Genomic DNA, 72,089 nt, shown 5'->3' with positions numbered 1-72,089 from the left:
CAGCCTGTATAGCCTGCAGAACTCTGAGCCAGTATAACCTCTTTTCTTTATAAAGTATCTAGTCTCGGCCAGTTTTTTTTTTTTTTTTTGAGACGGAGTCTTGCTCTGTCACCCGGGCTGGAGTGCTGTGGCCGGATCTCAGCTCACTGCAAGCTCCGCCTCCCGGGTTCACGCCATTCTCCTGCCTCAGCCTCCCGGGTAGCTGGGACTACAGGCGCCGCTACCTCGCCCGGCTAGTTTTTTGTAGTTTTTTTTTTAGTAGAGACGGGGTTTCAACGTGTTAGCCAGGATGGTTTTGATCTCCTGACCTCGTGATCCGCCCGTCTCGGCCTCCCAAAGTGCTGGGATTACAGGCTTGAGCCACCGCGCCCGGCCTCGGCCAGTTTTTTATAGCAATGAGAGAGCGGACTAATGCAGACATTTAAAATATGCCAGAAATTATCTTCTTTGTATCCAATTAAATATTAATTTAATATTTTAGATACCATCTTAAAGAAATATGAGAAGGGTAGATATTACTAGTGTTCACCAATCTCATATTCTCTTATTCTAGGCACCCAAAGGCCTTGTATTTGATAGGGCCATTTGACAAATTCTGGCCAGTAACATATAAGGGAAAGAGATGTATGTGTCTTTCAAACTAAGTTAGTGATTCTCTAGTTTCTCTCTCTTCCACTGAAGACAAAGGAAGTCAGTCTCTTTGCAGATGATGTAGCCAGAATATGATGGGTCTCTACCCCACTGGATTCCTAAGTTATTTTTTAACAACACGCCCCTGACATCCTGCAATGGGCATGTAACATTAATATGTGATAAATTTATGTTGGGAGAAGCCACTAAAATTCTAAGGTTGCTGGTTACCTCAGATAAACTTAGCCTGGGCTGATGCAGAAGGGGAGTCTGTGAGGAAAAGGAAATGAGGACCATCATGATCATGGAACCCTGGGGAAGAGAAAATTTTAAAAGCTGTTTTCATGTGTTTTATAGAGAAAAAGTGACATGAGGTATGAGAAATAGTTAATGAATCTGATAAATTGGAATTCCTTTGATGATCTTACAGAAAAAGGTTTTCAGGGAAGTGTTGAAGGTTGATTCAGTTGCTATAAATTGAAGAGGGAGTAGGATGTCAGGCGGTGACAGTGTGAAATGCCATTTCAAGATTGTGGCTCTAAAGGGAGAAGTCGAGGGAGAAATGTAAAAGGGAGATGACATACTAAAAAATATTTTCTAGAAAATTGAGTGTCAGTCTGGCCTGAAATAAGTCATACATATGCAATTTGTGTAAAGCCCAATGTACTTGTAGTCCAAATTACAAATAATACTGAGTAACGTACAATCTTTTATTTCTCACCAAATCTTTAATGTGTCTTTGTTTCTCTTCTCAACTAAGTCATCAGCTTCTAGAGACAGAACAAAGGCAAAAATCATATTCATGTGTTTGTCTCACAGCATGTACAAGTAACCGGTATTTAGTAGAAGCCTGATAAGTTTGATTCATTGACTAACCATAATCCATAACAATGTCTTGAAAATTAAATATAATATAAAGATTGTTGTTTATATTATGCTTTTTTATGAAAATTAATTAATATCATATAAATACCATAAATTTTATAAATGACATTATTCTTATTACCCCCAAAATTAACAGGATGTACTAAAAAACCTTTATATAACAGATATAATTATACCCTCTGAATGCACATGGTTTTTCCATTAATCAGTTATGTCATCTGCAAACATTCAGGACCAAGTCAGAAAATATCATCTGGAATGAACAATTATCTGGCTGCTACCCATAGCCCACTTGATGCTACGTTTTAGGAGGAGCAAGTGTATGTGATTCATTTATTCCTCCAGTTACTCTTCAATTGAAACAAGTTGAAAAATAAGAAGGCTAATAAGGACTTCACTCTTTTGCCATTGATATTCACTGAATATAAGAAACACACTATTATAGACAATGAATGTGTTCAGTTTTCTGGAGAATTGCTAGTAATATTTAAGCTGTGGATTCAAAGGAGAGGTGTTATACTATCTCAGGACACAAGGATGCTCCTCTTTGGACACCAGGTATGTCAAAATACTTTGATGCTTCAACAGTGATAAAATGGACAGGACTCTGAAAGAGTGACAATCCTGTCCTAAAACTAAAATCTGGACACAAATTTGAATATCTTTAGAGAATAGAAAAGAAATCTACCCAAATATGAATCTCAGAAAATCAAAACAATAAATAAGTCAAAGAGAAGGTAATTCAGGAAAGAAGTAAGCCAACACTTCTGATAAACTGTTCTGGCATCCTGCACTTAGACATAAACTTGGGACCCAAATTGAATAAAGAATGAAAAAATACATAACAATCACAATGACACAACAAAGTATACCCAAAAACTCAGGAAGCAGAATCAGCCATTGCTCTGCTAAGGAAAAGGTACTTATTTTTAAAAATCAATGTAGAAAAACAACCCCCAACTTTAACTGAAATTAAATATGTTATGTCACCCAAGCATAATATCACATGAAGAGAAGAAATAGATCCCTAAAGGGAGAGTGTCTGAGGAACTTCAATAAAAGTCATTCAATCCATTTTGAGGTAAACTCAGTTCAACACTAGCATTTAGATTCCTGGGTACAACAAAGAACGGAGACATTAGTTACCAAAAAATAATATAATAACTGTAGCTTAGATGTGAGGTGAGCAAGTGAGTGAGCTGACGGGTCATGGTGATCAAGGTTTAGAAGTCCCCAGGTAAAAAATGGTAGAGTGCAGAGGGCCAATATCTTCCTCAGCAAGCTGGGCTTCTATATTATCAGCCAAAAGCAGAAATGCGCCCACAGCTATATCCAAGTCATTGGAAACATCTACATTCGCACCCACACCCATAGCCAGAGCCACAGCTGCAACCCAGTCTCCAGAGAGACTACATTCAGAGTCAAAAGGTTCAGAAGATCCTGAACAGTACAAGCCAGAACAGCAATTATTATAATGCATCAAATTAGAACTAAGAGTGCCCTCTAATATACAGAATCACGTAATCAAAGTTAGGCAACACTATTATTTCAGGGTCATTTCTACCTACCTAGCAGTGGGTGGGATGCTACAAATAAATTCTGTATCTTATTATTCTATTAGCTGATTTAAAGAAAATAATAAATCTCATACTCTTTTGTCCTCTTATATGAGGAAAGTCTTTGAAATGGGCTCAAGACTGTTACAACTTAACCTCAAAGCATGTTTAGTTTTCTTTAAAGAGTACAATCGACAGTCTATAATAAGTAGTGAGAATCTTTTCTTTTTAACCCCAGATTTAAAGTTCTGACACTAGACGGTGTTCTACTCTGCTCAATACACTGAAATTTATTTGCCTTCTAGTAAAATCTCAAAACCTGTGATGAGGTAAACCTTCCCCAGAAACTAGGAGTTTCTGAACAAATCTCACTTGAGATAGAAGAGACTCACTCGCTTAGCATGTTGCTGACACACACTTGCCACCTGTCATTTACCATGAAGCTGAAATGCCAGCAGGATATGTCTAAATGTAGCAATTGCCCACAAGTATTATCCAGAGATATTAGCAGGCTCCGGCGAGGTAAATACCAACATTAACTAACACTGTTGACCTGAAACCATAGGATATGTTTCTCTTTAAAAAGCATCCAGCTAACAAAGAGCTTCACTTGCTTTTTCCAGGTGTGCAGGTGTTTTAATGAATACCTGTGTTCAGTAGGGATCATATGAAATTTAAAAATTGCTAGTCTCTGAATTGATTAACAACCCACGTATAGACACCAAGGCCCTGCACAAGAGCCCAAATATAAACATGAAGACCCTGCTCAAGAGGCACATCTGAAAATGAAGGATAGTCCACACTTTAATCTACAATATAAACAAACCTTATCTACTTAATAGTCCTCTGATCTGGACTTTAAACCTACAGAACTTCCATTCCAGCTCTAGAGTTCTACTTTCCTACTTGCTTTAATATTATGTTGAGAACCACCAAGTGCTGATATATTTATGAAGAACCACCAAAGTGCTAGTACAATCAATGATATTCTCCAGAATTCCCATGCAAACATAAAATAAACTGTTGGGTTATCATAAATAAAAGTTCAAAAAGTGAATAGAAATCATTAAAAAAGTATTAATAAATTCAATAAAAAGAAAAGCCATGTTGTTTTCAAGGCAAAGTTAGAGCCAATGGTAATTTTTAACATTATATTCACTAACAAAGCATATGTAATGATGAAAATCCAAGTACGTTAGAGAAGTGGCTGTCAAAATGAGGGTTAGAACTGCAGTAAAGCTTGTTAGGATTCAATGAGCCATTAAAAACAAGATTTGAGTCGAAAAGTAACTCAAGGTGGATTAAAGATTTAAATCTAAGACCTGAAAGCATACAAATTATAGAAAAAACAAAAACTTAGGAATAACTTTTCTGGACGTTGGCCTAGACATAGAATTTGGGACTAAGATCCCAAAAGCAAATGCAACAAAAACAAAGATAAATAAATGGGACCAAATTAAACAAAAATCTTCTGCACTACAAAAGAAATAATAAAAACAGTAAACAGACAACCTACAGAATAGGAGAAAGAGATTGGTGTGAAAGTAATTGCAGTTTTTGCTATTTAAAAGTAATGGCAAAAGGCGGCGCAATTACTTTTGTATCAGGCTAATACTTGCAAACTACACTTCCAACAAAAGAGACTAATATACAGATTCTACAAGGGACTAAAACAAATCAGAAAGGGAAAAATAGCAATCCCAATAAAAAGTGAGCAAATGACATGAATAGATATTTCTCAAAAGAAGCTATACAAGTTGCCAACAAACATATGAAAAAAATATTAAACTTCCTTAATCATCAGGGAAATGCAAAATTTAACCATGATGAGACACCACCTTACCCCACCCAGAATGGTCATTATTAAAAAGTTAAAAAAAATAGATGTTAGTGTGAATGTGGTGAGAAAGGGAGGCTTATACACTGCTGGTGGGAATGTAAATTAATACCACCACTGTGGAAAACAGTACGGCGATTTCTCAAAGAGCTAAAACTAGATTTACCATTTGATCCAACAATCCCATTGGTAGTTTGCTGGGTAACTATCAAAAGGAAAACAATTCATTATATCAAAAAGATACCTGCACATGCATAGTTACTGCAGCACAATTCAAGGTGCAAAGGTATGAAATCCACCTAAGCGCCCATTCACCAATAAGTGAATAAAGAAAATCTCATATACACATTTCATGGTGTAAATATACACCATGGAATAATACTCAGTCATAAAAAAATGAAATAATAAATTTTACAGCAACTTGGATGGAATTGGAGGTGATTATCCTAAGTGAAGTAACTTAGGAGTGGAAAACCAAATACTGCATATCGTCACTTACAAGTCAGAGCTAAGCTATGGATCCGCAAATGCATACAGAGTGGTATAACAGATACTGGAGACTCAGAGGGTGGGATGGTAGGAGGGATGAAGGGAAAAAAATACCAACTGGGTACAATGCATATATACACCATGGAATGTGTATATGAGGTTTTCTTTATTCACTCATTGGCAAATGGGTACTGAGGTCGATTTCATACCTTTGCACCTGTGAAAGTAATGGGTACAATGTACACTATCTGGGTGATGGATAAACTAAAGACCCAGACTTTACCACTGCACAATTCATCCATGTAACCAAACACCACCTCTACCCCTAAAGCTATTGAAATTAAAAAGAAAAAACTGTTTTGAGATAGGATTTATAGGATTACAGGAAACATTTTGGCAAGTGTCTGAACGTGATCTTCCTCAACACTGTTGCGTTTCCTCTTTGCTCTCTTGCCCAATCCTGCCACTTGTCAACCATTAGTGAAAAATACTTATTGTCACTCACTTCCCAAGCAGCAGTGTTTAACCTGTATGTCATGTTACCCAGAGGGTTGGTGTCACCATTTTACTGATGGACAAAACAATGTTTAGCTCAACCAGCCAGTCAATTTAGAGGAAAGGTCATTACCATTTGATTACCTTTTCTTCTCACCCTGCTGGCAATTGCAGTGTTTTTATTTTTTTCCTTCAGTTGAGCTATGATATGGGTCATGAAGACTGGCAAGAATCTTAGGAGGAACAGAATTTTAAAAAATAGGTTATCAGAATGTGTATTAATAGTTTTTAAAACACAACACAAATATATTCAGAAATGTGATATTCTACAGGAAAATCATGGAAATCTATATCCTTAATGGTCTATTTAACGGTAAACTGTATTTGAAAATTTATTTCTAAGCCAGTCCCTATACAATAAGAATACTAAAAGTTTCTGCTAGAGTGTAGGGGAGAAAGTATGGACACAAAGACCTAGAGATCAGAATGGTATTAGATATCTCAAAAGCAAAAATGAAAGACAGAAAAAAAAAATGAGGCAAGTTTTTCAATAAAATGAAAGAAAATTATGTCTAACCTAGAAATCCAGTTAGTCTATAAACTGTCAGATTAAAATAAAAATATTTTTAGACATGCAGGATCTCAGAAAGTTTCAGAAAGAAACTGAAGAGTTACTAGCTCAGACAACTGCTGTAGGATATGCTCCACCAGAAATCAACAAATCCAAACACAAATTCAGGCAGCGGATGATATTAAATGGAGTGGCAAAAAAGATCTGAGGTAGGGCGCAATGGCTCTCGCCTGTAATCCCAGCACTTTGGGTGGCCAAGGTGGGAGGATTACTTAAGGTCAGAAGTTCTAGACCAGCCTGATCAACATGGCTGAAACCCGTCTCTACCAAAAATACAAAAATTACCCGGGAGTGGTGGCGGCACCTGTGATTCCAGCTACCCGGGAGGCTGAGGCAGAAGAATCGCTGGAACCCAGGAGTCGGAGGTTACAGTGAGCTGAGATCGTGCCACTGCACTCCAGCCTGGGCGACAGAGAGAGATCCCGGCTCAAACAAACAAATAATTAAATAAACAAAGAGGATCTATGCTATGCCGCCAGCCTAAAGGGCAGCAAACCTGATTGGACAGGGCACAAAAGGACAGTGAGCTCCAAGAAGAATATTTCTTGGCAGGAGATGGAACCTGTGGATTTTCCAATGTGTGTAATCCTATAGTGAGAATTTTACAATTCTGTCAATGAATTTAAAGAGGGTTTCTTGGTGGAAAACTCAGGCAGTTTTTAATTCATGGAAAGGAAATGCTATACCAATTCACCAAGGATTTGGGGTAAGTATGTAAATACTTACTAGTCATATAGCCCTGGCTGGTCTCAAACTATACCAATACTACACTATAAACACAGTAAATACTACTGTGATATTACCATATGGGAGATTGTGAAAGGGAAACTGCATGCATCTTGGGTGAAGAATATGTTTTTAAAAATCCTCATTTCACATAAAAGGAAGTTAGTAAATTATGTGTAAAATTGAGGGAACAAAAAGTACAGAATAAGATTATGATGGACAAATGATTAAGTATGGAATAAGTCTAAAATACTTGAAGGTGGGTTGCCACTGCATAGAAGAAATCAAAGGTAAGAAGCCTCTATTTTTGTTGTCTGTTTTGTTGTAGAAGTTACTTTTGAATCATCCATTTAATACGTTATTTTTAATGTTAATTAATAGTTTTTGAAGTTAATTTTAACTAGCAATAAATGCTATAAAACAGTGTAATGAAGAGGGGGCCTCAGAAAGGTATCTTCAGAATCCATTAGGACATGATACGAAATAAGAAGGTTATTTTAATTGCAATGGCCTAGCATTGAAGAATAACACGTGCTCTGAACCTTAAAAATACTTCCAACATTTGATTTAGTATCCCGGCTCTAATTGGAGTCTAAAATAAACAAATAATCAAAGTAAATAATCAAATAATTACTTAGTAAATCTTCATTAAAATATTTTTATTTAAAATTTTAAACATTTAAAATATTATTTTAAATGATAAAGAATTGAAAGCATCCTAAATATGTAAAAATTGAGTTTATGTTAAATAACGTGCTGTATTTATACAGAATAATATGGTGCAGTCATCTTGAAATAATATATAACTACGTGGGGGAGTATTCAAAATAACCACATTACAAAGAATACAAAAATTAGTTTTTCTATATTTTATAATTATTATTTTACTAACGAAATAATACTAGTTACTCCTAAGTAGTGGATAATGTTTGTGTTTTTGCTAACTTTATTTTCCATACTGTTTGCAATGAGCAATTATGGATAGAAAAAAAAATGAATGTTTTTATTTTTCTACAAAAGTAACTTAGAGTACAAATTCCTGTAATCTTTTCTTGTGGAGCTAAATTTCTTTTTTTTTTTTTTAATAGTTTCTAGTGTTTTTCTCTAGAATATTCCTTAATTTTCTATATTCTCAATTAAATTCAGATGATAAAATAGAATCAATATTCTAATAAGAGTTTGGATGATGCTATACAGTGGAAGAATTATCATCTCCCATATGTCCTACTTGTATTAATCCCCATTTGTACCAGGTTTTTTTTAAAAATTATACATCATGTTGCTGATTCATCCCTAGTGTGCAATGGTTTGGTTTCTGAAATGTTTCCCCAAGCCAGTGTTTCTCCATTCTTTACCCGGCCCTGCCTCTTACTTGTTCCCTTCATGCCAACTTTCACTTTTGCTGATTGCCTTGTTTAAATAGCCTTCAAAATCTGTTTCTAACCTTCAAGGTTTGGGAATACCACTCGATCTCACAACACTGGAAAAATGTGGTCAGGTGCAGTGGTTCATGTCAATAATCTCAGCATTTGAGGAGGCCAAGGTGGGCAGATCATTTGAGGCCAGGAGTTTGAGACCAGCCAGGGCTATATAACAAGACCGCCTCTATAAAATAAAAAATAAAAAAATAAAAAAACTCTGGGGCGGGTGCTGTGCATCTGCAGTCCCAGCTTCTCTGGAGGCTAAGTGAGGAGGATTTCTTGAGCCCAGGAGTCAAGGGGATGCAGTGAGCTATGATCATACCACTGCACTTCAGCCTGGGTGAGAGAGCAGAGCCTGCCTCCAAAAATAAATATATATATAGAATAAAAAAGACAACTCTGTGATGAGCATGTCTATTTCTTTGTCTAAATCAATGAATCTCAAAAGGTAATTCAAACATCACTCATTTTGGAATCATCTTGTACTATACTAATCAAAAATGCAGATAAATAGGCTGCACCCCCAGACTACTGAACCAGAACCTATAGAGGGAGAACTCTGGAGTGTTTATTCTTTAAAAGCATGACTGGAATTCTTACATATGCTCAAATTTGAGAAACACAGAATCCAGGTTATTATAAAGTAACCTTCACATATTTTTACATATGTGCCAAGTTGATAAGCTACTTTCAGAAGCTGCTAGATTCTCTATCCCCACACTTCTCTTTCAGTTACCAGAGTAATCATTCTAGAAGTTTATCTCTACTCCAGGTTCTAGAATAAGTTCTGTTCTTACCCAATTTGCAGAAACATTCAAGAAGCTTTGCAAACTCTATATGGGGCAAACGCAGAGAAATCCATTTCAAAGCATTGTATACTGTATAACTGTATTTACATTACCTTGTCAAAAAGACAAAAACTATAGTGATCGAGAACAGATCAATCACTTCTCAGAGTTAGGGAAGAAAGTATAACTAAAATGGAATAGCACGACAGATTTTTTTTTTCCCACGGGGGACGGGGAGGGCAGTGATAGAATTGTTCTATATTCTGATTGTTACGGTAGTTACACAGATACACTTAAAAACATATTAAACTATACAGTTTCACTGTGTGTTGATTTTTTAATTTAAACCTTATTTGATAGAGAATTTTCCCGAAGATATAAAATTTCTTCATTTATTTAGATGTTCTACATCATATTCTCGGATAAAGTTACATTTTTCGGAGAGCTTTATATCTACGTTACACTGTTTTACTACCTCTACAAATGTCTTGTAATAGATTTTGCTTTGATATTACCCAATAGGCTTGCATCGAAATAGATTATAAAAAATAGACATTAGAAACATATTATTATGTTAATTCTGGTGGTGTTCTTAAGGTGATATTTAATGATGATGATAATGATGGTAATTTCTAAAAAGAGGGTAATTTCTAAAAGTTTCTTCTTATTTCACAAGAACAGCTAATTGGATGAGAGACTGTGAGAGCCCAAAGTTAGGGAGATGGGAAATATAAGTATTATCCTGGGGACTATAGCTCTTCCAGGGTTTGACTACCTGAAGAAGTAAATTCCCCTGACATTTATCTTCCATTTCTATTTTTAAGGTGTCAAGTTTGGTGATTTAGAAATAAGCCAAATGTGAAGTGCGAAGTGTGATTTGTCATAACGAAATTCACCTTTCTTGACCTTTCCTGTTTAAAATAATTTAAAATGTATTTTTGTCTTCCTTCATGCAGCAAATTGAGAATACTCAAGAAAACACATTTTTCTCAGTTTTCTGTGTGAGGCAAATCCCACCCCAGTATCACTGAGATTTCTTTTAGCTCACAACTTTCTCCTTTTGTGATTAATGCTTTCACCACTAAAGTCATACAGAACACTCAAGAAATAAGCCATATAAACATAAAATACACCAAAACCAGAATATGATAGACATAGAAGGCTTTATTTATTTATTTATTTATTTATTTATTTTGAGATCGGGTCTCCCTCTGCTGCCTAGGCTGGAGTGCAGTAGCGTGGTAATGACTCACTGCAACCTCGACCCCCTGGGCTCAAGTCATTCTTCTGCCTCAGCCTCCCGAGTATCTGGGACTACAGGCATGTTCCACCACATTCAGCTAATTTTTTTATTTTTTGTAGAGACAGGTCCTCACTATGTGGCTCAAGCAGGTCTCAAATTTCCAAGCTCAAGGGATCCTCCTTCCTCAGCCTCCCAAAGCACTGGGATTATAGACATAAGCTACTGTGTCTGGCATTTTTAAATTTTTTTCTCTAAGTTTAAGGTGTACATGATGATGTTTTGATACACATATAGACAGTGAAATGATTACCACAATCAAACCACCTAATATATCCATCACCTTACATAGTTACCTCTGTGTGTGTATATATTTGTATGTGGTAAAGCACGAAAAATCTACTCTATTAGCAAATGTTCAGTGTATAATACAGTCTTATGAACTATAGTTCACAGGTTGCACATCAGTTCTCTAGAATTATCTATCTTACATAACTATAAATTTGCATCCTTTGACCTATATCTCCCCATTTCTTCCCCCTGGTAACCACTCTCTGTTTCTCCGTGAGACCGTGCAATATTTTTCTTCCTTTGTCTGCCTTATTTCACTTAGCATAAATGCCTTCCAGGTTCATTCACGTTGTCATAAATGGCAGTGTGAGGAGGATTATAAATTTTAGCATATCTTCTGTGCATTGATTCTTCTACTTGGCATTATAAGCATTGAACCAGAATAAAGACAACAGGAAACCAAAAAGTATTCTTTGAAAGCTAAAACTTTATTGGGTTGCATGACACGTTGGAGATCCAAGCAGTTAGGCCTAATTTTAAGCCCCAGATTTCTTACTCAAGAGTATGATATGAATAAGAAGAATGAAAGAAGAGCATCATGCAAATTCACCATGGCCTATTTACTTCTTCCTTACAACATCCATTTAGTGGATGGAATGCTTAGAATAGTAAACCACTAACTTCCTGCAAACTGCAGTAGGAAAATATGTCCTTAAAGAATGAATCAAGAGGAAAGAAAAAAAGTGAAAATCACATTTATATGGCTGGGTTAAGCATATTTATTAGAATATGGAAGTCAGTAAAATAAAATTCACCTAAAGTTAGGGGGACATCAAATCCACTGGGGGAATGTAAAATACAGTACAGTATTCTATCAAGAAAAACTAAGACTTCTATTAAAGTTCAGCCCACAAAGTTTATCATCAGTCTGCTTTGCACAGTTCAATACAGAGAGAATCTAAAATTCACATTTTATCTCCTGGAAAGCTGTCAATAAAACATCTCTTCAAGTTTGATTCCTTAGGACACTGATTATAATATAGTTCTCATTGTCAGAACTTAATAGAGATCTAGTACCCAATATCTACTGTCATCAAGTGGCCAGAAGCCAGCATAGCCATATCCAAAGTCCCCACCCCCTGGTGAATAGGTGCTAACACATCCACAGCCAACACCATCTCAGGGGGAGAGCCACAACTGCCCTAGTAGGAGCCAGGGGAGATGCATCATTGAAACGGCCAAAGGACTTCTTGTTAGCTGAGTGTTTAGTACAAAGACTACTAAGAATGACTTACTCCATCTGCCCAAAGTCTTTCATACACCCCCAGTAGAGGGTGTGGCATCTTCACTGCTCTTAAAATTGTTTGAGGTTGACCACTGCCTAGTGTCCCTTTAATGAGTTTAGTCCCTACAAGGAGAAGTTACAGAAATGCTACCCAAGTCTTTGGTAAAAGCAGATTCCCAGTTTATCCATCAAAAATCAGGCTTCTAAAATAACTAGAAATATTCTTACTATATTGCCTAACATTGCTTGTGAGATTACAGACATTTTGGAGGCACACAAAAGGGATTATTAATACTATCTAAACTACAAGGTTAAATAAATGCAGATTCTTCTCCCAAGAAATTTTGATATGTGATTGAGCAGATTATGGATGCTTTCAAAACTAATGCAAATCTTCTGTTAATCGTATTTCATGTCATCCAGAAGTATTTATTTCTTACTGAGAATGTATTCCACAATTTAACTGTAATTTTTCTGGTGATCATTTTATATTTTTATCAATTATAAGAAAACATATTTTATACTTAAGAATATTTAATACATTTTCAAGAATAGCCACTACTTTCACTAACTTTTTTATTTATTTTTTGTTTTTTTATTTTTTTGAAATGGAGTCTCGCTCTGTTGCCCAGGCTGGAGTGCAGTGATGCGATCTTGGCTCACTACAAGCTCTGCCTCCTGGGTTCACGCCATTCTCCTGCCTCAGCCTCCAGAGTAGCTGGGACTACAGGCGCCCGTCACCACGCCCGGCTAATTTTTTTGTATTTTTAGTAGAGACGGGGTTTCACTGTGTTAGCCAGGATGTTCTCGATCTCCTGACCTCATGATCCGCCTGCCTCGGCCTCCCAAAGTGCTGGGATTACAGGCGTAAGCCACCATGCCCGGCCCCCTACTTTCACTAACTTTTTAATTAATTTTCAGTTTCTTCAATGTTCCTCTTTTGTCATGGAATTATGAACCATGTTTAGGCTCTAAGTTTATTAAATAACTTTGATGTTAAGGTCTACCAGGTATGGAAAATAAGTAATAAAAATAATGGGATGTTTCACAGAATCAGCCACATCAGATAAAACGTAAGTGTAGTTTCCTTCAGTAATCAACCCTCAAGAAACATGACTTTGTGGAGGAATCTCTTACTCTTCCAGTTTCCATCCTATATCTGACTAACTACAGACCTATCACCAGAAAGAGAAAAGCACATTATAAATATGCACATTAGCCTTTCAACAGAAACTTAAAGAATCTGTGAACACGTTCTACATCTTACTTATATTAAACATTAAGCCAACTAATTTTCACTACTTTAACTGTTCCCTAAGATATGATCAATATTATTGAGAAAAGGCTCTGTGAAATGACACAAATAGGAAAAAAAACCTCCCAGCATCAAAGTCAAAATTTAATAGAAAATACAAAAATTAGCTCAAGATGGATTAAAGACTTAAACATAAGACCTAACACCATAAAAACCCTAGAAGGAAACCTAGGCAATGCCATTCAGTACACAGACACGGGCAAAGACTTCATGACTAAAACACCAAAAGCAACGGCAGCAAAAGCCAAAATAGACAAATGGGATCTAATGAAAGTAAAGAGCTTGTGCTGAGCACAAGAAATTATCATCAGAGTGAACAGGCAACCTACAGAATGGGAGAAAATCTTTGCAATCTACCCATTTGACAAAGGGCTAATATCCGGAATCTACAAAGAACTTAAAACAACTTACAAGAAAAAAACAAACAACCCCATCAAAAAGTGGACAAAGGATATGACCAAACACTTCTCAAAAGACAATATTTATGTAGCCAGCAAACATACGAAAAAATGCTCATCATCACTGGTCATCAGAGAAATGCAAATCAAAACCACAATGAGATACCATCTCACACCAGTTAGAATGGTGATCATTAAAAAGTCAGGAAACAACGGATGCTGGAGAAGATGTGGAGAAATACGAACGCTTTTACACTTTGGTAGAAGTGTAAATTAGTTCAACCAATCAAAGACAGTGTGGCAATTCCTCAAGAATCTAGAACTATAAATATCATTTGACCCAGCGATCTCACTACTGGGTATATACCCAAAGGATTATAAATCATGCTGCTATAAAGGCACATGCACACGTACGTTTATTGCGGCACTATTCACAATAGCAAAGACTTGGAACCAACCCAAATATCCATCATGATAGACTGGATTAAGAAAATGTGGCACATGTACACCATGGAATACTATGCAACCACAAAAAAGAATGAGTTCATGTCCTTTGCAGGGACATGGATGAAGCTGGAAACCATCATTCTCAGCAAACTATCACGAGGACAGAAAATCAAACACCACATGTTCTCACTCATAGGTGGGAATTAAACAATGAGAACTCATGGCCAAAGGGAAGGGAACATCACACACCAGGGCCTGTCAGGGGGTACAGGACTCGGGGAGGGATAGCATTAGGAGAAATACCTAATGTAAATGATGAGTTGATGGGTGCAGCAAACCAACATGGCACATGTATACCTATGTAACAAACCTGCACGTTGTGCACATGTACTCTAGAACTTAAAGTATAATAATGAAAAGAGCAATTATATTATGAGCCAAAAAAAAAGAAAGTTATAAACAAAATTAGATCAAGTTCACCAGGCAGCATCAATCACTGTCATTCCAATTTCTGTCACAGAAAGCTGAATAGAACCTTCCATATTTCCGCTCATTATTTCAATCCCTTTGGATTTCCCAGTAAAAGTCTACTAATCCTGATTATTACCCAAGAAATCTAGTGGTGATGAGGATGGTGATGACAATGGGGAGGAGGAGAATAAGAAATACGGCTGATGAAGGGAGGGAAAATGAGACCACAAGACCCAGTTGAAACTACATTAAAATGAAACTTACGAACCAGGGTTCCATCCTCTGCTTGCTGGGTGATGTGGAAACTGCCTCTTGGCTTGTGCCTGTAATTCCAGCACTTTAGGAGGCCAAGGCAGGTGGATCACTTTAGCCCAAGAGTTTGAGACCAGTCTGGGCAACATGGCAAAACCGTGTCTCTACAAAAAATAAAAATAAAAAATACATAAATAAACACAAAATTTGCCAGATGTATTAATATATTTTCATGCTGCTGATAAAGATATACCCAAGACTGGGTAATTTATAAAGAAAAAGAGGTTCCATGTGGCTGGCGAGGCCTCACAATCATGGTAAATGAAAAAGGCACATCTTACATAGCAGCAGACAAAAGAGAATGAGAACCAAGTGAAAAGGGTTTTCCCTTATCAAATGGTCAGATCTCATTAGACTCATTCACTACCAGGAGAACAGTATGGGGAAAACCGCCCCCATGATTCAATTATCTCCTACTGGGTCCATCCCACAACATGTAGGAATTATGGGAGCTACAATTCAAGATGAGATTCGGGTGGCGACAGCGTTACAGTTCTTAAAGATGGTGTGTCTGGAGTCTGTTCCTTCAGGGGTTCAGATACATCTGCAGTTTCTTTCTTCTGGTGAGTTTGTGGTCTAGCTGACTTAAGGAGTGAAGCTACATGCCTTCGTGGGGAGTGTTACAGCTCTTATAGGCAAGGCACCTGGAGTTGTTCGGACTTCCTGGTGGGTTCATGGTCTTGCTGGCTTCATGAATAAAGCTGCAGACCTTCATGGTGAGTGCTACAGCTCATAAAGGCTCAGTGCACCCAAAGTGCGAGCAGCAGCAAGATTTCTTGTAAAGCGGGAGAGAATAAAACTTCCACAGCTGCGAATGGGACTGGAGCAAGTTGCCACTGCTGGCGTGGGCAGCCTGCTTTTATTCCTTATCTGACCCCACTCACATCCTCCTGATTGGTCCATTTTGCAGAGAACTGATTGGTCCGTTTTGACAGGGTCCTGACTGGTGCGTTTACAAACCTTGAGCTAGACACAGAGCACTGATTGGTGCATTTACAATCCTTTAGCTACACATAAAAGTTCTCCAAGTCCCTACGGGACTTAGGAGCCCAGTTGGCTTCCCCTAGGCGGATCCCACGCCAGGCCTGCGGGCGGAGCTGCCCGCTAGTCCCTCACCTTGTGCCTGCACTCCTCAGCCCTTGGGCAGTCACTGCGGCGCCCGTCGGGGAGGCTCCAGCCGTGCGGGAGTCCACCGCGGAGAGGGGCTCGGGCTTGGCGGGCTGCAGGTCCTGAGCCCTGCCCTGCCGGGAGGCGGCTGAGGCCCAGGGAGAATTCGAGCGCGGCGCGGGCGTTCCAGAAGTGCTGAGGTACCCGCTGCCCCCTCCGCAGCTGCTGGCTAGGGTGCTAAGCCCCTCACTGTCCCGGGGCCGGCGGTGCCGGCCAGCCGGCCGCTCCGAGTGAGGGGCCCGCCGGGACCACACCCACCCGGAACTCGCGCTGGCCCTCGAGCGCCGCGCGCAGCCCAGGTTCCCGCCCGCGCCTCTCCCTCCACACCTCCACGCAAGTAGAGGGAGCCCGCTCCAGCCTCAGCGCGCAGAGAGGGGCTCCCACAGTGCAGCGGCGGGCTGAAGGGCTCATCAGGAGTGGCCAGAGCTGACACCGAGGCGGAGGAGGCACTGAGAGCGAGCGAGGGCGCTCAGCACGTTGTCACCTCTCAGTATCACCAGGTATGGTGGCATGTGCCTGTTGTCCCATCTGCCCAGGAGGCTGAGGTAGGAGGATCACCTGAGCCCAGAGGTCAAGGCTGCAATGAGCTGTGATCAAACCACTGCACTCCAGTCTGGGCAACAGAGTGCGGCCCTATCTAAAACAATAAAGTCTTTTAGATCTCAAGTGCCACCTTGATACAGTACATTTAATTTGGTGATCTATACAGTTTCTTACCTCTGTCATATTTAATATATTTAGAAAGAGTGAAACATTCTCATTTTTTAAAGGAATGGCATTTTTGTCAAGTCTATGATTCTCTTAGAGAGTCTATTTTCTCATATGCAAAAGAACCTTGGACTATGAGTGAATTCTCTCACAGGTCTGGTTGAAGGTATAAGGAAATGATGCTTAGAAAATTTATTTAAAGATTGCTTGGCTCTACTCAAAGATGTCATTTTGCTTTTAATTTTGGCTCATTTACAACCAGTCATATTTTTTACAACTTAATTATTTTGTGAAATACTACATTCATAAAAACTTAAGAAAGTCATCATTAAAAGAAAACCATCATTCTTAGCAAACTATCACAAGAAGAGAAAACCAAACACCGCATGTTCTCACTCATAGGTGGGAACTGAACAGTGAGATCACTTGGACTCGGGAAGGGGAACATCACGCACTGGGGCCTATCATGGGGAGGGGGGAGGAGGGAGGGATTGCATTGGGGAGTTATACATGATATAAATGATGAATTGATGGGTGCTGACGAGTTGATGGGTGCAGCACACCAACATGGCATAAGCATACATATGTAACAAACCTGCACGTTATGCACATGTACCCTAGAACTTAAAGTATAATAAAAAAAAAAAAAAGATAAAATTAAGGAAAAATAAAAAAAATAAAAAAAATAAAAAAGAAAATCAAATAGCATCCTTTTTTGTGAGATACAACTAAAATAGCCATATTGGCTGCTACAGAAGGTTATTTTCAGCTACACTGAGTTTGAGCCATGGGAAAGCACCAACATGGAACCCACAGCCTCCACGTCTAAATCCTTTCCACCTAGGTTCAGTTATAATATCCTTACACACACTCAGATGAATAAATCAGTCTTTAGCCAGTTGGTGAATGCAGGGATTCAGGCATCTTTGCACCCAAAATGGGGTGAATTCAGAGATAGTTGTTAAAAGCTCATAGGCGGCCAGGTGCCATGGCTCACGCCTGTAATCCCAACACTTCGGGAGACCAAGGCGGGCAGATCACCTGAGGCGGGTGGATCCCTAGAACAGGCGTTCGAGACCAGGCTGGCCAACATGGAGAAACCCCGTCTCTACTAAAAATACAAAATTAGCCCAGTGTGGTGGCACATGCCTGTAATCCCAGCTACTTGGGAGGCTGAGGCAGGAGAACTGCTTGAACCCGGGAGGCGGAGGTTGCGGCACTGCACTCCAGCCTGGGCAACGAGCAAAACTTTGTCTCAAGGAAAAAAAAAAAGCCCATAGGCATTCTTTTCTCAATTTTACAAACATGAGTACTCTGTTTTTCTTAATGTGAGCCATGCCGTGTAAGCCTAAAGTGTCACCCTGCTCTGTGTATTCCTGGTGCTTGTACAGCTTAGTTCCCTCCTCCTGTCAGCAGCAACACATGGGCAATTGTACATGGAGTGAATTAAGCTCTTCTCTGCTCCTGAGGTGTTTAGTCAGAATGCTTCACAGTCAAATTCTGAACTACTAGGAAATTATTACTTTAAGAGAGTTAAAAACTGAGGATATTGGTTAAGGCTTTGTATACAAAGCTCATTCACAGAGAACTATAGCTCTTTAATTTTAATACCACAAATACACAACAAAATCACATTAGAAAATGAATAGATAACAAGCCACCACATTATTCCAGGGCTAAGGAGTTTATTACCCTTAAATTATGCAAATTTTATTTTAAAAAGAAAATTTGTTAAAATGAAATCTATTATAGGTGCTGGCATCAGACTTCAAATTTGAGCTATTATTCAGTTAAGTACTGCCAATGCACTTTTTAAAAGGTAAAACATTAGTAAGACAGAAATTAATTTATGGTTTTCACCTTAAAAAAAAAAAAAAAAACTCATACAGGCCGGGTGCGGTGGCTCACGCCTGTAATCCCAGCACTTTGGGAAGCCGAGGTGGGCGGATCACGAGGTCAGGAGATCTAGGCCATTCTGGCTAACATGGTGAAACACAGTCTCTACTGAAAATACAAAAAAATTAGCCGGCTGTGGTGGCGGGCACCTGTAGTTCCAGCTACTCCGGAGGCTGAGGCAGGAGAACCCGGGAGGCGGAGCTTGCAGTGAGCCTAGAGTGTGCCACTGCACTCCAGCCTGGGCAACAGTATCTCAAAAAAATAAACACCTCATACAATTATTAATTAATCAATGCCATTTGTAATAATTCAAATGTTAAAGAAATACCACAATAGAAATTAGAAAATATTTTGAAATGCATGATACTGATGACAAAATGCAGTAAAATTTGAGAGATGCAGCTGTTTAGAAAGAAAATTTTAGATTTTAGTGAGAGTATTGAAAAGCTTGAAATCAAAGTCGCAGTACTTTATGTGAGGATGCTAGGAAAAAAATAACAATTTAAGCCAAAAGAAATGTCAGAAATTATAAAGATGGAAAATTATGAAGATAAGAACAGAAGCCAATTAAACATAAGTCAAACATAAAACAGAAAATCAACAGAGTCAAAATTTAGGGTTTGTGACGGTCGATAAAATCAAGTAGTTCAATTTTAAAAGAAGCATAGAGAAAAAGAAGTCAATAACTGCAGAAAATTTATACAATTATTTAAAAAATATTTTTGTTTTATATTCCAAAGCAGAATTAACTTCTCCGTTTCCTTCAGTAAGGTTAAATGTCTTAGCCCTCTCCTTTCTTTCTGTCTTTGAAACACTTCTTCAAAATAGTCTTTATGGCAAAACATTAGAGTAGCCACATGATGAATAGAGAGCAAAACTACTCTTAGCCAAGAGTAGAAAGTTAATCAATTTGTTCTAAAAAATGTATAGAATTCTAGTTCATGTTTTTGCACCAATCAAAGAGGCTGGTAGAGGCATTGTCTTTCACTTTATTTGCTAATTCTACCCTCGTATTATGGTGTGAATGATGGGGTGGGTATCACGTTAAAGAGACTTGATATTCACCCAGATCCTGGTGAATCCAGCTGTATGATTCTGTTGGTAAGGTCTGTACAGTGTAGGCCTCCAGGGGTAGTTTGTTTTTTTAAGAATAAAAAATGAATTATTTGTCAACATCTTGAAAATGGAAATTTTCAAAATTTGTGCTCGCTAACATGGTGAAACCCTGATTCTACTAAAAATACAAAAAATTAGCTGAGTGTGGTGGCATACACCTGTAGTTCCATCTACTTGGGAGGCTGAGGAAGGAGAATCACTTGAACCTGGGAGGCGGAGGTTGTGTGAGCCAGGATCACACCACTGCACTCTAGCCTGGGTGACAGAGCGAGACTCCATCCGCCCCTCTCCCCCATAAAAGAATTAGGTAAACATTTTGAATAATTGTGTGTGTTTGTTTTTAATTGTACTTTAAGTTCTAGAGTATATTTAAGAATTTTGACAGAAAACTATTATCTATATAACTAAACAAAAAATGTTAAAAATATAAAATACAATAATTAGAATGAACAAATCTCAAACAATTCCAATGGCAAACTAAAACACTAAACACTCTGAAACTATAGACCAACCTCCCCGCTAGATTAAATATAGACTATAATAAAGAGCACGGATCAGAGAGTGGCAGGATCTGGTTGCAGTTTAGACAGATTGGAAGTAGAATCAAGCTGATTAAATTAAGTAACAATGTTGTTTAATTCAATTAATTGAGGAATTTTACTGAGAAGCTCTTTATCTTTCTAAAATGCAGAAGGAAGGGATTATATTCTCTGGAAAATGATAAAAATATTTGTATATGTATATTTGTGTATATGTATGCATGCACACAAACATATGCGTGTGTAAGTAGTAATATTTATATGGCACAAGCCACAGCTTTTCTATATTATGTCTATAATGCAATAAAACATTACAAAAGAAAAAGCAAGTAAATTAATCAAAGGAAAACATTGAATAGAAGAAAATTCACATTTACTACAAACATTAGAATTACCAAGCATTGACTGTAAAATGACTATGACATAAAAATAAAAAGTAATCTGATGAATATCCCCAAATAGATAAAATTTTAAAATAAAATTTATCAGATAGAATGAAGAAAATATTTGGCAAAACAGTAATAAAGATAAATCAACTTGAAAATAATTTTTTTTAGAAAAGATTAAGTACACAAATAAATTGAGAATGAAAAATAAGATGGAGTAAGTTACTAAAGATTTGCTGAAAAACATTGAGCAATTGAAAGATTATCTAACAGAAATCCTAGCAGAAGAGGGGCAGAAGAAAGCATAGAAAAGCTGTTAGTCAAAATATTGTGCTTTTCACAAAAATACTAGAACAGCGAGCAAGTAACAACAACAACAACAAAAATCCCTTCAACCCACAGATCCAAAAATGTTAGGATTCTTAAATCAGAGTAAACACAGAGAAATTCAGACTCAGGCATATAATAATTAATTGATGAAAATGAAATAAAGAAAAGATCTTAAAACTATCCAGAATTTTATAAACTACACATTTTTTAGGGGAATAGTAATAAGAATTACAGCTAATTTTCAACATAAATGTTAAAAGTCAGAAAAAAATGGAATGATAGCTTTAAAAATCTGAAAAAGAAAAATACTTAACCTAGAATTTTATATCAGTTAAAAACGCCCTTCAAAAATCAAAGAGAAAAACTCAGAAATTTTAAATCTGCACAAATTATTTATAAAATAAGTAATCTGACCAAGGCTGATTGGCAATACGCTGATTAGCAATTTCTAGAAGTGGGTAGGAGCTGCGAAAATAAGTTATTCTCTAGACAGCACCCTTGGATCCGAAATAATTCAATCTATACATCAGGGATGTAAATCCACAAACCAAAAAATAGCAAGCCAATATTTCCACAATGAAAAGCACACATATACCCTAGAACTTAAAGTACAATTAAAAACAAACACACACAATTATTCAAAATGTTTACCTAATTTTTTGGGGGGGGAGAGGGGCGGATGGAGTCTCGCTCTGTCACCCAGGCTAGAGTGCAGTGGTGTGATCCTGGCTCACACAACCTCCGCCTCCCAGGTTCAAGTGATTCTCCTTCCTAAGCCTCCCGAGTAGATGGAACTACAGGTGTATGCCACCACACTCTGCTAATTTTTTGTATTTTTAGTAGAATCAGGGTTTCACCATGTTAGCCAGGATGGTCTTGAGCTCCTGACCTCGTGATCTGCCCGCCTCAGCCTCCCAAGGTGCTGGGATTACAGGCATGAGCCACAGCACCTGGTCACCTAATACTTTAAAATACTCACTTGTTCAAAAAAGTATAACAGAAGATAACATGGAGCTCGTTGTATATTTTGGAAGAGTTAATGAAAAGACTATATTCAGATTTTCATTTAACCCTGTATTGATTATTTATCCTATGTAAATTCACTGTAGTACAGGGATTTGAATCATGAAAAGAATCCTATTGAGGCTGTATCTAACATTAGGTAGAAGAGCAAAGTGTTGACCTTAAAAGTGAAGAATTTACTAATGTGTTTTTTTATTGTCTTCAATAAATTATATAAGACGTTCAAGAATATAACCCAACCTTACATAGACTTGCTTACATTTCTGGTTTTAACACTTATTAGAGTGTAATTTGGTTAATAGGTAATATAATGGAAGGACCACAGTAGTAAAATCAGAGTTGAACCCTGGTCTGAAATTTACATATTGTTTGTCTAACTTTTGATACTAATACCACATTCTGTGCCTCAATTGCAAAGTTGTACAGAAGATATAACTACCTCGTCTAATTCCTGAGGTTTTCTGAAGCTCTAATTAGAAACAGTGAAATCATAAAATACAATATAAATGCATGTTAAAAATCATTGTTTTCTTTCATTCATCCCAAATCTAACTCATAAAAGTGGTTCATGAAACGATTCCGTATTTGTTTGATGAATCAATACACTTAATAGTCTAAGCAGTGTTTTACAGGCATATCACACACTGAATCTCCTGGAAGGAGATTTATGTGTTCTTCATAAAACACATATCGCTGACCTCGCAGCTCTCGATGGGGGAGGAGGAAAGAGGGCAGCGTGAAAATTTGCTTTCTGAAAATGTTCCAGGTTAATGCTAATCTCAGTGCTGGTCCAGGCACCACATGTTGAAAAACATGGTTCTAGAGATGAGATAAAATTAAAGAGAATAGCAAGATACAAAAATATATGTGCATAGTCACATATGTTTGTGTGAATATTCAATTAACTTTTTAATTGAATTTCAAAGTAAGCACATATGCAATTATAGTTCAATATATACAGTCATTCTGTATTTATTATTTAAGATCCAAAGTGATTGGTTTGATTTTATTATTGGGCTACGGATACTAATATATAAATTAAATTTACCTGGACATCACCAATTTCTCCTTTCAGATAACTCAGGGTTGACATCTTTTGGTAATATTTTAAAGTCAGTCTTCATTTTACTAAATTTAAAGTATTATTTTTGTTGTAAAATATAAATGAAAATATGACCACTGTAAACGTATTTACACCAGAAAACATATTCAAACCACATGTCCCATCCTATGTTGAATTAAAGTTTTTTTTAAAAAAGTTTAAAAAAAAAAAAAAAAGAAGCATTCTCTATTTCAAAAAAGCATCACAAGCCTAAATGAGGAACTCCTGGAAAAGTTCAGACACAGACTGAAGTAACACATCTTGAGGTGAACCTGATCCACTGTAAACAGAGGCTGGATTTGCTCAAGCAGCACCTTGCAACTCAAAGAAGAGTGGAATTAGACTGAAAACAAAAAAACAAAATGCCCCGGAAGTGATAAAGTATTCGATAAGCAAATTCATTAATAAACACCTGTTGCCCAGTCTCTTTTATAGCCAAGTAGCTGGTACCCTCTGTAGCTATAACATGCAGAGGACTGCAGGTAAGAAGGTGCTGCCATCGCCACAGGCAGCACTGTGGCCCGGGGAATATCCATAACTTCCAAGCAGCCATTTTGGTAGAAGTTCTCAGGGAAGAAGTTCCATCACCTAGTCCAAGGAATAAAGGTTTGATCAAGCAGCAAGCTCAATGGTTACAGCACATAATAGGATCCTTTTTCCTTTGTGACTCATATAACCTCACCAGAGGCTGTGATGAAGAAATGTACCTCTTTCCTTTTTCAGATCAAGGGAATTAGTATTCTCATTAATTTCCTAGATCTCCTTGAAAAAAAGAGAGAGAGAGATCCTCATTATTCTTGAAAGAAGTTTGAGCTGGATTGACTGCCAAAGCTGAAGAAGGATTCTTCTTTGTGGGTTTTTTTTTCCTCTGTAATGAGAAGTTACTGCAGTGTCTTCAAAGTCTTTGGTTAAAATAGACTCCAAGTTGAATTCTCCAATTATTAGATGTCTGAAGAACAAAAAAAAAATGCCAATTGCAATAGTAAACCATGTTTTTGGTCTGCAGGAATTTACTAAACGTCCTATGCTTCATAAAGCCCTATACCAAGATTTGAAGTAGAGATATTAAAGAGCTTGTAGACCTAACAAACCTTTCAAATTAGAAACAAAGGCAAAACAGACAAGCCTACAGTCAATGTAAGTCTATGCAGCTAAATGCCGTAGTTATAAAAGCTTTAGTGAATGCAGTAGGCAGGAATAATAGGAGTCGTTTGAGTGTATATAAAATGTCACAGATGAATTATACTTTAAGTCCTGATGTTAGGACCAGTGAGACTGTGGCACAGTACTTATAAGCTACAAAAGCAAAATGTGACAGCTGACGAGGAAGCACTGAGATCTGGGATGAGCCCTATAGTGTGCCTCTTTTTTACTTCTTTCTTCACTGGCTTTCTATCTCTGGGCTGTGCAACTTTGAAGAGCTTACTCATCCCGTCATTCTAAGGCAAGGCGTAAAGTCATTTTTGACATTTATGAAAGAAATTTGCTTACAAATACTCTCTATTTGATATCTCTAAAATCTAAGGGACACAGTTAAATTAATGTCACTAAAAGAGCTGGGGAAAATAAAATTTCTGCATGATGTTATTGCTTCAGCGTCTCAGTGGATTCTGACCTAATGGTATCTGTAGCCTATCCTGACATCTTGGGAAGTCATTTCTGGACTCATAGTCTACACATTCGTGGGCTTTCTCTTGGATACCACAAAAAATCCCAGCCAAATAGTGCCATGTTGATGGTTTAAACAAATGATTTCAGTGGATCTCATTGCCAAGATTAGAGATCTTAATTTGAAAAACATAGCAGCCTCTTGTTTCATTCATGATCATTTTATTGAGGGGATAATATGAGCTCAATGTTGTGCCTTATTTGGGGAACACGGGGATGAACAAGACAAAGCAGGGTCCCTTTATGGAGTGTGTGTTTTTAGTTCTATAGGATGCCACTGGAGTGGATTTGGTTAGCAGAGCAGCAGGTGGTAAGGCTTCAGCATCCAACACACCCAGATTGGAAACCCCACTCTGCCACATTCTAGCTTTGAGACTATGAACATGTCATTTGAACTTTCTGAAATCCAGTTTCCTCAAGTATAAAATGAAGATAATAGAACCTGGAATAAAACCAACCTCATGGGGTTGTAAACAGTAATAATGACCCACTGCAGGCCCAGAAATAATATTGGTTATTCTTGCCTCTTCCCTAATTATGTTTGCCTTTGAAATGACTGAAAAATTATACTGGACTACACTCGAAATGATGGCCTAAAATTACAAATAAACCAAATTGAGAAGATAGTCTGCATCATAAGAAATTAATAAGATAAAAACATGTGCTTACCAAGCATTTAGCTCAAAATTAATTATGCTGTTCTAAAGATGTATACAAAGAGGAGTGGGTTGGTTGGTTGGTTGGTTTTTAAGTATGATTTTCTTGCACATGTGCCATCAGAAATCTATGGGTTGAACATGTGCACTGGGTAAAAGCTATACACTTTGGATGGCTCTGAGAAAGGCCACCATTTGTCTGAAGGAAAACTACGGGAAATCAAAAATCACCCATATGTGTATGAAGCATTTCTAGTTTCTGCTTTGCCTTCTGTGTCTAAGGTTATTGACGAAAGAGCAAGAAAAGCCTTTTCTGGATGAGAAAAGACCTACACTTTGGGTAAAATTTACCAAATACCAGCATCGTGTATTTATTCTTCAGTGCTTTATGTTTGCGTCCTTTTGTATCTTTACTGAAAAGAACTCTGATTTATAAGGCATTTGATAATCTTCCTGAGGTATCCATTGTGGCTGAAAGCTTTTGGCGGGGGTCTGGAAAGCAGGGCCAGTATGAATATTTGGGAAAGATTGACTTCTTTTGTCAACTGACTTCTTATGACTATGAGATTACCCTGTGCGAGGAAAGCTCCTCTTTTTTTCTGACTTCTTGCTGAGAAACTGCTCTCAAATCCACTCAGGAACTGATCCTACTCTAACAAGATCTAAGGGAAGAGAATATAATCCTGAAGAAAGATACAGAAGCAGAAGGGAAGACAGTGCAGGAAAAGAAAAAACAGGAGGAAGGGCAAATTAGTTGGTCATTTCTTATATGCAAGAATAATGTGAATATAGTACAGAACTCCCTGCCTTTATCAGATTCACTACAGCTCTGTTATCTTCACATTTTTGGGTGTCATAATGTTATGGTCAACACCTTTGTTGGATAGTGTCATCAAATACACTGGTCACGTAAAGGATGCCATGTGGAGAATGTTTCTCTGCCAACCTTGTAACAGAGGGCAGATGTCAGATCCCTTCAAAATAGCCTTTAGAGAGTACATGAGAAATGTTAAATACAATATCACATAACATGTTATCTATCCTAGTTAGCCATGAAAAATTCTGTAGGACTCTAAACCACCCCTGTGAATCAAATGGGTAAATACAAATTAACATTTATATATTCAGTTACCACTGGTGAATTATTACTTCAGAGTAGCCAAGGGATTGGGAAGCCTAATGATAAGGAAAGGAGGTCTAATTAGACTTGCTGGGGGTCTCTCTAGAAGATTCTTCTATGCATAGGATGCCTTTAATATTCAAATCAAGTTCTCAGTTATATAAACTGTATTCAGCAGGGAAATGTTAAAGATACACAGCCTGGTTTTCAATTAGAAGAAACAAGCAATTAATGGTGAAATAGAAAATCAAAACAATACTTCCTGTGTGACTTTGTGAGATAAACCTATCTCATAAAATGCACAGACATTGAACTTCCAACCCACAAATGGCTGTGAATTAAAGAATGGCACTGCAAGAGGGTAGCAAACAGATGTTTAACATATTTTTCGTGTTTATTGAGGAAAGTGGTCTGATAATCTACTCATATATATTGAGTTTCTACTATGTACAGAGCACTAGCCTGGGCTCAGATCAATACCAAAGTTGATAAAGCAATTAGAAACAAATGTCTAACTACACTCTTTACAGACTACCATTAAGCTTAAATGTAGCAGTAAATGTTTGTTCCAAGCTTTTCTTAAATTTACCTGTAACATGTTACTTACTGTTTTCATTTTTATGAATTCTATATAAATATGGAGGAATCATCTGGTTTTTAATTTCAAAATAAAAGGAGAGAACTAAAAAAGATGGGAAAGAACAGCCATGAAAACAGACCCTGTAATTGTTCTAATTTGATGGCATAAAACCAAATTACTTAAAGGGATGTTTTTAAATACAAATCCCCAGACCCCATAGATCTTCCCGTCAGAATGTGCAGGGATGGGATCTGGGTATATGCATTTGAAAAGACTGAATTTCAGTTTTTAAAAATAATCATCAAATAATATTACATAATGTAGGCGCACTAGGAATTTGTCATTTCTATGCAACAGGAAAAAGTGAATTTATAAAATCCTTACATAACATACTTTTTCTTTTTAGCAGGTCATGGCATCTGAGCCTTCAGCACCAGACTACTGGATATCTACCTAATAGATTATTTCTCTGTCTGAAAATAGTAGACATTGTCACAGCCAATGCATTCTTCAGTTTGGAACTTTCTAGCAACCACATGTTAACTCAAATTGAAAGGTGCTAAACACAGATGTTGTACATCCTGTACTCCTTTGGGGATGTAAAGAATCTTCCCTCCTCTGTCCTTGTCTTGTTGAGATGTGCTAGGCACCTTTGAGTAAAAGACTTCCCTTTATCAAGACTCAGTGTCATAAATAAATGGTGTGGGTGGGTGGGTAGTGTACATCTGTAATGACCTGAAACAGTGCTTCTTAGAGTGTGAGTCTCAGACCACCTGTACTAGAAGCCATCAGGAGCTTCTTAAAAATTTAAATTTCTGGACCTGACCCCAGATGTACTGGGTCAGAATCTCCAAGAGCAAGGCAAAAGAATCTAAATTTTAAATCAGCTACTCAGGTAGCTGCATACTGAAGTTTCCAAAACACTAGATGAGGTGCTCTCTGAGGTCCCTTCAAGCCCAAATTTTTATATAAGTCAGTCATCATTACAGAACAGACTGATAACCTTCTAATTTTAATCTGATGCTCTAATTTCTGAAAAATCCCGCTTTTCTTTTTCTGTTCTATTTTAACCTGCATGTTTAATTAATTCACAATTCTCAGCATGAATTAACACGTGGCTGCTAGAAAGTTGCAAACTGGAGATTTTGTTGGCTGTAACCTTGTCTACTATTGCTAAAAAGGAAAATGATCAAGTATTTCCTGATTTTTTAGAAAAGATATACATTAGATAAAGTATGATGGAGAAAACACTCTCTTCTGAAATGACCTCTCCAAATGGTCTTTATATTTTTAACTACAAAGTGAACCATATGCAATATAATCACTTGTACATATTCAATAAAAAAGAAGGGTTAAGCCAAATCTTGTTACCACCAAGAATATTTGTACTATACGTAAGATGTTTTCAGTAGAAGGATTGAGACATTTTTTATTTGGCTTATAAAAGGAAATTGCTCCGTTCTCTAAAGGAACACAGAGAAAAGCTGATATATCTTCAGAAATATTCATTACAGCTCATATATTTTAAGAGTGAAACTCGTTATCTGCTGTTGATTCTTTAAGAAACTTGCCATGGTTGTGAATAACCTGGGTGCTTCTAAGCTACAAAATAGACACCTTAGATAGTTTGATACAGATTTATCCCTTCACCTAAAAAACTCTGACTTCCAAAGGATGTCTGTGGCTTCCCTATTACTCAATGCTCCAGAATCCTTCATTAGGGAACATGGTACTTTCGTCTATAATCCTTAGTCCCTGGGAAAGGGAACGCAGTGGGTTCCATTTGGACTAACATGAAGTGACTGAAAAAGTTCCTCTCATGTGTTGGGTTTTCTCGCGGAGGAAAAGAAGTAGTGAGATTAGAAGGGCACCCTGAACAATAAATGGTGCTCCACTGGGTTGGAGGTGGGCATCATAAAATTTTAAGAAGGTTCAAACAGGCAACCTTTTTATTCATTTCCTGCAACCCACCCTCTTACCTAATGCCCACATGAGAAAAAGAAATTCACTTCCCCCCGCCACTCCCAATGTAACAGAAAATATGCACACACCAAGAAAGGAAACTTCACTCTAGCATGAGAATATTACACCAGTTGAGACAAATTTATTGAGATTTTGATAGACATAGCCATGACTTCATCATGACAAGTCATGAGTGTCATGAAAAATTCAAAAGTAGTGTATGACAAGTAGGAGGTCAAGTTTCCAAAAGTATCCCAGAGAACATCAGCCAGGGCAGGCAGCTTGAGGAAGCGTCTCCTTTTTCATTTTCCTCCCCTGGGACTGGAGGTAAGTTGGAAGGCAGTGTCTCTGAGGTTGATGAGCAAATGAGGACTGAAGGAGTGGATACGTGGGGAACCTGGAGATGTGCTGCTCAGCCTTCAAGGGAGAGAAGATTCTACGCCTCGGGGATTTCAGCCAATCAGTAGAGAGCAAATGGACAGTATCTCCTGTAGCTGAAAGGCCCACAGCCATTGTAGCCATAGCCGAAGCCATAGCCCACTGGGGAGTAGGTGCTGCCATAGCCACAGCCAACGCTATATCCCAGCGGGTAGCCATAGGTGCCCCAGTAGCATCCTGGGAAGACAGCCTCGGAGAAGTTGTCGCAGTGCATGGTGTCGGGAGTGGAGGGCTTAGGTAGCAACGGAGTGCGTTTCCTTAGTGGGATGGATTCCTGGTTTCAGAACCTTCTTTATATATCCTGGCTCTGGTGGGTGGTGAAAAATACAAAGCCCTCATTTTCATTCTTGACACCAATTTACATTCTTAAAAGCTCATTAACTTGTTTTGCTCTTGCTTATGATGTCTTTACAGTGGCTTAAGAAAGCTCTCATGTGATACAATGCAGAAAGAAGATGACTTTAAACAAATTATTTCCCTTCCTAAAAAAAAATTATTGCCAGGACTTCAAAGCACTCTGTCTTATAGACCCTATATAACTCTCTGTAAGCAGGCATGTAATATCAAGAAATATTCTGAGGTTGTTAACTGTTGTGCAGTCCTCTTGCTCTCTGAATTCCCACAACACACAGTTGGAATTCGATAAATAGGTGTTAAATACATTAATAAATAAAATAACAAATGGATAGTGAGTCTAGCTCAAAATTCTCAAAATTAAAGCATGTCTTAGTATTCACGTGCTTCAAGGATTCTCTTTGGAATATGAAAGGCAAATACAATAAGACTCATGAGAAAGAGTCTTTCTTTCTTCTCTCTCTCTCTACCTACAGCTACTGTGTTTGGGAAACTGGTTAAAAATGTAATCTTAATCATAGTCCCCTCCTAAACTATACCTAACATCACATTTCTAGAAGAGTGCTCGAATTAATAGTATTGAGATTTTAAAATGGAATATTTGGATTAATCCTTGTACTGAATTGTCAAACAAATTTAATTTTTTGACCTGAAACATGCTTTAAACTAAATGTTCAAACTAATAAGGTAAACACAGAAAAATGAATCAAAACATTTATGGTAAGATTTAGAATGTTTTTTCTCTTAGATCTAATGAAACCAGATTGTCTGACAAATGTGATGATATTATAAAGGACCAGATGACAATATGAAATCAGTTATTTCACTTTTAAAATGATCATGTACCCCAGAATAAAAAAGGAATGTTATTCCTCTCTAAACAGAGAGTTAATTCTCAAACATGAGTTAAAGGAGGGATAAGGCTGATCAAAATTGTCTTGGATCATGTAAGACCTGATATATTATTCCCAGACACCTGTGTTAAGATTTCTTATAGTGGCACTTAGTAGAGAACTTAGAGAACAAATACCAAAAGAGGGCACATGGAACAGAAATAGGCACAGAGATAATAGGAATCATTCTAGAAGGCCACAAAACAGATATGTGTTACACATGAGCTCCCCCAGATTTTAATTCATAACCCAGAGGTAACTTTGCTCCCTGCTATCAGCAGCTAGGGATCAAAGGCTGAATCCAAGAACAAGATGAGACTCTTGGAAAATTCAAAATCATGCCAGTATACTAGCCAGATTGATTAAATTAATTAAATCTAATTAATTAAAAATAGATTAATTACAGCAGAGGCATTTTTAAATTTATATATATATATATATATATATGTAATTTTTTTGAAGTGGAATCTTGCTCTATCGCCCAGGTTGGAGTGCAGTGGTGCAATCTTGACTCACTGCAACCTCCGCTTCCTCAGTTCAAGCAAGTCTCCTGCCTCGGCCTCCCAAAGAGCTGGGATTACAGGCGTGGGCCACCGCACCTGGCCTCAATTTTTTTATTTTTAATTTTTGTGGGTGCATAGTAGGTTTATATATTTGTGGAGGACATGAGATATTTTGATACAGATATGCAATGTGTAATAATCACATTCTGGAGAATGAAAACAGCTACAGTACCCTGCTTCATGAGCAAACCTGGATGCCTGCCTATGGGGATTCAGCAATTAAAATTCAAACACGACATGTGGCTTATAGCTAAACAAGTTCAGGGAATTGAAATTAGATTTATTCCCAAAACATAAAGGTATTCAACCGTAGATCATTCCCTAAAAATCATAGAATGATTTACATTCTGTTTCTACTGGCATCACATTGCTGTATTTCATGATAGAAAACCTGATGTTAGGGGGAAAAAATTTAGACAAAAGATACCATTGTTTAACGGAAAATTTAAAATTTTTGAATTAATATTGCCAAAGGTCAATTATGATGCTCTATTTAAATGAATTTTCCCATTTGCCTACCCAATCTGACAAGATGCTAGTTTTGCCTTCTGCAGCACAAAACCTAGCTCTGTACATGAATAGTAATTAAAATATGTTGTCTTTCTTCAAACTTAAGCCCTATTTACAGAGAACAGCTTGGATTTTCTCTAGAAAGTCTACAGAAAATTCTAACAAAAGAAAATTTGGGGAGACATATCATTTATCAACAAGTCATTTAAAAACTAATAGCGAATTTAATCCTATATTGAGCCAATGAAAGCTTTATTCTGATAATAGGCTTATCAAAGAAAGAGTCAGGATTTCATAAAGCCTGGAAGTATACATTTTTGAAAGCCCATTTGTTAAAAAGTTTACAATGTAACATATAAAATTAAGTACAAAAGTAAGTATTTGTTGAGATGCTTTAAAAAAATCACAACAAAAACACTAACAAAACTTACAAATATTACAAAATTCAGAGAAAAAATATTATTTGTATTATGAATTGCCTGGCACACTACTATAATAGTTTTCTTTCCCACAGGCTAGCTTCTGGCTCCATCATTTCAAACTGTTTTCCCCTCCACTACTCATCCTGTGCTGTATGCCACGGGAAAAACTCAGACTAAGATAGGGCCTCTGGTCCTGCATTTTCACATCACATGTTCTAGGTGAATCAGCAGAGTGGTCGAAGAATTCCTGGGAGCTATTCCCACATAAGAATGGCTAGAAGTAGCTTAATTAGGTACAGAAGTGGCCGCAAAACACATAAATATATCCCACCATGCCCAAACTGAACAAATCACTGACTCAGCTTCTCCTTAACCAGATCCTAAAAATACCCATGGCCTCTCCAATGCCATCCAACATGAGGGGAAATGTGATTGTGAGGCAGCCCAGTAGAAAGCAGCAGCATTTCAAACCAATTGCTGTTAAAATATCCTTTTGTAAATTTTCCCCTAAATAAGCTATGTAACATGAAGGTTTACAAAAGAGAAAAATATATTCTCACATGTTAAATGGCACAGTAATAGACTAATCATTGTTGGATATTTATTGGCTTAAATAAAATTCATGACCCTCTTCTCTTTTAATAACAATCCTAAAATGCTGTTTAATAAATAATTGGACTTTACCTTTCATAGTCCTTTGATTTTGAATAAGACCTGACATAAAGATAAGAAAAAATTCTGCTTTTTGACTTTCTACAAGGGAGCAGGAAATATATTGTGTACAAATTTCAGAAACAGAGTCAATTACAATGTGCACAGTAAAAACATCCCTGTCATATCAACTTCAGATATAACATTTACACCTTCAGCATATTAACATTTATTAGAAATGAAAGCTAAGTTAGAATGGAATATTTTTGTTTGTTTTTATTTTTGTTTTTGTTTGGGGGTTTGTTTTTGTTTTTGATTATTTTATTTTGTTACAGGGTCTCTCTCTGTCACCCAGACTGAGTATGTGGCATGATCCTGATTCACTGAAACCTCTGCCTCTCAGGCTCATACGATAGAATGGGGTGTTTTAAATGAGTTTTAGAATATATATCAGTGATATATACAATACAAAATTATCTTCCATACAATACGAAAATTTTCTTCCATTCATGTTTTTAAACATCTATTCTTTTTTTTTTTTTTTTTTTTTTTTTTTTTTTTTTTTTTTTTTTTGAGGCAGAGTCTCGCTCTGTCGCCCGGGCTGGAGTGCAGTGTCTGGATCTCAGCTCACTGCAAGCTCCGCCTCCCGGGTTTACGCCGTTCTCCTGCCTCAGCCTCCCCAAGTAGCTGGGACTACAGACGCCCGCCACCTCACCTGGCTAGTTTTTGTATTTTTAGTAGAGACGAGGTTTCACCATGTTAGCCAGGATGGTCTCGATCTCCTGACCTCGTGATCCGCCTGTCTCGGCCTCCCAAAGTGCTGGGATTACAGGCTTGAGCCACCGCGCCCGGCCTTAAACATCTATTCTTACAGACATTTATTGAGCATGTATTATGTTCCAGACATTGTGTAGGTGCTGGAGATCCAAAGATGAATGAGAAATGGTAATTAAATGAGGAATTATAAATAAATGAAATACCTGTTATATGTTCTACCCTAAAAGTCCCTTGTAGAGCCTTCCCTTTGTAGACTTGAGAATAAAGGACACAGTGGATGATTCTACCTGAAGTAGGGGCTACTTGCAGGAATGTTTCAGCATGAAAGGGATAGATACATAAACTGGGTCTTGAAAAGGGATATTTTACCGGTAGACATTGGCTAGGGCATAGTTGGATCTAGGAAATATTCCAGAAAGAAGAAGTAATTTAAAGCAGAGTTTCAAAGATGTTAAATAGCCAAGTGTCTTCCAAGAGCCACAAATTATTCAGAGGGATCACAGCCTTGCATATGAGAGAATAATTAATGGAAGGTGGCGCCAGGAAGGTAGTCGGGGGCACCTGTGACCGTATGTGTTGTGGAAGCAAAGGAGCCACTTTATACACTAAGATGGGAGTGACATGATCAATTTTACACCTTAGAAATATCACTACTCTGAGAGTGTGGAGGATGAATTAGAATAAAGAAACCCCAGAGGTAGAAAGACCTGTTTAAAACTTTATTAGGAATGCTTGTGGCTGCAAGTAACAAAAATCCCATTTGAAAGTTGATTAAACAGAAAGAATTTATTTTTCACAAATAATAGGAGGTGAGAATATAAGTAATTCCAGGGTTGCTTCAGGCCTTGACAGTGTCAGTGTTCAGGGCTGGCTTCATGGTGATTCCCTCAGCAGGTGCATACTTCACGTTCTTACACATCAACATCCGAAACCAGGAAGGGAAAGAGGGCTTCTTCTCAACAATTCCTCTTCATTTTGTTTCAGGAAGGAATATGTTTCACATTTGTCTTCCCATGGATTTCCTTTGGGGCCCAGTGTCCAAAACTGAGTCACACCTCATGGTTAAGTTATAGGGAAAGGTGGAAAAGTGTGCATCTGGCATTTCTGCCTTAATGGTGTGAAGCAGGCTCTGGAAGCATAGAAAGAGGGAGAGAGAAATGGTCATTGGATTAATAATCAGTAGTGTTACCACAAAAGCCATCACACTAACTTAGGCAGGAGATAATGTGGGCCTAATAAAATTTATTATCCCTACAGTTCTGGGTGCCAGAAATCTGAAATCAAGATGTCTGCAGGGCTGGCTCTTTCTGCAGTGAATAAGAAGATAATGTCTTTACTTACCTTTTTCAGCTCCTAGAGGGCATCTGCATTCTGTGATCCATGGCCACTTCCTTTCATCACTCCAATCTGTCACTTCTGTTGTCACATCTCCTGCTACCAACTCTGACCCTCCTGCCTCCCTCTTTAAAAACCTTGCTATGATCAGGTTCAAATCAAATAAGACTTCACTGAGACAAATTAGAAATAAACTCTCAAAAAATCAAAGACAAAGAGAAGTTTGAAAGCAAGAGAAGAGATTCATCATATACAGGGGAACCTCCACAAGAGTTTAAGCAGATTTCTTAGCAGAAACCTACCAGGCCAGGAGAGAATAGAATGATATATTCACAGTACTAAAGGGAAAAAAAACTGCCAGCCAAGGACACTTTATTTGACAAAGTAGTCATTCAGAAATAAGGGAGAGACAAAGACTTTCCCAAACAAAAGCCGAGGGAATCCATCAGTACTAGACGTGCCTTACATGAAATGCTACAAGCAGTTCTTCAAGCTGAAATGGATGTTAATTAGCAATATGGAAATATATGACAATATACAACTCACTGGTAAAGGAAAGCACATAGTCAAATTGAGAATATTCTGACACTGTAGTGGTAATGAACAAATCACTTATAATTTTAGGATAAAGATTCAAAGACAAAATTATTAAAAAGAACTTTATCTAGGATAATTTGTCAGTGGATACATGATTTTAAAAAAAAAGACTTAAATATTGACATCAAAATGTAAAGTGTCGGGAAGGCTGCAAAAGTGCACCAGTATTTGTTTGTGATCAAAGTTAACCTGCTATCAGTTTAAAATAGACTTTTATCTAGGGCTCACGGTATTCCAAAGCAAAACCTGTAGTAGTTATACAAAAGACAGAGAAATGAATCAAAGCATACCACTATAGAAAATCATCAATTGACAAAGGAAGACAGCAAGAGAAGAAAGGAGCAAAGGATTTACTGAAAACAATTAACAAATTGGCAATAGTAAGTCTTTAACTATCAATAATTATGTTAAATGTGAAGGTACTAAAAGCTCCAATCAAAAGATAGAGCAGCTGAATGAAAAAAAAATAAGACCCAACTATGTTCTGCCCACTAAAGACTCGCTTCACTTTCAAGGATGCACACAGGTTGAAAGTGAAGAGATGAAGAAAGATATTCCATGCAAATGGAAACCAAAAGAGTGCAGAAGTAGCATCAGACAAAATAGACTTTAAGTCACAAACTGTCACAAGCAACAAGGAAGCTTATTATTTAATGACAAAGAGGTACATTTATCAATAGATACAATACTTCTAAAATATATATGCACACAACATCAGAACTCCTAAATATATAAAGCAAATATTAATAGATCTGAAAAAAGAAATAGATAGAAATATAATTACAGTACAGAGCTTCGATACCCCATTTTCAACAGTGAATAGATAATCCAGACAGAAAACCAATAATGAAACATTGTGCTTGGACTTAGACCAGATGGACCTAACAGATGTACACAGATAGTCCACCCAAGAGCAACAGAATACACATTCTTCTCAAGCACACACAAAACATTCTCCAGTACATATCACATGTTAGCCCACAAAATAAGTCTTAACAAATTTAAGAAGAATGAAATCATATCAAGCATCTTTTTCAACTATAATTGTATGAAACTAGAAATCAATAACAGGAGGAAAACTGGAAAAGTCACAAACATGAGGAATTTAAACAACATCTCCTGCACAGCCAGTGGGTCAAATGAGGACTGGAAAATATCTTGACACACCAAAAAGAAAAAAGAAAAAAACCCCAAAATTTTGGAATGCAGCAAAAGTTCTAAGAGAGACATTTATAGCAATAAAATATACATCAAGAAAAATTCGAATTTCAACTAAACAACATAATTTATATTTGAAGGAACTAAAAGAAAAAGAACAAACTAAGTCCAAAGTTACCAAGAAAAAAAGGAAATAAAGATCAGAGCAGAAATAACTGAAATATAGTCTAAAAAATCAGAAAAGAGCAACAAAACTAAGAGTTGGTTTTTTAAAAGGCAAACAAAATTGACAAACCTTTCGCTAGACTAAGAAAACAAGGGAAAAGACAAAATCAGAAATAAAAGAAGAAATATTATAACTGGTACTCAAAAAAATATGAAAGATCATAAGAGACTACTGTGAACAATTATATGCCAAAATAATTCGATAACCTCCAGTAAACGGCAAATTCCTAGAAACATCCCACCTACCAAGAGTACATCATGTATAGGAAATCTTAACAGACCAATAACAAATAATGAGATTGAATCAGTAATAACAGTAATAACAAAGAAATAACAGTAATAACAAAGAAAAATCCAGAGCCAGATCACTTCACCATTGAATTCTATAAAACATTTAAGAAGAGCTAATACCAGTCTTTCTCAAAGTCCTTCAAGTAATTAAAGAGGAAGAAACATCTTCAAACTCATTTTATGAGGCCAGTATTACTCTAATACCAGTCAGTCAAGGACACTATGAGAAAATAAAATGACAGGACAATATCCCTAATGACCATAGATGCAAAAATACTGGCAAACCAAATTTAAAAGCACATTAAAAAAGATGATACACATGATCAAGTAGATTTACCTCTGAAAAGCAAGAGTGTTTCAGCATACAAAAATTAATCAATGTAATATACTTTACACATTAATAGGATGAAGGATAAAAATTATTTGATCATCTCAATTGATGCAGAGAAAAAATTTGACAAAATTCAACAGTCCTCATGATAAAAGTTCTCAACGAATTCGGTATAGAAGGCATGTACCTCAACGTAACAAATGAAAAAAATCAATAACAGTCTTAGAAATAAAACAAGAAAAAAAGTCTTTCAATTACTCCTATTGCTTTTAGGATAATATTTTTTTAATCTTTGACCTAAAAGTTCTCAACTCCCTCTTCATTAAGTTTTGCTGTCTTTTAGTTCTTCAAACTTTGTCTGCTCCTCTCATTCTCAAGCTTTGACACACGCTGTTTGTTCTGTACGGAATTCTCTTCCTTTCTCTCCTCCTGATCAACTCCCATGCAACCTTCACATGCCAGCTCAATCACTTCCTTTGGGAGACCTTTCTTCCATTCCTGATTAGCTGGAGCCCATCTGTAACATAACAGTAGGCCAACCTCTTCCTCGTATCTGTAGGACTTAATTGCAGTTGCCACATAACCTTCTCTTGTGTGACTGGTATCTGTCTGCCTCATTAACATGCTTGTTTCCAGGAGAGCAAAATAAGTGTTTTTAATCAGCCTTGATTCCTCACTGCCTCACTCACTACTGGGCATAATATAGGTTTTCCGTAAGTTTCAGTTGAACGAATTAATGAAAGAACATTCTAAACCTAACTTGGCTACTCACTTGCTGTGAGGATTGAGGCAAATCACTTTTCCGGGCCTAGTGTGACCCGACTGTAAAATGGGATGAGTTGACTTCCTGGGACGTGCCACCCTAAACATTGTATGATTCTGCCATCAAAATCACTGATGGGTAAATATGACAATTCAACACTCTCTCTTCGGAATTTGATCAATTAAGCATGTGACTACAGAGAGTGCTTTTTCTCGTCTTATTACATATTCCTACTAAGACAAACGAATGAGCTTCCAGCTGCCATCACTTTGAAAAACAAAATGCAGTGACAGGAATCACAGAAATGTTGAAACCTTTACAAGAACTTTTAAAAGTTTAATCTGTGGAAGAATCTCCCAGGATACTTGTTTTAGATAAGTATTTCTGAGCTCCATTCCTTTAGATTCTGATTCCATGGGTCTCATGTGGGGCCAAGGAATCTGCATTTTTAATAAGCAGACCAGGTGATTCCAATAAAGGTGGTGCTTTCGTCAAACTTTGAGAAATGTGCAGTGCTCTTTAATAAGGTACCTGAAAAGGCGTCCTCTTTAGCAAAACATACAACATAAAATGGGATGAATGTGAAATGGTGAAGGAGAAAACAGAGACACTCTTTTAGCCAGGCTTAATGTCTAAGACTAGAGCTGATGTGACATCATTATGGGCAACTGTGCTCCCAAGAGGACATTTGACAATGTCTGGAGACAGTTTTGTTTCTCGTAACTCAGGGTGGGAAGGGGTGCTAGTTAGCATCTAATGGGTAGAGGCCAGGGACGCTGCCAAACATTCTACAATGCATAGGACAGCTTCCACAATACAAAGAATTACCCAGCTCAAAATGTCAATAGAGCCGAGGTCAAGAAACCTGGTCTGAAGTCAAAAATCACACCAAGTCAAATAAAATTGCCAGACAATATAAAAAAGAAAAAAAAAAAACTGTCACATGACAGGATCAGAACTTGCTGACCAAGACTTAGGCTAATTTAAGACACAATTTCAGTACCTTGCTACTACAGCACTTTGAGGGATAAGCCACGTTTGTGAGGCTATGTGGTTAATTATCACAGCAAGCATCTAGTTAATGAAGCTTAATTTCATTTGATGCAGAACCTATGTGGTTTTCTTAAGAAATAACGTGACACCACAACAATGCCTGGATGCATGGTAGATTCATGGACTCTGTTCAGAAACACCTTAAATGTGATTTATAAGGAACATGAAAAAGCAGTTCAAAGGATGGCATGTTTCTGCTGCACGCTTTTCATCACTGGTAGGGTAAGAAGGTCAGTTTTGGCATCTATTCTCTATTCTTGGGGATGCAAAACAGAGGAATTAAGGTCCTCTTCTTGTGACACCAAGGCAGAGTTAGAGCCAGCAACTGGAAATGTGTATAAATTTAAATTAAAGCACCAGCATGCAAGCTGAGTTAGCGGAAAGGGTAACAGATATGGTCAGTTGTACCACCTCAGTGTGAAGACGATTTCACTGAAGAATAGAATCATGATGCTTCAAATCATTTACCATTACCCAGGTTGGCCTCTGGAAGACCAAAGGGCAAATCCTTCTGACAACCTTTAAAAAAATGCTTCCTGTTACTGCCAAACAGCAAATGAAATGGCAAGCTCAAAGCATTATGTCATCAAAGTCTTTGCTGACCAAAACTAAACATAAAATAAAATTTAAATTTAACCAAAATGTATGACCAGTTCCAAAGATTTCTTTCTTAAAATTTAAGGTTGTTCATAAGGAAAGTCTTAAAAATTCTGAAGTTGCACCCCAGCACATTAGATATAGAAGCTTCAAAATGGAAATCAGAAGGCACACTTGCAAAGTAGATTACTAAGAGGGGAGGATGATTGGAAAGGGAAGAAAAAGAAACAGGACATGGTAGTGCAAATACCATTATCAAAGATAATGTCAGAAGCCTCAGAGGCAAGTCACTAAAAAGGAATTGGTGCCTGAGAAATAATAGCTTATTTTCAGAGACAACAATGCTTACCATGTTTAGTTTTACAGAATACCCAAAGAATTCCCTGCCTAGCAAGCTTTAGAATCTGGAAATATGTCCCTTTATCTAATAGAAGGCTCTCCTGCTACAATTTTAAGTACTTTTCCTCTATCCTCAATGGAAATGAAAAAACATAATCTGGTTTTTCTGTAAATAGCAATAAAAAATAGAACAAAAGTATAGGAAAAATAATAAAAAAGAGAAAACTTTCTTTTCTTGATAAAAATGTTAATACTATTTCATCAATTCTTTTAAGAATCAACAGTGAGAAGTATCTCCTTTTCTGCTTCCTTTGGGTAAGAGTCAACAGAACTGGGCCAGTCCTGAAACTTTATGTGCACACAAATCACCTGAGAATCTTGTTAAAGTGTAGAGTCTAATTTAACAGGGGAGAGGCCTGAGATTCTGAATTTTGAACAAACACAAGGTGATGCCAATGTTTCCTGTCTGCATATCATATTTTTTTGAAACGGGGTCTCACTTTGTTGCCCAGGCTGGAGTGCAGTGGCGTGATCATGGTTCACTGCAGCCTCAACCTCCCCAGGCTCAGGCAAACCTCCAACCTCAGACTCCTGAGTAACTGAGGCTACAGGTGCACACCCACATGTCCAGCTAATTTTTGCTTTTGTTGTTTGTTGTTGTTGTTGGTAGAGATGGAGTTTCATCATGTTGCCCAGGCTGGTCTCAAACTCCTGGCCTCAAGTGATTCTCCCACATTGGCCTCTCAAAGTGCTGAGATTACAGGTGTGAGCCGCCATGCCCAGCCTGCAGGCCATATTTTAAGTAACAAGGAATTGGGCTTTTTTCTCTACGGTTTTAAATAATTACATTCATTCAAAAAAAATTTATCAGCTGGGCGTGGAGTCTCACACCTGTAATCCCAGTACTTTGGGAGGCCAAGGCAGGTGGATTGCCTAGGTCAGGAGTTAGAGACCAGCCTGGCCAACACTGTGAAACCCCATCTCTACTAAAAATACAAAAATTAGCTGGGCATGGTGGTGGGCGCCTGTAATCTCAGCTACTCAGGAGGCCGAGGCACAAGAATCGCTTGAAAGGAGGAGGTGGATGTTGCAGTGAGCCAAGATTGTGCCACTGCACTCCAGCCTGGGCAATAGAGAGAAACTCAGTCTCAAAAAATATATATATATATACACATATATATATATCAAATGTCTGGGATCCAAAGCACAGGTGATGTAACGTTGAATAAAACATGGTGCTTGACCTCCAAAACCTACAGAATACATCATATAATGAGGGAATCACAGCCATCAGCTAATGAAGGCACCAGAAAGAAAGATAAACAGCAGCCCCAATAACACTAATGGTAAACCAGAGTGTCCCCTACTTCCCATCTGCAACTTCCAGAACACCAAATCAGATTAGGTCAGGCTGTGATGATGACAGAGTGAGACAAAAATAACACCCCTCTGTAATCATGTCTGAGAAGGGAGAAAAACAAGTGCAGTGTGCTACACAAACCACAGCGATGACCACACGTTACCTTTGGTGACTGCTGCTGCTTTACCAATTGCAAATGTAGCCTTGTTTCACCTCCTAAATGAAATCCTTTGAAACAGCTGATCCTAGAATGAGGCTGCGATAGGCAGAATAATGTTACCTAAAGATGTCATCATTCTAATCCTATATGTTATACAGCAAGGCTGAATTAAGGTTACCAATCTGCTGACCTTAAATTAGGAAGATTATCCTGGATTACCTGGGCAAACCCAGTGTCATCACAAGGGTTCTTATAAATAGAAGGGGAAGACAAGAGACTCCTGTATCAGTGTCAGAATCAAGGAGAGAGCTGGGAAAGTGCTGTGCTGTTGTCTTTGAAGACATAAGGGACACAGCCAAGAAATGCCTGGGGGGGTTGGGGTGCAGGCAGGGCCAGCCCACACAGTCACATCTGGGACACACGTCTTTATTTTGAGGGCAATGTGGAGCCAAAAAAGGGTTTTAAGCATGGGAGGGATGCTATCAGTTTTGATTCTTAAACCCCTTTACCCCAACCCTGGCCCCCAAGCAGAGGCAGCAGGTCAGGAGCAGGACATACATTTGACAGATGAGGAGCTTGTGGCCAAAGAAATGGGGTGCCTGGACATCCAGCCAGGGGTCAGCCTCAAGAAAGTGGAAAATGCAAGGAAATGGATTCTGCTCTAGATCATCCAGAATAAATGCAGTGTCACCAACACCTTGATTTGGTGTTGTCTTACCCAGTAAGATCCATTTTGAACTTCTGACCTCCAGAACTATACAAGAATAAATTTGTGCTATTTTAAGCCACGAAATTTGTGGTAATTTGTGACAGTGGCAATGGGAAACTAATACAGTATGCAATGTAGAAGAGACCTCTGCCTCCTTCGATCTTCTGGAAAATCATCTAATTCAAGTCCAAATCCCATAACGAACCCCTCCTCACACCCTCTTAGTGAGATATCTTGCAGTTTCTCATGTTTTGTGATCTCCACTGTGGCAACAAGTTAATAAGCCTAACTTGTTTGGCTATCGGTGTATTTCTGGTGGTCTTGGTTAGCGGACTTCAACAGTGCAGTGTGAACAATATGACATCAAAGTAAACAAAGATAAGACTTTTCAACTGGGAAAGGAAAGCACCCTGGGGTGGAGGAAGATCTTTTGAAGGATCTATAGGAGTTCACTAGATTGAAGAATGCAGAAGGGAACAAAAACCTGTGATAGTCCCCACTGCAGGGGAAAAGGAAGCATGTTAAGGAGAAGTAGGAAATAAGGCTAGAAAAATTGGTAGATGTGAGCCTCTACTTGATCATTGTCCTGGAAGATGTAAGAAATAAATTAAAAAGTCACCAAAGAGTTTGCAGAAAGAGCTACATAATTAAACTTGCGTTTCAAGAGATTATTGTGCCTGCTGCATGGAAGATGGATTGGAGACTGCCTGGCAGAATGGATAAGTAGCTGGGCTAGTAACCCAGGCAGGAAATGATGCGGGTGTGAACTGAAGTAGAAATATCAGGAATGAAGTCCTGAAAGGATTTCTTAGAGGCAGTGAGAAGGGAAAATCTAAGGACTTGGTATCAAGATGAAGAATAGAGCCTAATAATTATTGAAATCTTTTTGGAAAGCTTGTGAAAATTCTAGAGAATCTTGATAAAATCAGTGATATAGTTTGGCTCTGTGTCCCCACCCAAATCTCATGTTGAATTGTAATCCCAGATATTGGAAGTGGGGCCTGGTAGGAGGTGATTGGATCACGAAGGTGGTTTCTAATGACTTAGCACCATCCTCCTAGTGCTGTCTTATGACACAGTCCTCAGGAGTTTCGGAGTTGTTTAAAAGCGTGTAGCACCTTCCACTTTTCCTCTTCCTCCTGCTCTAGCCACGTAGGATGTGACTGCTTCCCCTTGGCCTTCCACCATGATTGTAAGTTTCCTGAGGCCTCCCCAGCCATGCTTCCTATACCACCTATGGAACCATGAGCCAATTGAACCTCCTTGCTTTATAAATTACTCAATCTCAGGTAGTTCTTTATAGCAATGTGAGAATGGACAAATACAATTAATTAAGGTCAAATTGGCAAACATATAATTAATGTTCTGCCTCTGTTATCAGTGGCAGGACAATGGGCATGGAAGGAATCAGAGATGTCAGCTTGATGCTCTGGAACTTATACAGTATGCAATCTAGAAGAGACTCCGCTTCCTTTAATCTTCTCCAAAATTAGCTAATTCAAGCCCAAATCCTGTAACAAACCCTCCTCACACTGTCTTACTGAGATATCTTGCTGTTTCTCCTGTTGTGAGGTCTCTGTTGTGGTAACAAGTTAATAAACCCAGCTTTGTCTGCAGGAGTATTCCTGGTGGTCTTGGTTGGCAGGCTTCAACAGTGCAGTGTGAGAATATGATATAGGCCGGGCGTGGTGGCTCAAGCCTGTAATCCCAGCACTTTGGGAGGCCGAGATGGGCGGATCATGAGGTCAGGAGATCGAGACCATCCTGGCTAACCCGGTGAAACCCCGTCTCTACTAAAAAATACAAAAAAAAAAAAACAAAAACAAAAAAACTAGCCAGGCGAGGTGGCAGGCACCTGTAGTCCCAGCTACTTGGGAGGCTGAGGCAGGAGAATGGCATAAACCCGGGAGGCAGAGCTTGCAGTGAGCTGAGATCCGGCCACTGCACTCCAGCCCGGGCGACAGAGCGAGACTCCGTCTCAAAAAAAAAAAAAAAAGAGAATATGATATAATAGTAAACAGAGATGGGACTTTTAAACTGGAACAAAGAAAGCTTCTTGTTCAAGCTTCACCTTTCTCACCTGTTGAACATTTGCCCACTCAGGCAAATTACTTAGTCTCTGTCAATTTCCTCATGATATTGATCTCCCAAGATAGTTGTCAGAATTAAATAAAATTCTAGGGATGTATTTTTTAACTCACTATGTAAACACAAGGTATAATTATTAATGGCATAAGAAGTATTCAGCAGGGATATTTCTAGGGAAGAGCTCTATAATTTGGAAAGTGATGTATAGTTTGTTTAAAGTGGAGGAATGGATTTGGAGTCAGACCCTCCTTACTTATGTTAGTGCTTTACTTCACAAATGAATGATACAGCTTGAAACAAATTATTTAACTTTTGAAATTTGGCTTCTTCAATAATAGGTGGATAATAAAATCTACCACTAAAAATTATTATGCAAATAGTGAAATTGTCTGTTATTGTATCTGTCACATTGTTGCTGCAAGAGAAGGCAAGTTGTTGTTGTAACTTGTTAATCCCTTCTTGGCTCTCTTTAAGGAATATATAGTTTTTAGGTACAAGATGTCAGAGTTACCCAACAGATTTCGCCCTCCTTCTTCGCCAGAAGCCATTAAATTATAGTAAGGGAGTGAAAGAGTGGAAACCAACAATGACAGAGAATTGTAAGGATAACGTCAACTGAAGAAAAGTTAACTACATTTCTGGAAGTTGCAAAGGAGATGAAGGAAAATCACAAAGAGAAGCCATAGCAGAAATTGTGACAAGAGGGGGCTAAAGGAAGGAGTGAGCCTTCAAACTCCCAGAGAGAACTGAGACTCACAACACTCAGAATAAATGACAGGATTAAGGCTGAAACAGAGGAAAGGTGGTATGAAATCTAGTTGAAGAACAGGGGGTACTGAGGCCACTGGTGTAGTCACTTGGTCAGCACAAAGGACCTTTACACTCTGGCATTTGAAGACCTCCCTCCTAACAAAAGGTCAGCCTCTCTCTTACCATAAGCAAATTTTGCCCCTCAATGAATTCTGTTCCCACACACAGAGTCCAGCACAGCTTCTGAGTGAGTCATTCTAAAATCAGGGAGGACAATTAACAGTCATAGCAGTGATTGTCATAGCATATGATATGTAGCAATGACAGCACAGCAGTGAGCTCCCTTAGCACCCATATCTTACTTTTCTTTTTTTTTTTTTTGTTTGAGATGGAGTCTCACTGTGTTGCCAGGCTGGAGTGCAGTGGCGTCATCTCAGCTCACTGCAAACTCCACCTTCCAGGTTCAAGCAATTCTCCTGCCTCAGCTTCCTGAGTAGCTGGGATTACAGGTGCCCGCCACTGTGTCTGGCTAATTTTTGTGTTTTTAGTAGAGACAGGGTTTCACCATATTGGCCAGGATGGTCTTAATCTCTTGATCTAGTGATCCGACCCCCTCAGCCTCTCAAAGTGCTGGGATTACAGGCATGAGCCACCGTAACCAGCCCTTACCCTGTCTTTCTTTCTTTCTTTTTTTTTTTTTGAGATGGACTCTCGTTCTGTCGCCCAGGCTGGAGTGCAGTGGTGCGATCTTGGCTCACTGCAAGCTCTGCAGCTGGTTCCCGGGTTCCCACCATTCTCCTGCCTCAGCCTCCTGAGTAGCTGGGACTACAGGTGCCCGCCACCATGCCCGGCTAATTTTTTGTATTTTTAGTAGAGACGGGTTTCACCATGTTAGCCAGGATGATCTCGATCTCCTGACCTCGTGATCTGCCCGCCTCGGCCTCCCAAAGTGCTGGGATTACAGGCATGAGCCACTGCGCCCGGCCGCCCAGCCCTTACTTTCTAAATACGAGTCTGCATTTAAAAAACTGAGAGCTCCTGGGAGAAATCCCTGATTCTATGATTAGAGCAGAAAAGTTCAAGATGAGTCAGACAGGAATATCTTGTTGAGTCAGAAAGAAAGAAAATGATCAAATAATGATGGGGGACACTTTCAGAGGACATAGAAGCCAGCACGAAGGTATTCCCACTGTCCAAATCCCAGGCACTTTGAAGATCAAAATAAATATTATTGGATTGTTATACATTGAGTAAAATAAGAATCCATGAACCCATACTGATATAAGCATTGGCACATATAAGTAAACAAACAAAAAAACAGTAAGTGGGGAAAAGAGAAAGTTCTTTCTTACAGTAGAATGCCAACTAATAAATGTAAAGTGATTTATTAATGTAAAATTAGAAATTTGTGGATGAATCATAAAATTGACAAGTAAAAACTTGATAAGAAATAAGATCTTTACATAGTGTCAAAATATCAACTCACAAATTAATTATTAGTTACGAAGGGCAAAGAGCAACTTTACAGTAAAGAAACTTGAAAGATGCAACTTTCCCCAAGTGATCAAAGTTACTGTCAACCAAATCTACACGAACCAACATAACGTGCCTCCTGATAAGATGTGCTGAGAAGGATAAAGCATCACTTCTATGACATTTCCACCAAAAGTGCATGATATAAATCTATTCATGAGGAACGTCAAACCCAAATCAAGATACATTCTGTGAAATGAAATGACTACCTGCATTCTTCATATTGGTTGAGGTCAAGAAAGGCAGAGAGAAGGTGAGGTACTGGTCCACATTAAAGAAGACTAAAGAGACATACATAATCCTGGATTGGATCCCAAAGTATGGGGGAGAAAAGTACAAAGGACATTAGTGAGATAAGTGATTAAATTTGAGTATGCACTTTGGGTTAGAGAATAGTATTATATTAATATTAAATATTTAATTTGTATAGTTATATTGTCTTTGTTCTTAAGACAAATGGTATGATACCCGCCACCTATTCTGAGTGGCTATCCAGACAGATAGATAGATACATAGATACATACATAGATAGACAGATGATTGATAGATAGATACACACACACTGTACATATACATTATATAACATATATACTATATGTAATAATACATTCAATGGAAGAAAAATGTAAATCTGAGAATACAGGACTTTTTTGCACTATTACAGCAAATTTTTCATAGGTTTGAAATTTTTTAAAATAAAAATTAGTTAACAAAATACGAAACAATTATGGTCTTAAAATAGAAAATAAATGTTAGTCATAAAGATAGAATCTAAAGTCTCATGGTTGGGTAGAGATCTCAAATCACCTATCCAGTACTCAGCACCCCTGGAATCTCTCCACCAACAGATCATCCTACCTATGTATTGGAGCCTTGCCGGTGATCACCTATTTCATCTTTAAATACCCCTATTCTTTTTCCCATTTGCACAGCCATTTCCATCTTGATATGTAACTCTTACTCCCTCTCATGGTCATGTTTACATACCGAAGCTTCCCTTCTATGCAAGCCTGTAACACTTCGTATGTATACATGGCTCTTATCACAGACTGTCTCCATTTTGGGTCATGGGAAGCAAATGAGAAAGGAATATCTATCTGTCTTTGGATAGTCATTTACAGCACATTGATTGACATAAAATAGGAGACTATTAAAAGCCATTTAAACATTGAATAAAGTGTATTTAATTCTTAAGGGCAATGATTGTGTTTTAGTTATCTCTAAGATTTGTGTCCCCAAATCTTAAGCCAATGCTGTGCTATACTATGTGATGAGTACCTCTTGAATGAATAAATCTCGAAGATAGTCAGCTTCTCAGATCATAAGCACCTCTTCTTAGGTGTTTTTACAACTGCAAAACTCTTAACATAGTGGCCACAGTCCAATAATACTTGATGCGTGAATAAATGAACTTTACATTGAACAATACAATATTTTGCATCCATAAAGCAGAGATTTAACAAGTAAAGTCAATGAACAATTAATCGAGCACCTTCTCTCAGGCAGAGGTGCAATAAATACATGATATGTGAATGAATGAGTTTTAAGTCAAACATAAAGTATTTTGCTTCAATAAAGCAGAGATTTTTCAGTAAGCAAGACAGGGAGCATTTTCTAAGTGTAGACCACATACCATTTCAAGTGCTTTTGATGGCAACTATTATTTCAAAGAACAAACACTTCATTTGTAGTACCAGTTATATGTATAATCAGAGGTGAAGAAAGTGGAGAAAATAAAACCCATCTATCAAAAAGGATAAAAAATAATATGTGATTTTAGTTGTTGGCTTCCCTTTATTGATCAAATCTTAGGAACTCTTAAAGATAGAGTTTCATAACTAAGTCTATTTAGTTCCAATTCTTCCAACAACCTGAGGGGTTCATATTTCCCCAGAGCTGAGTTCTATAAACAGTAGGAAAGGAGAAATGAATCAAAATGGAATCGTGTCACTGAGGAAAAGAGAAAAGAAAACATGTTTTAGCATTCAACAGTTAAGAAATATTCCTGTTTTATAATCAGCTTTGAGAAATGCCAACAATTGCAGTATATATGGGTTAAATGTGGGACATTTCCAGGGAGTTTTTTAAATTGAAATATCAATATAAAAATTAAAAATGGTTAGGCATCACCCTATCCTGGCTATATAGTCTGAAATCAGAATAAAATCTGGTTAAAGTCAACCATTACAGGTTTAAACTGATTGATGAATTCAAGCACATAAAAGCAAAAATAAATAACCATGACAAAAATATTTATGCTGAAGGAAATAGATTTATTAGGAGACTAACAGAAAATCCCCTTCCTACCCACACCGAATGTTGATGTAGAAGCTAATAATACATGAGCAGAGCAATCATGAGAGGCAAACTACTTGTTTCACTGCTAAAATTCAAGTATGACCCAAAAAATGCATCTTGCTTCCTTTGTTTGTAGATGAGTATCAGTTCAGCACCTGAGTCCTGGGTGACTTGTCCAACAGCATCAAAGACAAAGACCACAGCAAGAAGTCAGCAAGAAGATGGAAGATGTATCACCCAAGCACATGGGAATGTAGGAAGACAGTCATTGCTCTTCAGGTTGTTCTGTGCAGAGAATTAATTGAGAGTCCTGTAGTCACTGGAGCCATTGGTCCATCAGTAGGTACTGTAGCTAAAGCCAGAGCCAGAGCCCAATGGCCTATAGAAGCTACCACCATAGCATCCGCCCAGGTTGTTGATGTTGCTACCATCAAAGCTGTAGCCCAGGGAGCTGTAGCCATTGCATCCACAGCCATAGTTCAGGGGAGAGCCCAGAGGCACAACACAGTTCAAGGGGGTGGCTCTGAAGGTCCTGTGGAAGTTGGTCCCATAGCTAGGGTACCCTGGGAAGTAGCTTCCACAGCAGAAGTAACGAGTCATGGTGGCAGCAGTTGAGAAGGATTTAGATGGATTGTGAAGGGTAAGTTACCCAAGTGTGAATGAAGGTCTCTTCCCACACAGGGCTTTTTATACCTCAAGCTGGTGGGCACAACACTTCTGTCTAAACATCTTCCCACTAATTTGCATAGGTAATATCATTCTTTTCTAATAAAATGCTTATAAGGAATGCACAGACTCATTGCCCACATTTTTGTTGGCTTTTCTCTGTACTATTTTAAAGCCAGTGACCATACTTGACACGCAATCGAATTCTTTTCATCAGAGTCCCATAGTTTAACTACTGTTCTTGATTGCATCATGTGAGACTCTTTAAATCCTCTGATTATAAACTCTTCCCAACTGACATAGCTAGATTAAAAAAGCTTTGGCAAGAATGCAAACACTTCAAGCCAAGACAAAGCCATATATTGAGGTCTTTTCAACATTATTTTGAAACATCAAACTGAAATTCCATAACCTCTTGAAATTCACCCATGTGCCATTTTAAAACAAGTGTATACCAACTAGTTAATGGGTACATAGTTTCCTTTCAGAGTGAAGAAAATCATTTGGAACTAGATAGAGGTGTTGGTTGCAAAACACTCGGAATGTACTAAATATCACTGAATTGTTACCTTTAAAATGACTTGGTTTATGTTGTACAAATTTTACCTCAATAATTTATTTTTGTTTTAAAAAGCACTGCTACACAAACCTATCCAAACAGGTGTTTTTACAGAGGCTGCAATGGTGCCAAATAATAAGTTGGCTGTGGATAACCTGCAAGTAATTTTCATCTATTTCATTTATGAGCATTCTGTTTGTTAATACATATTTTATTTTTCATGGAGAACATACCATGTTTGCTTGTAAATCATCTTGAATATTGCCAAACTATCTTTTGTGGAGTTGCCACACTGGCGCTGAGTGGGATGATGCTCAATTTCAGAGTCATGTTATACCACGCTGGCTTCTTACTGACTCCTATAAAACAAGCCTGAATGCCATGATCCATTATGAAATACCAGTTATACTTAAGGATGCAACCCTTCCTTCTGCTCTTATTTTGCCTTACATAACCAATTCTCATGAAGAAAGTAAACCATGAAGGATCTGACCTCAGCAAAGCTAAGTCTATTCCATTTCAAAGCTTTAAGACATTATCTTTTTATATGTGAATCAAAGTCAGGATTCTCTGAAGGTAGAAGAAAAAACTTCCCAAATGCCAGTTCCTTTTTTTTATTTCCATCTTAACAGACAATCATAGAGTCCAACAGGCAAAACTAATCATTCCCCTCAGACATCCCTCACTCTTTAAGATTCTATCTCTCTCAGTTTCTCTGACAGAGAGCTGCCTACAGAATGTTCTGTAAGTGGATATGATTTCTTTTATTCTACAAATTAATAAAATGCCATAAGAGTGTATAAAGTTAAAGAAAAATGTTACATTTTCAAATTCAGTTTAACAAAAAGAATAAATTAAAATGGTAAGAGGTTGTGTCCTCAGCTTGCAAATTATACAAACTCTGTATCAGATAATCCAGACAACTCAAAAATACGTTTGTGATTAGAAGAGGGCAGGGGTGACTAAGAATTCAGTGACGAAAAATTTCACTACTGATTCTATCACACGATGACATTGGAACCTGTAATTTGTATATGCTGCCACCAGGTGGCAGTGGTATTTCAGTTACTCCATATAAACTATAGGACTGGATTCAGGGTTCTCAAATGTAAGCAGGTGGAAGAATCTCCTAAAGAATTTGCTTGAAAGAAGATATTCATACAGCCAACAGACACATGAAAAAATGCTCATCATCACTCGCCATCAGAGAAATGCAAATCAAAACCACAATGAGATACCATCTCACACCAGTTAGAATGGCAATCATTAAGAAGTCAGGAAACAACAGGTGTTGGAGAGGATGTGGAGAAATAGGAACACTTTTACACTGTTGGTGGGATTGTAAACTAGTTCAACCATTATGGAAAACAGTATGGCAATTCCTCAAGGATCTAGAACTAGATGTACCATATGACCCAGCCATCCCACTACTGGGTATATACCCAAAGGATTATAAATTATTCTACTACAAAGACACATGCACACGTATGTTTATTGCGGCACTATTCACAATAGCAAAGACTTGGAATCAACCCAAATGTCCATCTGTGACAGACTGGATTAAGAAAATGTGGCACATATACACCATGGAATACTATGCAGCCATAAAAAAGGATGAGTTTGCGTCCTTTGTAGGGACATGGATGCAGCTGGAAACCATCATTCTTAGCAAACTATCACAAGAAGAGAAAACCAAACACCGCATGTTCTCACTCATAGGTGGGAACTGAACAATGAGATCACTTGGACTCGGGAAGGGGAACATCACACACTGGGGCCTATCATGGGGAGGGGGGAGGAGGGAGGGATTGCATTGGGGAGTTATACATGATATAAATGATGAATTGATGGGTGCTGACGAGTTGATGGGTGCAGCACACCAACATGGCATAAGTATACATATGTAACAAATCTGCACGTTATGCACATGTACCCTAGAACTTAAAGTATAATAAAATAAAAAATAAAAAAAATAAAAAACAAAAAAATAAAAGAATTTGCTTGAAATTCAGAATTCCAGGAACTCTCCTCTCCCACCACCACCACCTGAGATTCTGGAAATCTATATTTGTAATGGGTATCTCAGATAATTCTGATGAATAAATCATCCTGATAAATTCTAGGGCCACTTTGCCATAAGAATTCAAAGAAACTTTTGCTGGGCTGTGTGAAATTGCCCAGAGATGCGTATCTCTCATTGGCAGGAGTGTTTGGTTTCAGTCGCAGGTGACTTATTTCCTTTAATTCTGGATGATAGAGGTAATTAAAGAAAAAGCTTTAGTTTGTCTTCTTCCATTTCTTGATGCTCTCTGCTTCTTGTCTCAGGACACACCTGATTAGAAAGGGAAGGTAACAGCAATGCGTTCAAGCGTCTCCTCAGAGGTAAAACCCACCTGTGTGAGTGCTGATTTTCTAACCCATAATCGAAAGAAAAACTTGTATTTTCTGCTTAGCTTGTTTTTACTTTCCTATCTCTTACTAGACATTCCCAGAGAAAATTATCAGTCAAGTACTTGATTGCTATTCAATGATTTTATTTTAAATATTGATAATAACAAAATATTCATTGAGGACTTACTCTGTGCTAGGCTCTGTTCTAAAGAATTTGCATATACTACTTAATTATATATTTCACCTCTATATATATAGTAAGGAGGCTTACTATGCACTATTCCAAGCATTTGACAAGTGTTAATTCATTTAATTTTTATAATGATCTTATGATGTGGGTATTATGGTTCTTTATAAGAAAACTGAGTCCAGAGGGTTTAAGAGAATTACTGAAGGTCACATGGTTAATAGTCAGCAGAATCAAGCTCCAAACCCATGCCATCTACCTCCAAGCCATACTCTTAACTACTTTACTATCCTGCTTTTGATATGTCATTAAGGCTTTAAAGGGCTATAGCTTCTAAATGCCTCAAATCTATAATTCATTGCATTATTTTTTTTAAGAACACATCAGTCTAGCTTTTGCTGCTAAAAACTAGAGAAAAAAAAAGGCTAGTTTTTCTGCTGTAACAGACATCCAAAATTTCCATGTTCAGAAATTTATTGCCTGCTCACACTATGAATTCCTCTCACATTGGTGAGTTTCTTGGATACACATCATTCTCATTCAAAAGACTTAAGCTGACAGTACTTTGATTATCTGAAATATGACAAATGGGAAAATGAATGGGGCAAGCCATGGTAGCTTTTAAAGGCTCTCCTCAAGTGCTATACATCACTTCCACACTCTCCTCATTTCCTAAAGTAAGTTCCACAGCCATATCTAACTTCACAGGTCATGAAGAGCAATGCTACTATGTGCCTGCAGGGAGAAAGCCCACAATGTCACAGAACAACATTAATGACTTCCACAGAGTTTCTATTTCTTACATGGGCTAAAATAATTTTAACAGATTTTAACACATATTTCAAAAGATTAGATAAGGAGAGACATAAAAAGATTTTTAGGACTTTACATATCATAATTTAAAATAGTACTGATAATTCTAATACTGAACAATTTTAAATACAGAGGTTTTATAGGTTGTTTTTGCAATTCATGTACTATTAGTCGGTTTTTGGTTGTAGATTAGCATATAGCTTTAATTCCTTTTCTTTGTTTTCTTTTCTCCATTTTCCCCTAATCACTATGTACCCTAATTGAGGGAAAAGTTGCCATATTAGTTTTACAAAGAAAATCCCTCAAGGCCAGTTGATTTGGTGGGAGGGAGAGAGAGTTCTAACACCAGATTTTATTGGACTTATTTGAATGCATGTATTTTCTTTAAAGAAAAGAGAAAATGAATTGACACATAGTATTTACAAGGAAAAAAATAAGCAATAAGGAGCCTACTTGACATATTCACTTGGAAATTTGAGAACCTTTATCGGGCATGGAATGGACCCCACTCATAGGCTCCCAGCCTCTCCCGCCTCTTATGCAGCTGCCCCTATAGGAATCATCTTGGTGTAGGTTCCAACTCACCTCAAGCTGGTACAAAATGATGGAGCTTTGCCTCAGTCCCTTACCAGACATCTGTCATCTCCCACCTGGGGACTTCACCTTTAACAGCTAAGAAAGAGATAGAGGAGTCTATCTGGGGCCCATGCTTGCAAAATCTGGAAGTGTAAGGCAGTTAATGCCTTGTGGAGCAAACTTTCGACCACAAAGCAGTGGAAGTGTGGATATATTCTCCTCTTTTCTCCATGGACAGCCTTGCCTGAGACAGTCCTAAGAGGGTTAGACAGCTTCTTGGGAATAGTCTCATGGAATCCAGCACATAGTTGCTTAGCTATGGTCAACTGGATGAGGCATCTTCATTTGAGCACCCACCTTCCCTGCTTCACTTCCCTTACCCTTCACTCCTGCTCCTTAAGAAAGCAATAGTACATGAGCCCTTCACCTGAAATTCTGCTTTCTAGAAAACTGAGAACAAAATACCATATCAAACCATTTTTGGAATAACACCTTTACTGAGATGTAATTCACATATGATAAAATTCACCCAAAAATGTACAAAAAGTGTACAGTGGGTTTTAGTGCGTTTATAGAGTTGTGCAACCATCACCAATAACCAGTTTCAGAACACTTTCTTTACCCCAAAAAGAAACCCCATAACCACTAAAAGCCACTCCCAATTTACAACTACTAAATTAAGTTCTTATTCAAAAGACTTAAGCTGACAGTGCTTTCATTATCTGAAATACTACAAACAGGGAAGATGAATGGGGCAAGTGATAGTAGATTTTTCTTTTCTTTTCTTTCTTTTTTTTTTTTTTTTTTTTTTTGAGACGAAGTCTCGTTATGTTACCCAGGCTGGAGTGCAGTGGCTCAATCTCGCCTCACTACAACCTCTGCCTCCCAGGTTCAGGTGATTCTCCTGCCTCAGCCTCCTGAGTAGCTGGGATTACAAGCTCCCATCACCACGCCTGGCTAATTTTTTATATTTTTAGTAGATACGGGGTTTCACCATGTTGGCCAGGCTGGTCGCAAACTCCTGACCTCAGGTGATCCACCCGCCTAGGCCTCCCAAAGTGCTGGGATTACAGGCGTGAGCCACCACGCCCAGCCGATGGTAGCTTTTAAAGACTCTCCCCAAATGTTATACACCACTTGGACACTAAACTAAGTTCTGTCTCTGTGGGTTTTCCTATTCTGCACACTTCACGTAAATTGAATCATACAGTGTGTGGCCTTTTGTATATTTCTTTCTCAGCCCAATATTTTCAATATTCACCCATGTTGTCACATGTATCAGTATTCTTTATTGTCAAATGGCATTCCATTGTATAAATATACCACACTTTGCTTATCTGTTCATCAGCTAACAGGCTTTTACATTGATTCCCATTTTGGCTATTATAAATATACTACTGTGAATATTCATGTAGAAATAATTTTAACATGTCAAAACTTAAGCTCTTAATTTTCTCCTAGACACTCACTTCTTCTCCAGCCTTTCTCATCTCAGTAAATAACACTACCACCAAACTGCTCAGAACAAAAACTAAATTTCTTTCTTCATGATAATTCCTTCAACCACTCTGTCCCCAGGTCCGTTCAGCTTTGCCTCCAAAATAAAGTTCAAATCCATCACACTTTTTCACTTTGTCTGCTGTCACCTCGTCACACCATCATCTCTGCCCTGAGCCGCTGCCAGAGCCTCCTCACCGGTTTCCCTCCTCCTACTCTCCTTCCACTCTACAAGGTTATTCCTGAATACCAGCTGCAGTGGCCTTTAAAAAATAAAGTGTGTTTTCTCCTAGTTCAAAAGCCTTCAGCAACTTTCTAATGTTCTTAAGAAAACAAAACTTCAAACTTCTGACCATGATCTTGCTCCTGTCTGTCAAACTTCACCACATCCTATTCTTCCTCCCTTCCTATAATACAGTGAAGAAGATCTCCTTCCACATTGCCTGTCTTCTGCACTGGAATTCCATGAAGGTAGGCATCTCTTCTGTCTTGTTCACTATTGTATCTCTAGCATCTTGTGTCATGCCTGACTACTACATAATTGGGACTCAATAAATATCTATTAATCTGTTGAATATATGAATGAATGAATGAATGAATGAATGAATGAATGAATTGAATGAATGAATCTCATGGAAGATGATACCAGTACATAGAAAGATGACAGAATTCCAAACATCCTCCCGATGGCAAGATGGATATCTGGTATCTCCTCGCCCCCAACCAGTCTGGTTCTATGTTGACATCCTCCCTGGCCTCCCTGACTGTGTAACGCTAGTTCTTGGACTCTATGTGTAGACCAAGGATAAACCAATAGTAGGCACTGATTCTCCTGTAATCCCAGCACTAGGCCAGGAGTTTGAGAACAGCCTGGCCAACATGGTGAAACCCCATGTCTACTAAAAATACAAAAATTATTGTTAGGGTATGCCATGAAGGATAGGACAGGTGTGATTTCAATTGGTGAAGGAGAAAAAGATATTTATAAAGAAGGAACACCAAAAGCAAGGACAGAGCAGAACTGTCTGGGTTCATCTGGGGATTGGTGAGCTGACCTCTGTAAATTGAGGACAGAGCATGTGTAAGAAAGTTAAGGAGAACTTTCTGTGAAGTGAGTGCCAGAGTTAAAGAAAGGATAGACATACATGCAGAACATGTGCAGGACATAGATAAAGAGCAGTTACTAAAATACTTAATTGAGGAAATGATGTGATGAGAACTAGCTTAGTGTGAATGACGGATTCTAAAGGAAAACTATGGAGAAAGGACCATCTCTTAGTATTCTATTCTAATCATCAATTCAAGAAATAGTTGAGAATCTGAGTTAAGTTGGGGGCAATAAAAATGGTAAAAAAGAAGACAGATTTGAGTGAAATGGGGAAGAAGGATGTACAGAACTTGTTTAGCAATGAAAAGGATGGCAGCTATGAAGAAAAAAAAGAAATCCAAAGAATCACTCCTGGTACCTGGATGAAAGGTGCTTCTAGTGATGATAACAGAGGAGTTAAGAGAAGGATTTTAATGGTGAGGGCTCTCTTGTGCCAATAGTTGTAATTAAACATTTGGAAATATAGAAAAACAGCTTAGAAGAAAATAAGCTAAATATCATAATCAGAGCTTTATCTTCCTAGAGGTGATACTTCAAGGAATGTTAGACAGATAGAGAAGACCCACCAGAAAATAAACAAAAGGCTGAGAACAGAACATTGGGGATGCCTAGTTTTAGAGGGATGAGAAGCAAGAGATGTCAGAGGACTCAGAGTCAGAGAGTCAAAGTGTTGGAGCTCATGGAAGCCACAGGGCTTGGGGATTTTCAAGGCAGAAAAGTCAACAGGGCCTAATGCCACAACAGAGCTGGGGAGGAGGGGGATAGAGAATACCTCGCTGAATTTGGCAAGAATTGTTTATTGATGATCTTTGAGGGAGAAAAAGGAATAAAGGAAAATCTGTAGTGCAAGTGATTAAGAATTGCAGCACCAACAAAAAAGTAATAAATATGACTCCACAGATGCTTGAGGGAAGAAAGAAAAACTATGAGAAAATATAGTGGAAAGAGCCTACAAATCAGGGTGGAGTTTCTGTTATTTGGGTCTTTGAATACGAAAAGAAATTCTGAATGTTGGAGCTGGAGTAAATACCAATCTAAATTCCCTCTTCATTTTATACATGAGGAAAGTGAGATTCAGAAAAGAAAGCGAGCTGTCCAATACTACATCATCAGTGTTGATTTGAGCCTAAAATCAAAATGTGAAGTTCTTGTCCATTACAGGTTTGAATCCAACCAACTACTCAACAACAACAACAAAATGTATTCCTTGTCTGCACCTGATACCCTATGGTTGGCAGACTCAAAGGCATCCCCCATGATCCCTGCAACATAGTGTCCACACCCTTGAGAGATGCCCTCCTGTGAACATGTGTGGAGCCAGTGACTTGCTTCTAATGAACAGAATATGGTGAAGGTGGCAAGATGTCACCTCTATGATGACATTATATAGACTGTAGTGTCTGCCTTGCCAAAAGACTCTCTCTCTTGCTAATTTTGATAAAGTAACCATACTGCCGAGATCCCATAACCAGGAACTGGAGGAAACAACCAGCCAACAGCCAATTAAAAAACCAACCAACCAAACAAACAAACAAAAACCTCAGGTTTTCAGACCAACAGGCTATTCCACCAACAACAATATAAATATCAAAGTGAATCTTTCCCCACTCAAGCCTTGAAGTGAGACCACAACCCTAATAGACACTCTCTTTGCAGCTTTCAAAGAAAACTATGAAGCAGAGAACCCAGAAAAGCTGTGTCCAGAATCTTGACCCCCCAAAAAACTGAAATAATAAGTGGGTTTTATTTTAAACTACTAAGTTTGTGATAATATTGTTACACAGCAATAGGAAAGTAATTCAACATGCATGTGTGCATACTGTGCACACTCAACCTGCCACTGATACAATTGGCTCCAAACTTTATTGCAAATCCATTCACATTTCTTTATCTCCACCAAAGGAAGTAGCTCTAGGCTTCCTACACTCTCTGCTTCAACTTCGAGATGAATTTCTCATCTGCACACTGCCAGGCACAAGAAAGGGGCACAGTCCAGCTCACCCAACCCCTCCTGAGAAGGTATCCTCACCATTGCACCAGGCTGTCAAGTCTCCCACACTTGTCCCAGCAGACCTGCGCATGCCCAATCCTGTGTGCTTTCTGTCCTTACGGAATTTCATATTTCTGCTGCCTTCTGATGGCAATCTTTTTTTTTTCCAGGATTGTTACCATTTATTGTTTTTAAAGAAATTATCTTTTCTATCATTTCTAGGTCTGTGACAAGAGAGTAGAAGGCGGACTCCTGTGTTCGGTCTGTCATTTTGACACAATATTCTTTCCAGGGTAATTGTCATGATTTCATACTGTCTCAAAAAAAAAAAATCAACTTACAGACTTTTTTCCTGTAACTAAATTCTAACAGGGATTTTTTACAATGGTTCTTGTAAGTACTATGCAGCCACTACAAATTATATATGTAAGGAATGTTTAATAGTATTGCCAAATGCTCATACTATAATGATAAGTTATAAGACAGTATAAAAAGTATATTGAAGTTACACACTCCTTGAGGTGAAATGTTAAGCCATGTGAATGAATGAGGTACACAAGAAAACAGAAGAGGGCTGAGAACAGACCTCAGAAAATCTCCAGGAGACTGAGAGATGAAGAATTAGAGAGAAAGAAAGCTGTAGACAGAGAGAGAAAGGTACTAAATAAGACCACGGAAGTCCTGGAAGGCTTCCTAGAGTAGGACCCAGGTGAGCTGATTCTGAAAGGTAAGTAGGAAGGATCCAATAGAAGTGATGAGAGCAATAATGGACCAAGGAATGAAGGGAGTAAAAGGAAGAAAATGAGAAAAACATTTAGACTTGGAGACACTGATGTCACAGAGCCTGACACACAGCAGAACCCAATAAGCATTTTAATACATTAATAAACTGGTGCTAATTGACTAATTAACAAAATCAAAAAAGTGGTTCAAATAAAACCAACATTGTAGCATTTTTATAGCAGCCAAACCTGCAATGCAAACCCTGAACTCTGAGGAGGCTGGTCCTGCAGCCTAAGCTGGACTCTCTGCTGCCCTCTTGTAGACAGACACCATCACCGCAGCGCTCAAAGCAGTCAGAGTTCTTGGCAGCCTGCAGTCAGTGAGTCACGTGTATGAGTCTTCTAACTTTGAAGCTACCTGTGCTCTCCATCTCAATATCTTCATAGGGCAAATACAGACTGAGGCCAACAGAAAGGTACCAGGAAATGGTAGCTCTCAAAAAGCAATTGATAAGTCATTATTAAACACCTTTAACTCAGCTATGTTTCTGAGGCCCTATCCACCTGTCAGAGCAAGGGCTGTCCAGAATAATTATCCTGATAATGCTTTTTGCTACACCTTCTCTCTAAATTGCTCCATTCCTTGGTTTTATCACTGAGAAACATGGCATGAGCTTTAGGCAGGAACTGAAAGGTGTCCCTTGGCTCAGTATAGTCCAAGAATATATTTTCCCAATTTTCCAAAAATTGGGGAAAAAAGAAACTGATTTTTATTTTTTTTTTTAAGGAGTTTTACTCTTATCGCCCAGGCTGGAATACAGTGGCACTATCTCGGTTCACTGTAACCTCTGCCTCCAGGGTTTAAGCAATTCTCCTGCCTCAGTCTCCTGAGTAGCTGGGATTATAGGCACCCACCACCACACCCAGCTAATTTTTGTATTTTTAGTAGAGGCGGGGTTTTGCCATATTGACCAGGCTGGTCTCGAACTCCTGACCTCGGATATTACACCCATCTTGGCCTCCCAAAGTGCTGGGATTACAGGCATGAGCCACTGCGCCAGGCCGGAAAACAAACAAAAAACACACAAAAAAGTCTTTTTTAAAACTCAGGTTATTAGAGCTCATAAACGTGATAAAACAGCAGGCCCTGGATCACCCACAGTGATTGATCTTGCAATTCTATGCATTCTTTCATATGTGAAGCCACAGAACACTATTGTCTGTGTACAACAGCCAGAGAGAAAAATCAGAACTTTTTCTACACTCATCTTGACACTCTCTGTAAAATTAAAGCTTGAGAGTCAGAAAAATTGGAGCAAGCTTCAAAACTAACAGTGAACAAATAAAGACCTAACTACAGAATTATCAAAAGATATTTTTAAGTTCTAGTTTTATAATTCAAGAAAAAAATTATTAAATGTATTTAATCATGCAGTCAAAACTATATTCTGAATTTTAAAAACTAAATCAAAAGAAAAAGTCAATCTGAAAACAGAAAACAGTGTGAAACAAATGAATCTAACTGAATGTCAAGTCAGTAGCACAACTCAGAATTATTTCAAGTGACTCCAAATCACAGAATGCTGGTTGTGCACATCTAGAGGTAAAATACCCTCAGATGAAAAGAAATATTAAAAAGCCTTCAATTGTATTCAGTAATCTGATTGTTCACAATGACATTTTTTTTGTTGTTATTTTGAAACTATCATAGGTAAGTATAACATAATGTAAATGAAAAACTTAGATTTTCAGCTTAAGAGGTAAAAAAGAAGTTTAAAAATCAAAGAAGTAAATGTGAATTTGAAATATCAGGGCCAGGCGCGGTGGCTCACGCCTGTAATCCCGAGGCAGGCGGATCACGAGGTCAGGAGATCGAGACCATCCTGGCTAACATGGTGAAACCCAATCTCTACTAAAAATACAAAAAATTAGCCGGGCGTGGTGGCGGGCGCCTATAGTCTCAGCTACTCCGGAGGCTGACGCAGGAGAATAGCGTGAACCCGGGAGGCGGAGCTTGCAGTAAGCCAAGATCGCATCACTGCGCTCCAGCCTGGGCGACAGAGCGAGACTCCACATCTCAAAAAAAAAAAAAAAAATCAGAAAAGATTCACTATTTATGTTTCTCTTTCAAAAAATACAGATCTCCTGGCTCTGTTTATTAAAACTGTCTGTAATGACAACTCAGTAGCAATGTGGACTCATAGCATCAAGACTGTGCGCTCTTAATGTCAATTTATATTGATAGGAAAGAGCTGCTTAGGAAAATTACTACTTCCAGGTCTGGAGAAGGAAATGCATAAAATGAGCTTGAACCACCTGTGCCTGAAAGCACAGGTGGTTCAAGCTGTCAAAGACACCTGAAGTCACAGCAAAACGACAGAAGGCACCCTGAGGGTATTCCTACTGGCCAAAGTTGGCGTAATATAAGCACAAAAACAAAAATTACTATAATGGGTTGAGAAAAAGATTTTTTTTAATTCCATGAATTGTTAATGATATACAAATAAATGAACTGGCCACATTTGGAGGTTGCTGTGGCACCAAATTTTTTGTGGAGTGTAGTTTGTAAATAAAGTTGTAAATTATGCCTTTATCTTCCCTATTTTATATAAATTCTATCTAAGAGTAAAACAAATAATTTATGAGTGAAAGTTAATCTTCATAGAACACCTTCACCTTATAAAGGAATGGTAAAAAGTAGAAAATTCTCCTTCACAACACTTAATGAAATCATGGGCCCTGGCAATGATCATCAATGGATACTGAAATTATTAGATAAAAAAATCAATGTGAACTGTACAGGGTGGCTAAAAGATCTGGAAGCATAGATATTATTTTAGTGTGTATTGCAATGTAGCATCACTAAAACATTCATGATGCATTTGCCTGTGATTTGAAATTTGGTGGCCACTCTAACAGGTAGATTAAACATATAGAACTCAAACTTACTAATTGATCCCAGCATCACTACAAGAAAGTCAACTTGGGTTTCCTGATTGCTGGTGTGATGCAATGGAAGTATACAGAATTACCTCTGAGATACCTTTTTGAAAAAGGAAGAAAGAAAGGAAGGACAAATGAGCTAGGGAGAGGGGAAGGAAGAGGAGGGGAGGAGAGAAAGGAAAAGAATGGGGAAGGGAAGAAAGAAAAAGCCTGAATTTAATCAAACCCCTAGAGTTTCTCAACCTTGGTACTATTAACATTTTTGAGCTAGATTATTCTTTGTGTGAGGGTTGTTCTGTGCAGTGTAGGGTGTTTATTTAGTAAAATCTTCAGCCTCTACCAACTAGATGCCACAGCACACTCACCAACGAAATGTAACAATCCAAACTGTCTTCAGACATTGCCTAATGTCCCATGGTGGTCAAAACCTTCCCATTTTAGAACTACTATTTTAGATCTCACTACCATTTTAGAGTAAAGACGGGATATATAAGAACAAATAAATAAAACATGAAGAAGTAACGATGTAAACCTAGAATGAGTTATCACCACACCACTCCCCATCAGCAATAGAATCCTTCTGCCATCTGACTGACTGGTGATGCAGAACCCCTCTTTTGAGAATTTACTTTCTTGGACTATTTCCTGTTTTACATGTCTAAGTCAGTGTTATCCCAGAATCAGTAAATGAGATCAAGTTTGTGTGCAAGCGTTCGTTTGGGAATAATTAACCCTGGGCAAGTTGAGGAGGCTGGGATTGTGACGTGCCAGCTCCCTAGTAGCACTCATTGTGGACGATGCGCTTGCATGTTAATTCCTTGGCATTTCCAGCCTGCCCCATGCAAGAGCTGAGGAGCTCTCTACAGATCCAGGGGAAAGCACTCAGGCATAGAGATTACAGACGCTGACAGCTGGAACCATGCTGAAGGGAGACACGGGATCATCTGAGATTTAAGCTCAAATGATATTTGAGATTTCTTTTAAAATACCTAAGCAAAGAATAAAGTAAAGGAAGATAGGCACAACAATATAGGCAAAAGTCGATAATTATTGAAGTTGTGGTCCGCACAGAGTGTTTATGAGTCTCTCTGATTTTGTGTTCGAAATTTTTTATAATAAAATTTAATAAAAGTAATACCATTGTATTTATTATTTCAAGAGCCGTCCACTTCTGAGAGTCCTATCTCTTCTCTTTATTTTTTTTTTCCTTAAGTATTGACACTTCACACAAATATTTACTAACTTCTCATCATCCATAAAATAATATTGGAATGGTGCGAAAGCAATTGCAGCTTTTGTCGTTGAAAGTAATGGCAAAAAACACAGTAACTTTTGCACCAATCTTAACAGATGAAAATTACATAATTCCACATTATTATGCTGTACACCGGGTTTGAGTTTGAATGAAATAAGTACTTGTATCATGTCTCAAACTAAATATGTAACTTCTATGAAAACATTTAGATCATGACAAATATTGATGAAGAGCACGTACTAAACAAAATTAAATAGAAGCCAGGCATGGTGGTTCATGCCTAAGATCCCAGCACTTTGGGAGGCCGAGGCAGGAAGATTGCTTGAGGCCAGCAGCTCAAGGTTACAGTGAGCTATGACCACACCACGGCACTCCAGCCTGGGCAACAGAAAGAGACCTTGTCTCTAAAAAGAATCAATAAGTAGAAAGATGTACACTTATGTTTCCATAACTTAGGAGAAGAAAATGGCAAACTGTTTCGAAAGGAAATTTAGGATATTAGACACCAAAAGGAGAACTCTGTAATTTATTAATGATTTTTAAATAGACAAAATGGCAGTTCTATGCCAAAAGAGAGGGCAGTTAAACCAGGGCGTCAAAGAACAGGGGCCCATTCTGTGGACTGTCTCATATGGAGTATGAGAAATACAAATCAGTAGTTTACAATTAAATGGAAAGTTATATTTCCTTAAAATATTTTCATTACCAACAGTGAATCAATGAACCATAGAAGTTTTTAGAAAGCTTAACAGTTTATTTTACAATGGCTTTATTTCAAAGATATGAATAGAAGTTAATCTAAAGTAATCTAAAGTTAATCCAGTTCCCCAGTTGGGCTGGGCTCGGTGGCTCATGCCTGTAATCCCAGCACTTTGGGAGGCCGAGGCAGGTGGATCACGAGGTCAGGAGTTCAAGGCCAGCCTGGTCAAAATGGTGAAACCCCCTCTCTACTAAAAATACAAAAATTTGCCAGGTATGGTGGTGCACGCCTGTAGTCTCAGCTACTCGGGATGTTGAGGCAGGAGAATCACTTGAATCCAGGAGGTGGAGGTTGCAGTGAGCTGAGACTGCACCACTGCACTCCAGCCTGGGTGACACAGTGAGACTGTCTCAAAAATAAAATAAAAGTTCCCAGCCTTGTCATAGCCTCTGAATCATATAAACCTGTCTTGCACATGAAAATCTTCACTATTTATAGTGAAAAGTTTAACAGGAACTCAGGCATAATAGCGTGACACGGTATGTTACATCTTTTTGATAAAGGAGGGAGATTTATTTCATTTTCCAATATCCTCAGAAACTCTCTTCTGCATCTTGTCTCATAATAGAAAAAAGCAATTGACAAAAAGATAATGTTATGCTTTTTACATTTTTATATGTACTCTGCAAGTCATTCATTCATTTTCAAAATACTATTCTAAGAAACACTGCAATCTTATCCTTTTATTTCCTTTCAAAGAAATATAAAACTTGTAAAACATCCTTCCACATAAATGCTCAAATTTCAAGGAGTTATTAACAAATCAACCATCACATCTGTTCAAACAGGAAGCCAAATTTTGTGAACTCTAAATCAATATGCAAGAAAAAAAGAAAAGAAAAATTTTCCTCTATACTTTTAGTAAAGAAATATCAAATGCCAAGATCAGAAATAACTTGAAATCTTATGTCTTTCCTGAACTATCACAATGGCTTCTAATATCTCTGATTTCAGACTTGCCTCTTCCTACCCATTTTGCAATTGTTCAAATGTGTCTTTGTAAAGCCTTGCGTCATTATGCTATTAGCCTGTTCTACAGCTCTCCTCTGTTCCCCATTGCTACTGAAGTTCAAACTTTTCAACAGAAGATAAAGCCCTCCACAATCCGTCCCCAGCCAAACTTTCCAAGCATATCGTTTACTCCCCATTCCTCTTCCTTTCTGTGCAACGGGGAATGTCAGTGATCACCATTTCCCATGTGTGCATTGCTATTTCCTACTCCAATTTTTTACTTTTTATTTCCCCTACTTACTGGAGTGGCCCCTTCTCTGAAATCACCCCTGCCTTTGAGATAGCCTCATTTCAGTCATGATTCAGTTACATGTCACCTCTTCTGAGAAAGTAACCTGACCAACTCATCCAAAGTGATTTTGCTTACCTCTGAATTCCATTAGCCCTTGTGAGAGCAAATTAGAACCCTTGTTAGAGCAAATGTGCCCTTTATGTTTTTTCTTTACCCTCATTAGACCATGAGCTCCTTACAACGAGGATTGCAGACAGATTCCTTAGACCTACCTAGCTGTGAGTTTGCCAGGCTCCAGCGAAGGAGCAATATACAACAGGAAGAAAATAGCCCACGCACTCACCCACTATAGCTGAACTGGATACCTCCAAATGACTACTCCTTGGCTGAGCTGAGTGAGACATATGGATGAAACTTTGGGAGACTGAGAAAATTATAAATTAACTTCCCTAAGAACAGGGATAATAAGACATGTTGTAGAAGAAAAAATCCAGAGGGGAAGGAGGCAGGCTAGAGAAATTATGACTGACGAAGGGAGTCAGGAGGAAGCAGAGGAGGAAGATGTAGAGCCAGAAATGAAGAGGTGAAAACACTGGCTGTGAGAAGAAACCAAGTGTCTATTCCATGGGGAGTGAACTTTGGAGATGGAAAGAGAGATGAAGAGAAGAATTTCAGGAACTTTAGTTGCAAGGTATGCATGTCATCCCCTTCCCTTTATTCTCTATCAAATGCCTTGATGTTGAAATTTGTGGCAATTTGCAAGACTACCTTTAAGGGTAGCACATGGTAAGAACAGAACTCATACAAGGGAGTCAGTTTACAATGTATCACAATTAATTCCAGCGTCACACTACATTTATATTTGCATATTATTTGGGGGTTCTGGTACACATGCAGACTCTACAAAAGCTAAATAATAGAAAATTTTATATAAAGTTTTGATTCACTCATACTCTACTATTAATTTCTTTATATTTGCAGCATTTCTTTATAAAAGAAAATTCATCAGGTATTATTCAAGAAACGCAGTACCTTAACTGCAGGAACAAATTAACACTTGCAGACAACATTCCATCTAATATTCAAAATTCTGAGAAGCATGATCCCTTTGCAGAATTGAGCCTGGACAAAGTCTATTTCCACTCCAGTGGGCTGCACTTTACACTAACAAAGGGCATTACTTTTTGACTAGCAGAGGAATGAATAAAAAATGAATAAATTAAATTTCTCTATCTCTAGTCAGAATTACAATTGAAATTAACAGACTTTTAAGTCAGCGAGTTACTTCCATTACTATATTAATAAATTTGTGTTTTGTCTGCCAAGAATATTTCAAGGCCCTGTGAGTCTCCCACAGAAAACTCTTTAAAACTTACCACTAGACTCTAAAATTGCTTCTCCTCTTTTCTCATAAAAATGCCATTCTCTCAGAGCCAAACAATCCCAGTTAGGTATGGACAGCAGGATGTAGGGGTTGGAGAGTGGGTGGAAGAAGCTGAATACACCAATTATGTGAAATTAACTTATATGACCATTGATCTTTAATTGGTGAAATTTCAGTGACAGAAGGGAAGCATGTGGGTGGAAATTTCATTTCCAGGGATCTTTAAGAGTGCCATAACCAGCTGGACACGCTGGCTAATGCCTGTAATCCCAGCACTTTGGGAGGCCGACGCAGGTGGATCACCTGAGGTCGGGAGTTCAAGACCAGCCTGACCAACATGGAGAAACCCTGTCTATCCTAAAAATACAAAATTAGCTTGGTGTGGTGGCACATGCCTGTAATCCCAGCTATTTGGGAGGCTGAGGCAGGAGAGTCACTTGAACCCGGGAAGCAGAGGTTGTGGTAAGCTGAAATTGTGCCATTGCACTCCAGCCTGGGCAACAAGAAAAAAGATCACCATAATCACATCCTAGGTACCATTTCACGTACAGTAAAATCAACACTGAACAAAATCTTTTAGAAGAGAAATCTGCGTACTCTATCCTCTCCCCCATTCTCCACTTCCAACAGTAACTGAATTAGCTGGGTCAAAAACTTGGCTGATGAAGAATGCTGACATTTAAGATAGCATACTTGCTACTACACTTAGAAGATTAAAAATCTTGAAACCAAAGCTAGGTATAAGACAATAAATCCAAGATCTCACCTAATGGAGCTGAGAATTAATATGCACCATCACATCTTAGCAAAGACTTGATCACCTACATAAAGTATATGCTTTCGACATTCTACTCATTATTGTCATCTGACAATAAATGCTTTAAAGAAGATAAATATGAAAATGATTCCTTGAGCTGCCTGCAACTGTCAGGCCCAAGTACACCACTTGAAACAATTTAAATAAGTGAAAAGATGTGAATGCCACAGTTGCTTTACCATCTGTGGCCATTTATTAGAAAACAAAAACAGAAAATCTTTACCTCCCTTAAACAGAACAAACAGAGAAAAATAAATAGACAGGCACCTTTTAAAATTTAAGAAAGCTGTCCTTGAGCACTTAATATTTAAGGAGATAATTTCTGGATAAAGACAAGCTAGATTCTTAAGAACTATGCATGCAGCTAATGTACTGACAGCATCCATTAACTCAAAATTGATCTTTGAAACTTAGCCAATTCAAAAATGGTATTGCAGAAAACACATCACCAAACACATTAGTCTAAGAAATGCCTTGTCTATGATCTGTGACCCCAAGGTCATCAAAACCCATTGTAGCCCAGCAAGGACCAACGCCCCATGAGCAGCAGCGAACAACATGGACATTGCATTGAGGACATTACTAACTGATTGATGAATTCAAATCCATGTTCTCAACTGCTCACAGAGTAGAAGGAAAAGTACACCATCTGGATTGAGCTGACCTAGGGTCAATGTCTTCCTAACTTGAACACGTGCTACCCAGTTTGTAAACCTCTAATACAGAAATATTATTATTTCAAAAGGACTGTTTGGAGGTTAAATAAGATGATAAGGATGAAATATGTGTCATAAGCATTAAAATGCAATTTCTTCTTGTCAATCACCCATAACTAACACAAATACTCTAACAACTAAGAGCGAATTCTAAAACCCAGTGAATTAAATTTCATTTGCATTATGTATTTAACCCCTAGGGATAAAAAAACAATATGTCTTGAAATCTCATGTCAAAGAGATATTGTTTAGAAAATGAGATATGGCATAATCTGAAGTATTGCTTTCTGATAAATTTTCCTCTTATTAAGTCAGATGTACATTATCCAAAGTTAAGACATTTAAACATTGAAAATCATAAAATAATACTTTTAAACATTTAAAATTATTTTTCATCAAGAGATGAAAGTTGAATCAATGAGTAAAATTTCAATAATAATATGTATAACAACTAGAAAAAATAACAAAATCAATGAAATTTTTATTGAGTTAGGTAAGCTTTAATAGTTTGTATAATGTGAGGAGACTAAGAGTAGAAATTATCTTTAAGGGTTTTGTCATTTCTCTCTCGTAGGTTTTATTAATAGATTCACAATGGGGAAAATTATACTGTGCTTTTTCTAGACAATAGTTGCAGCACTACGGTGAGATCTTGGCATTGCACTTTAAGAGGTAAATTAATAAATGTTGATGTCATGTAGAAGGACAGAGTGCTTGAAAAACACATTTATGTACAGAAAGCTTAAAGAAACTTGGGGCTTCTGAGCTTAGCTTTTAAAAACACAGAAGAAATAACAATTACTTCCAAATATTTGAATAGCTATTAAAATTACAGACAATAGAATTAGAAATAATTGCAGGCAGGTACAGGAGACTATATATCATTCATTTTCTGAGAATGGTGAATACTATTAAAGAGGAGGATGGACAACTATTGAATGTTGTTAAAGAGATTTTAATATTAAATGGAGTAAGTAAAAAGTTACACTATATCATATACAAGGTCCCTCACGACTCAGATTTTATGACTCTATAACTTTTTTCTTTTATAGCTCAATGTAAAACAAATGCAATACATGCAGCTGAAATGTGGCAACAATCTTATGTGAACCATGTATGCGTTTTTACTAGTGTAGCTCCACAACTTAAGGGTGAAATTTGCTTTGGAACCAGAAAGAAAAAAATTGACTTCGAAAAAATATCTTCTCAGAAACTTGAAATATGAAAAGGTCATCAGTTTCACACACACACACACACACACACACACACACACACCATGTTAAATGTCCTTTCAGGAAATACAGAAAGAGGACCGTTGCTGATGTCCATTTTGTGGAAGGCCAGGAAACATCCCCACTGCTGACTAAAAATAATGATTCATTTTTATGGCAGTATCATGCTGTTTTGGTTACTATAGCTTTGCAGTATAATCTGAAACCTACTAGCATGATACTATCTCCAGCTTTGTTCTTTTTGTTCTGGATTGTTTTAGCTATTTGAGGCCCTTTGTCATTCCATAGGAATTTTCGAATTTTTTTTTTCTATTATCCACTGTGCTATGAGAGGGAACAATTATCCCCTAATCCTCCTGTGTCCTGAAAGACAAAACTTTCACTTCTTGGGGTGGGGAGTGGAGGTATAGGATAACATTCCACATTCATTCCTTTTTATTATCTGATTTGATGAGGGTGGGAGAAAAAACTGAACAGATTAGGTTCAATTTCTCCTGGATTCCCTCTGAGAATATGTATGTTATTCTCCTTTGCCACATGGTTTTCTGCCTGCCCTGATGTGGTAACTTGTGGTTGTCTGGTGATTACCTGTAGCTATGTCCTAAGCATTATTTGGGGGTGAGTGGAGAGAAGCATTAGAGTCCAGGTGTGAACAGGCTATATTTTCTTTTTTTTTTTTCTTTTTTTTACTTTTTTAACTTAGTTTATTTGGACTCAGTGTTTTGCTTGTAGCTTTTAAATGTTAATTTTTTAAATTACACTTTAAGTTCTAGGGTACATGGGTGGGGAACATCACACATCAGGGCCTGTCGTGGGGTGGGGGAAGTGGGGACAGAGAGCATTAGGAGATATACCTAATGTAAATGACGAGTTAATGGGAACAGGCTGTATTTTCTTATTCATTTCTAGGTAACAAAGTGAAGATAGTTTCAATAGCCATCTGCTGAGAACCTATGTTTATTTTTTGAAACTGGCTCTAACTAATGCATGAGGGAAAGACATATGATGAATTATTTGCTTCTAAAACATACACAAGTTTTGCCCAAATGACAGAAACACTTCACGTTGTATGCAAATCCATGCTGACATTGTCCAAGTGAGCAAGTTTATTTGGATAGAAGAAACATCCCTAAACACAAAAAAGCAGCAAAGAGGGAATAGACACATAATAAATTTGGAAAGAAAAAAAATAAATCCTTATTCAACATATAGTGATTTTTGTTCTTTTTGGATTATGCAAAGATAAATATAGTAGCTATTGACTACACTAAGGGAGAAGAGTTCACTTCGAATTTACTATAAATACATGGATGAAATATAGCTGGTTTCAAAACTTTACTAAAACCTTACCACAAAACAAAATTATTTCCACTGCCTATGAACAGGTTCTACAATAAATGAAAAGAAAATATTGCACTCAAGAAGAAAAACCAAAGCATTTTAAAATAATTTATTATAGAGAAAAGAAAATGTTAAAGATAAACATAAGATAAAAAAAGACAACATGAGATAAATAGGGAAATTTTCTGAGATGCAGATTGTAGCGAAAATGTTTCAAATAATAT

The 72,089-nt window shown here is 37.8% G+C and overlaps 2 protein-coding genes across 2 annotated transcripts; both read right to left on the bottom strand.

Annotated features, from left to right (window-relative positions):
- Positions 1–29,596: 29,596 nt before the first annotated feature.
- Positions 29,597–30,170, bottom strand: LOC104664678 (keratin-associated protein 8-1). Its single transcript, XM_010366291.2, has one exon. The coding sequence runs from the start codon at positions 30,120–30,122 to the stop codon at positions 29,931–29,933; it is 192 nt and encodes a 63-aa protein (XP_010364593.1). The 5' UTR covers positions 30,123–30,170; the 3' UTR covers positions 29,597–29,930.
- Positions 30,171–49,625: 19,455 nt separating this feature from the next.
- On the bottom strand, positions 49,626–50,320 carry LOC104664675 (keratin-associated protein 7-1). The gene has a single exon (XM_010366279.2). It carries the CDS (start codon positions 50,263–50,265, stop codon positions 50,002–50,004), a length of 264 nt encoding a protein of 87 aa, XP_010364581.1. The 5' UTR covers positions 50,266–50,320; the 3' UTR covers positions 49,626–50,001.
- Positions 50,321–72,089: the final 21,769 nt, after the last annotated feature.

The sequence above is a fragment of the Rhinopithecus roxellana genome, chromosome 13, assembly GCF_007565055.1.
Source record: "Rhinopithecus roxellana isolate Shanxi Qingling chromosome 13, ASM756505v1, whole genome shotgun sequence".
NCBI lineage: Eukaryota > Metazoa > Chordata > Mammalia > Primates > Cercopithecidae > Rhinopithecus > Rhinopithecus roxellana.
The sequence above is the reverse complement of the archived record's forward strand: the minus strand, read 5'-3'. Positions and strand labels throughout refer to the sequence as shown.

What these genes read in the sequence shown, in the direction of transcription:
- LOC104664678 (XM_010366291.2), bottom strand. Translation starts at nt 30,122, where the DNA reads ATGCACTGCGACAACTTCTCCGAGGCTGTCTTCCCAGGATGCTACTGG.
- LOC104664675 (XM_010366279.2), bottom strand. Translation starts at nt 50,265, where the DNA reads ATGACTCGTTACTTCTGCTGTGGAAGCTACTTCCCAGGGTACCCTAGC.